At 35.8% G+C, this 72,089-nt stretch overlaps 3 protein-coding genes, 1 long non-coding RNA gene, 1 other non-coding gene and 1 pseudogene across 12 annotated transcripts; 2 read left to right on the forward strand and 4 right to left on the reverse strand.

Annotated features, from left to right (window-relative positions):
• The first annotated feature begins 4,256 nt into the window (after positions 1-4,256).
• Positions 4,257-5,221, forward strand: LOC112710951 (uncharacterized). Its single transcript, XR_003157112.2, has 3 exons — positions 4,257-4,331; positions 4,485-4,550; positions 4,634-5,221. It is a non-coding gene; the product is annotated as an uncharacterized lncRNA (long non-coding RNA).
• An 8,007-nt stretch (positions 5,222-13,228) lies between these two features.
• Positions 13,229-15,673, forward strand: LOC112710950 (probable rRNA-processing protein EBP2 homolog). Of its 2 annotated transcripts, none has more exons than XM_025763441.3 (2): positions 13,229-13,489; positions 14,496-15,673. In XM_025763441.3, exon 2 carries the CDS (start codon positions 14,501-14,503, stop codon positions 15,368-15,370), a length of 870 nt encoding a protein of 289 aa, XP_025619226.1. In that variant the 5' UTR covers positions 13,229-13,489; positions 14,496-14,500; the 3' UTR covers positions 15,371-15,673. The 2 variants fall into 2 exon arrangements, with proteins under 2 accessions (XP_025619226.1, XP_072059046.1); XM_072202945.1 differs by having other exon boundaries at positions 13,286-13,979; positions 14,027-15,673.
• Positions 15,674-17,138: 1,465 nt separating this feature from the next.
• On the reverse strand, positions 17,139-21,159 carry LOC112710948 (proteasome subunit beta type-4). The gene is made up of 6 exons (XM_025763439.3): positions 20,735-21,159; positions 20,503-20,579; positions 19,819-19,948; positions 19,386-19,545; positions 19,126-19,311; positions 17,139-17,505 (listed from the first exon to the last, which is right to left on the reverse strand). Exons 1-6 carry the CDS (start codon positions 20,776-20,778, stop codon positions 17,392-17,394), a joined length of 711 nt encoding a protein of 236 aa, XP_025619224.1. The 5' UTR covers positions 20,779-21,159; the 3' UTR covers positions 17,139-17,391.
• Positions 21,160-30,235: 9,076 nt separating this feature from the next.
• On the reverse strand, positions 30,236-39,530 carry LOC112710947 (cysteine synthase). Of its 7 annotated transcripts, none has more exons than XR_011865718.1 (12): positions 39,244-39,385; positions 38,897-38,954; positions 38,667-38,776; positions 38,499-38,556; positions 38,089-38,352; positions 37,873-38,010; positions 37,676-37,727; positions 36,949-37,580; positions 36,353-36,412; positions 36,173-36,253; positions 34,056-34,146; positions 30,236-31,603 (listed from the first exon to the last, which is right to left on the reverse strand). XR_011865718.1 is itself a non-coding variant. In XM_072202946.1 (12 exons), exons 2-11 carry the CDS (start codon positions 38,942-38,944, stop codon positions 34,057-34,059), a joined length of 981 nt encoding a protein of 326 aa, XP_072059047.1. In that variant the 5' UTR covers positions 38,945-38,954; positions 39,244-39,385; the 3' UTR covers positions 30,236-31,603; position 34,056. The 7 variants fall into 7 exon arrangements, 3 of the variants coding, with proteins under 3 accessions (XP_072059047.1, XP_029144917.1, XP_025619221.1); XM_072202946.1 differs by having other exon boundaries at positions 36,949-37,028; XR_011865717.1 differs by lacking the exon at positions 30,236-31,603 and adding an exon at positions 32,996-33,752.
• LOC112714059 (U1 spliceosomal RNA) lies at positions 36,530-36,679 on the reverse strand (annotated as a pseudogene).
• Positions 39,531-61,605: 22,075 nt separating the features above from the next.
• On the reverse strand, positions 61,606-61,713 carry LOC112714098 (small nucleolar RNA R71). Its single transcript, XR_003159054.1, has one exon. It is a non-coding gene; the product is annotated as a small nucleolar RNA R71 (small nucleolar RNA).
• Positions 61,714-72,089: the final 10,376 nt, after the last annotated feature.

Raw genomic sequence — 72,089 nt, forward strand, 5'->3', positions numbered from 1 at the left:
CGTAATTAAACCGTCGAACCGTCACCTGGCCAGATTTTTGGAATAAGGAAAAAGCGCAAAGTTCTGAAAACGGTTCGAACCGACTGGTCGAACCGATCAAATCGTGAACCGAGGGGAAAAGCGGTTCGGACCAAGATTCTGAAAACCCGTTCGAACCGATCGGTCGAACCGTGAACCGGTATAAAAAACGAATCGGTCATATAACGCGAAGGTGAGTAAGAGAGCCAGGTGAATTTTGTGAAGATGGAAGAGCGGACTTCTGAGGAGACTGGAAGCCTATAAATAATAGGAATGGTGAACTGGAACCTCCTTGGCATAAAAGCTGTGAAAGAATAGGCTCCTTGAGTCATGCTAATGTACCTTAGGCATCTCTAATTTATATGAACATTCACCTTCGAAGCTGAGAAGAGATTCAAAAACCGTTGTTGGACTGTCGAACCGGTCGGTCGAACCAAACTGGGACCCGACCGGTTTTCTAAAATTTGCTCAAAACGGGTGCCGTTGGTTAGAGGAACCCTAACCAGTAACCAAAACGCGCAGCACCTTCTTGGCCTCTCCTCTCTCACAGTCTCACTCAGCCACTCTCCTCCTTCCTCTCATCGAGCTCCTCCTCACTCCCTCACTTCCCTCTCTCTGGCCTCTGAACGAACACACTGAAGAACGCAGAGAAGACAGAAGAGAACTCGAACGCAGCTTGGAGGAAGCACCGAAGCAGCCATCTCTCGTCGCTGTTCCTCAACATCCAGCCACCGCCGCTGCTACAGCTTCGGCAAGACGTCGCCCTTGTTCGCCGCCGATCCACCTCCTTTTGGGCCAACTTCTGCGTCTGTTTTTTGGCCAACCCTTGTTCGAGCTGCGTAGCCCTCTGTTCAGTCCTCTACGCCGCGTGTTCGAGCCTCTGTTCAGCCTCTGTTCCGCGGCCTTTCAACCACTGTTCCGCCATTGTCTGCCTCCATTCAGCCATCTCCGTCGCGATTTAAAGCTTCTCCCTTTCCCTGTACTGTTTGAATTTCAGAACTGCTCCATCCTAAGGGTGATTTTTTTTCCTTCGTCTTGTTCTTTCTTGTATTAATTATTCAGTTATTGTTTTTTTATTGTTGTTTTCATGGTTAGTATGTTTTCTAGTTCTTATTTTGTTGTTAGTTTGCTGTAGTTTAAAATGTTAATTGTTCTTGTTATTTTGATTTTAAGTTCTAATTGATCTTATTAACTTACCGACTTACCTGGATACTTTGCTGTTAGAAGATATGTTTTAATTAATCTTGCTATTCTTTCTTGTATTAATTATTCAGTTCTTTCTTGTCCTCAAGGAGAGATGCAAAACATTACATTGGTATGTTCTACTTTTCTCTGAATTGCATAATGAACTATTGAAGTCTTCATTGGAATCTACAAAACTGAACTATCCATACCTATTGATTCATTTAGAGTTGAATACTTGGCAAGTAAAATTCAGTTGCTCTTGAATGTCTCATTGTAATAATTTCTTCATTCTTTCAGAATTTTGGAAGCAGATTCCTCCAAATGAGCCATATCTTGTTATTCTTGGTGATGTGAGGGACAAACTATACAATACACGCGAACGTGCTCGCCAGTTACTAGCCAATGGAACCTTTGACATCCCCGAAGAGACAACCTTCACAAATGTTAAGCAGGTATTGTCCTCAGAACAGCCCTATAAACTGCAATCACCTTATGGTTTGTAGTCACATACTGAGTTCCTTCTTAACAATGCCATGACTGGTGTGGAAACAGAGAAGGCTACTTTTGGTCTCTACACTCGGAAGGGCAAGTATGTAGAATGCTTGCTTTTTGTGAGCAAGAAATTGGATGTAGAGGGTGAAGTTACTGGAGTCTTCTGCTTCTTACAGACAGCTAGCCCTGAGCTTCAACAAGCATTGCATATTCAGCGTTTATCCGAACAAACTGCCTTGAAGAGACTCAAAGCTTTAACTTATATGAAAAGGTAAATTCGGAATCCTTTGTGTGGGATTGTGTTCTCTCGAAAATTGTTGGAGAATACTGAGTTGGGAATTGAGCAAAAACAACTTCTGCACACTGGCACTCAGTGGCTCAGTGCCAACGCTAGCTTAGCAAAATTCTCGATGACTCAGATCTTGACCGTATCATTGATGGGTATGATTTATGAATATGATTATGATGATGTTATTTATGACAATATTAAATTCCTTTCATTCTTGTACTCTGAACAGCTACTTGAATTTGGAAATGGTTGAATTCACTCTGCATCAACTTTTTGTTGCCTGCCTTAGTAAGGTCATGACAAAGAGCAAGGCAATGGGTATCCATATAATCAACGAAGTCACGGAGCATATCATGACAGAAACCTTATATGGTGATAGTCTTAGGCTGCAGCAAGTCTTGGCTGACTTCTTATTGATTTGCATCAATTTTACGCCAACCGGAGGTCAAGTTGTTGTTGCAGCCTTTTTAACAAAAGATCAATTAGGCAAATCAGTTCATTTGGCTAACTTGGAGATAAGGTAACTGTTCCATGCATACTATATATTCCTTTGTTGTACCTCAACTTTATGGGAACAAGAAACTTGTGACATTCCCACATGTGATCATCTAATTACTACTTAAGTGGTTCACTGATTGTTTTTGCTATCTTTGCAGCATAACACATGATGGTGTTGGTGTTCCGGAAACATTGCTGAACCAAATGTTCGGACGAGACGGCCAACCCTTGTTCTGCCCTTTTTGACCAACCCTTGTTCGAGCTGTTTAGCCCTCTGTTCAGTCCTCTACGCCGCGTGTTCGAGCCTCTGTTCAGCCTCTGTTCCGCGGCCTTTCAACCACCGTTCCGCCATTGTCCGCCTCCATTCAGCCATCTCCGTCGCGATTTAAAGCTCCTCACTTTCCCTCTACTGTTTGAATTTCAGAACTGCTCCATCCTAGGGTGATTTTTTTTCCTTCTTGTTCTTTCTTGTATTAATTATTCAGTAATTGTTTTTTTTATTGTTGTTTTCATGGTTAGTATGTTTTCTAGTTCTTATTTTGTTGTTAGTTTGCTGTAGTTTAAAATGTTAATTGTTCTTGTTATTTTGATTTTCAGTTTTAATTGATCTTATTAACTTGTTAATTTGAACAGAGACGGAACGATATCATATCCAAAAACGGACTTGCCGAGGGATATTTCTTTGCATTTTGATCATTCCCTCTTGATGTGGGAGTTCTAGTGCAAGTGGGGTTTTTCCTTTTTTCTGGGATTTTGGACTCAAGTACCAGTGTGAAATGGGACGGCAAATATGATCCAAAATTTTCAGGCAGCTGATGTATTCCTGCTAGCATTCTCTCTCATAAGCAGGGCTAGCTATGAAAATGTTGCCAAGAAAGTAAGATTGGTATATACTTATTATTATTATTATTTTTCTTTTTTCTCTCTACTCTGGACTAATTTTTTCTTTTCCTCCTTTTCCAGTGGATTCTTGAGTTGAGGCATTATGCTCCTGGTGTTCCAATTATTCTTGTTGGAACAAAACTTGGTTAGATTCTTGTTCGTTCTTTACCTTCTTGATGTTTGATGCCTTTGTTATCTACCTGATAACCTTCAGCATGATAGTAGTTCCGTGATCCTGTGAAGTTTCATCTTATTATCATACTAATTGCTGTCTTTTACTCATACTGTGTTTCTTTCATTATTAGAAAGTTGGGGAATAGATTCTGGATTCCAATGTCATTGCTGTTATTTTTTTCCCTTTGATTGCTTGTTATTCAGTAGTGGTTTAGAGAAGGAAGTTCATCCTCGAAGGTTACCTAATTCATGACTTTAATCAAGAATTGATTCAGATATACCAAACCATTTCATGGAATGCTTTCTTAATTTTTCCCTTTACCTCCTTGTTTAACTAAAAGGCTAATGTAATGATTGTTTTAAAAACTAAATGGCTGTTGATAAATCTTGAAAAAACCTTGATTTATGAAGAGTATTAGGAAGTTTAAAGTGACAGAAGATTGCTACTACCTAACATGAGTAATTTGCCATGGTGGAGCTGGTGTTTCCATAAGTTCTTTTCTTATTGACTCGTTAGAATTTCCATTTCTGATAGTCAATAACAAAAGTAGAATTTCTATTCTGAAAATTTTGTCTCTGGTCTCAATTTTTCATATAGTTTCTTTTGGAATTTGTCTTCTCTCATATATAGTGCTAACTTAATTATATGTATTTAATGCTTTCATTGTAAAGATGTCATTATTAACTTGCTTGGGCATTTCTTGACAACCAATATGCGACTTGTGTACATCTTCGGGATGAGAAGCAGTTTTTTCTAGATCATCCTGGTGCAACGCCTATCACCACAGTGCAGGTACTTCCTAGCTTTCATTGCTTCCATTACCAATATCCATTGCTATCGCTTTGTGTCTTATTTCATTGTCTTTTAGCCTTCAGTTGGTGTTCATAAGAGAGACCATCTGCTTACTTTATACATTAGTGATTTGATTTTCTCTCTTTGTTGAAGGGTGAGGAACTGAGAAAACTTATCGGTGCTCCAGTTTACATCGAATGTAGTTCAAAAACACAGCAGGTACATATATGTTCTCTGCATCTATAAAAGTTCCAAAGGTTAGATAATATCACCGCCCTAATGATATCTGCCTTTGAATACAGAATGTGAAGGCTGTTTTTGATGCGGCCATCAAAGTAGTTCTCCAGCCTCCAAAGCAGAAGAAAAAGAAGAGAAAGGGTCAAAAAACCTGTTCCATATTGTGATCTTCTCAGTTCTAAATTGGTAGTTGGCAGAGGATGACATGACTGTAGCCATTTCTTGGTAGTCTTTGCCATTCTATATCTTTGCGGCATAACACATGATGGTGTTGGTGTTCCGGAAACATTACTGAACCAAATGTTCGGACGAGAGGGACAAGAATCCGAGGAGGGTATTAGTCTGCTCATCAGCAGAAAGTTGCTGAAGCTGATGAATGGAGACGTGCGGTATCTAAGGGATGCTGGCAAATCATCTTTCATCTTAACAGTTGAACTGGCTGCTTCCCAGAAATTGATTGCTTAAAGTTATAGGAAAATAAATACTTTGAGTTTTTGTACATCATAGAGACTGACATAGATTAGTTGAGACAAATTTTGTACAGAAGGCTCTTTCTTTTCATTTTGAAGATTGTCCATTTTGGTCTCTTCCTTGTATCATTCCTTTGAAAGTGTAAAAATAGCACATGAATGAAAGAAAGTTATTGCATCTCATTTGTTGACTAATTTATTTTTTATTGGCTTTATTGAATCTGAATCATCTTTTATATCTTTATGCAGCAATTCAAAATTAAGTTCAACATTGTTTTGAAGAAATTCACTGAAGTTGATGATTCGTTTCATTTAAATTAGAATTTTGAATGGCGGTTGAAACTACAATTGTAACTCTGTTATGAACTCACAGTTTTCTTATATTAGAAGTGAAAAGAAGAGACATTCCATGTCATTATAAATAGTAACACAAGCTAGAGACATTCCATGATTGAGTGTCACGAACTTCAATTTTCACAGTGATTCTGGTTTTGCAGAGGGCTGTGTTATAGAACTACAAATTCATATCTTAACCTTTAACATCTCCATTTGCATTCATTTTTGAACACATAGACTGCTCATAATTTCAGAATGCAGGAAAAAAAAAAGGTGAAGGAAACATTTAATTATCCAAACTTGAATCCAATTTTGATTTGCTGCATAAATAAGAGATGATTCAGAAAATTTAAACATATCTTGAGTAAAATTGTAGTTGGCCTTGGATGAAAATAGAACTTAAATCAGTTAAATGTAAGACTGATCTTTGCTTTTTGAAAATGTTAAGGCATTGCTAAAACATCAATAAAGAAATAAGAGAACAGACATATATAAATAAATAAGCCATACATCCCATGTTAGAAATTTCTTTAGCTATAAAGGAGATGTTATCAGTTGAAATTTACCCTTTGTTAGTGTAAAATTGCATTGGCAGGTGGTGGAATCAGCTTCTTGTGTATCATTGGTGCCATGAATTAAAGTTTTCTATAATTCTATCCCTTTTTTCTATATTAAAATCTTATAATTTTTTAGACTTGAGAATTAGTGCAACCTATGAGAACAAATGAACAATGAAGTATGGTTTATCTTACACCAGGCAGAATTGTTACTACTAGATACTGCATATGGTTCCCTTTGAAGAGGTAAGACAAAATATTTAAAAAAGAAAAAAAAATGAAATACTAGAGTAGTTGAATTCTTTCTTTGTCATTAAACCAAAAAACAGAGGAAACACTTTGAACTTGTCATAGTAATGGTCATTCTTCTTTCATTTACTTTAAAAAATGTGTAATCTTTACAAGTAACCTATTGTACAAAATGTGTGTACTAATCTATGTCAGTCTCCTGCAGCATGCGATTCATCGTCAATTCAAGTGAGAGGTGATTTGTTGGAAGACATCTTCACTGCATGAAATTGTTAGACCTCCCATAGGATGATCATATCCAAACTCTTCCTCAGCTTGGCTCAACAAGTCTTGGATTGAAGGTTGGTTCAAGTATGAAACGGGGATCACAAACCTCTTCCTCCACCGCCACTCTCTTTTCTCTTCAAACTATTTCCCGGATTCCTTTCCTTGTATTTATCTTCCTCATCCTCATCAAACACAGCCTTCTTCAATGAATTATTAGAATCATTGACAATAGAGTAATTCACAGTAAAAACAGTAAGATTCACAGATTAATCAATAATTATTCAACCCATAACAAGTTCACAAATTAACTAACAACAATTATTCAATAATCGTTATAAAAAAAATTACCTAGAAGCTAGAAGCCCTAGAACAGAGCAGAGCAGATCCTGAGCAAGAGGGGGACAAGGGCACGACCGAAGGGATGACAGGTGGAACAGAGATAGTGCCGGCGACGATGGAACAGAGCTGCTCGACGGAAAAAGGAGGCAAGCCCGGAGACGATGGAACCGAACTACGCGACGGTGCTTTCAAAGCTGAAACAGTAGCTGCACGATGGTGGAACAGAGCTGCACGATAACGACGGTGGCTTCGAAGCTCGTTTCGGCGACGGCGGCGGGCGATGGACGGAGGTGAGCGAGTGAGATGGATAACGGAGAGAGGAAGGATGAGTTCAAGGGTGATGGGAGGGATAGGTTCGCGTTTAGCCGTTTGCGTGCGACGCAGAGACTGATGAGAGAGATCGAGGAGTACAGAGAGAGAGAGGATAGGAAGAGGAGAGAAGAAGATGAAGAAGACTGACATCTTCATAGACATGAATTAGAAGGTTTATGATGAAGAACAATTTTGATTTCTTGTTTTTTTAATATGTTTTTATTTTGTTATTTCAATTATTTGAAATTATAAAATTAGGACTAATTGAATTCTAAAATTTGATTAATTTAAAAGGATATTTTTATTTAATTAAATAAAAAAAGGATATTTAAGTCTTTTTATAAAATTAAATAAATAAATATTTTTTATTTTTATTTAATTAAAAGGGTGTTTTAGTAAAAGTGGTGATATACTATATATTTAAAAAAGAAAAATTAAATGCTGACGTGAAAAATAAATTCTACATGGCTTATTATTATTTGTCTATATCTTAAACGTATCGGTACGTATTAATTTATCATCGTACCGTAGCAATCACCATTTTAATTTATTGATTCGTAAACTATGTCGATTATATATATAATTAAAAATTATTTATCATAATTATTTATATTAAAATATATATTCATGCTTTTTAAATATAGGGGTAAGTATTGTTTTGGTCTCTATCGTTGAGGGTTATAATCGAAATCGTCTCTGATCTAATTTTTTATTTAAAATCGTCCTTAATGTTGCATTTTCAATTTAAAATCGTCCTTTCTAATAAATTTTTTTATAAATGACAAAGTTACCCTTTTCAGCTTTAGTGTTGCGCGCCAAACACTTGATGTCTTCAATTCAATGTAAACCCTCAACGTTAACCACAACATCAATCACAACGCTTCGTAAACCAAACCGATTGCAGCATGCCCTAATCCAGAATCGGAAAGGACGAAACCTAATGTTGGACTGAAGAGAGCAGGCGAGTTCGAGCAACTAGAAGGAAGGGGCGCGAACAGTCGGTCAGGAAGTACTCGCAGGATTTGTGTAGGCATGATTTTCCTCCTTCCTTTGACTATAGTAGCTCTCCTCGTAGTGGTTAGTTTCGGGTTAGAAGATTTAAGTTTTGGTAGTCTGTTGATGGTTGAAAAGAGACCATGTTTTGAGACTAAGGATTAGCATCACTGTGAAATAGGGAGGTCTGTGTGATTCGCCTTTTTTTTCTATTATTGCAATATGGTAATGTGATCTGATAGTAATTTACTCAGGGTGTTGGAGAGGAGAATGGGTTATTTTAAAGTGAAAGTCTACCATGAAGGATGGTTTACTTATCAGAATGGTCCATTATAGTATGTGGGAGGAGAAACAACAGCGATAGAAGATATTGATGGTGATTGGTGGTCTGTATTTGAAGCCTATGCAGAGCTAAAGCAGTTTGGTTACGTGGAGGAGAATATACCATCATTGTGATTCAAGGACCTGCACATGAAGACATAGAGGAAAATTTGAAATTGTTTAAAGGTGATGCGGATTCGATTGCTAAGTGTAAAATAGCAGAGTTGAGAGACTATGTAGAGTTGTATGTTGTCCACAAGGTTGAGGAGGAAGACGTGTTTCCTGTTGCTGGCTATATTGATGTTGGGGAAAAACACGAGACTGTTGACATAAGTAAGGGACAAGAGCTGGTTGTGTATAGTGGAGTAGAGGAGGAGCGAAACTAATCTGAACCAGGTGCTGCTGATTCTAGGGCAGAGCAGAAGAACAACGAAGTTAATCAAGAAGTTGAGTGTGGTAATTCTGGTGATAGTGACAATTTCAATTCAGAGTATAAACCATCTGGAGAAGAGGATGACAATGAAGATGATTTTCACTTTACCGACAGTGATGATGAGCTTGATCCTGATGTAAGTGGGTTTCAATATGTGAATGTCATGAATAAAAAAAGTAGGGCTGTGAAAAAGAAGGGTGTAGCAAATGAGAACTTTGAAAATGACGAGAGAGGAAACAGTGATGAGTTAGATTTGGACCACGAGGATGGGGCTGAGGGGTCCGATTCAGAGCATCAGGGAGTGAGGTATCCAGTTCACAAGGCACAAAAAGATATGAATCAATATAATTGGGAGTTGGCACAGTGTATCCATCTCAGAAGGAGTTCAAGGACACTGTGACTGCTTATGCTGTGCAAACCACAAGGGCAATCAGGTTTAGGAAGTGTGATCTGAAGAGGATTAGAGCTGTTTGTTCAGGAGATTGTCCTTTTTGGTTGTATGCTGCAAAAATTGGAGATGAGGATACTTGGCAGCTTCGCAGTATGAATTTGACTTACACATGTACACAAGCACACAGGGTTGGAGATTTTACACTCGAAATGGCTCGGCAAGGCATTTAAGAAGAAGGTTGGAGCAAATCCCAAGGTGAAGATAAGGGAGTTGGTTTCAAAGGCTCAAAAAAAGTGGAACTTGACTGTCACTAAGTCAATGGCAAGTAAAACCAATCAGATTGCACTGGATGAAATTCAGGGAACCTTCCGAGAGCAGTATAAGAGGATTTATGACTATGGACAGGAGCTCTTGAGGGCAAATCCAGGCTCCTCTATTCACCTACAAGTGCAAAGGTCCCCAGATTTTGATAATGAAGCACCAGCCTCATTCATGACCAATTACTGCATCTTCCAAAGGATCTACGTGTGCTTGGAAGCATGTAAGAAAGCTTCCAACATTGCAGGTCCTTCATTGGTCTAGATGGCTGCTTTTTGAAGACACCACAGGAGCTCACTGCAATTGGTTGGGATCTAAATAATGAAATGTTGTCCATTGTATATACGATTGTTGAGGCCGAGACCAAGGACTCGTGGACTTGGTTTTTAAATCATCTTGCATCTAATATTGGGTTTGAGAAGATGGGAAGATCCACCTTCATGTATGACCAACAGAAAGTAAGGATACTTTACTTCATTTACATTGTGAATTATTGCAACTCAAGTCTTCCTAACTATATACTCGTTCATTTCATGAGTGCAGGGTTTGTTGCCAGCATATGAGGATGTTATACTAGGAGTGGACAATCGATTCTGTGTAAGACACTTCTACAGCAACTTCAGAAAAATGTTTCTAGGGTTACACTTGAAGCAACTAATGTGAAAGTATGCTAATGTGACTCACTGGAAGGATTGGGAGAGATACATGACCGAACTTAAAGCTGTGAATCAGGAAGCTTTTAGGTACCTAAATGCTATCCCTCCTAGGTATTGGTCTAGATCTAGGTTCACCTTTAACTCTAAAGTAGATACACTGGTTAACAACATGTCTGAGAGCTTTAATCTGCCATAGTTGATGCAAGAGAGAAGCCTATAGTGACAATGTTAGAGGAGATCAGGGTTAAACTAATGATTAGGTGGGCAAAAAATAGGAAACTTGCGCAGAATTATTCAGGGACAATCTTACCTAGGATTAGAATCAGGTTGGAGAGGATGTCTAGATCAGCTGGGGAGTTGCGGCCATACTGGTCTGCAGCTCAGAAATATGAGGTTGTTAACGGATTAGACAAGTTTGTTGTTGACTTAGGAACTTATGAATGTTCTTGTAGAAGGTGGCAGATGAGTGGCATACTTTGTACCCATGCTATTAGTTGCATCAAATTTAAGGGGATTGACATGGAACTTTTTGTGGATGGTTGTTATAAGAAAGAAGCATACTTGAGGTGCCACGAGTCAGTCATACACCCGTTGAATAGACCATATTTTTGGGAGAGAACAACACATCTTGATGTTATGCCACCCCCTTATAGAAGGCCTAGTCACAAGCCAGTGAAAAAGAGGAGACCAGCACAGAGCAACCAGGCTCACTTGTCAAGGAAGGGAGGAAGAAAAGTGCTCTATATGTGGATCAGTTGGACACAACAAAAGCAGATACCTTAAACCTATTGAGAGTTTGGTATGATTTTTAATTTTTCTTCCTGCTAGGTATTGGTCTATCTTAAGCATAATATTGTTGTGGTAAATTGTAATTGTTTATGTGGCCCAGCATTCAAAGAAGGTTAGCAACAAAGGCAAACAGCAGAAGAGAAGCACTAAATCACAGCCTCCAGCTGCTAAGGGAGGAAGGAAGACTGCCTCTTCCCAACCCATTTCTAAACTAGCTGTCAAGAGGAAAGCTGCTTCAGCAACACAGCCATCATCTTCAGTCCAATCCAACAATACAGCACAGCCAAAAAGGCCTAGAGGCAGGCCCAAGAAAACCACTATGCCCAACTGTTCAACCCAACATGATCCACAGTCCAAGAAGCTTGCTAGCCCAACAAGTTCAGCACCTCCTTCATCCTCATCACAGCCAACCACCAGAACTCTACTTCCCTCATCTCAGCCAACCCTTACCACATCTTCAAGCCAACCTGTTGGCCACTTCTCTGCCAGGCTTTCTGGAGCACCTCACGTTTCTCCAAAGAAACTGAAGTTAATGGCAAAGTTGTCTCCAAGAAAATGGGGATTGCTTTAAGTATATTTATTTTTGTAATCTTTTGTTAACAACTAATAATCTTTTTAAAAAATCATAAAAAATATACTTAGAAAAAAACTTACCAAATTTTAAAAATAATAATATCTCATTTTTTTAATCATACTTGCAAAAAATTACATCAAAATTCAATCTCTAAAGCATTTTTTAAAAATATATATTTACTGTTGGACATTTTTGTCGCGTTTTTAAAGGGTTAACTACCAAACACGCCCCCAAATTATTCAAATGCTGACAAAAAGGCATCTGAATATTAATATCGATAAAAATGCATTTAAATAATTTAAAAACACAACAATAATACCCAACAGTAAATATATATTTTCAAAACATGTCTTAGAGATTGAATTTTGATGTGATTTATTACAAGCATAATTAAAAAAATGAGATATTATTATTTTTAAATTTTGGTAATTTTTTTCTAAGTATATATTGTTTATGATTTTTTAAAAGTATTATTAGTTACAAAAAAAATATATACTCCACGAAAAATTACCAAATTTTAAGGATAATAATATTTTATTTTTTTAATCATAATTGCAAAAAATTGTATCAAAAATCAATCTCTAATGTATTTTTTCAGAAATACATATTTAATGTTAGATAATCTTGTAAAAAAACTAATATTAAATATGTATTTCTCAAAAAATACATTAGAGATAAATTTTGATGTAATTTTTTACAAACATGATTAGAAAAATAAGATATTATTATTCTTAAAATTTGATAATTTTTTGTTAAGTATATATAGTTCTGTGATTTTTTAAAAGTATTATTGGTTGTTAACAAAAATAATTATAAAATATATATACCTGACGAAAAATCGTCAATTTTTATGTATAATAATATCTTATTTTTATAATCATATTTGCAAAAAATTATATCAAAATTCAATTTCTAAAATATTTTTTAAAAATATATATTTACTGTTCAGTATTATTACTGTGTTTTTAAATTATTTGATGGGCGTTTAAATAATTTAGGACATTTTGTGGTTAATCCTATTTTTAAATTATTTAAAGACATTTTTTATTTTTGTTGATAGTAAAATTTGAGTGTATTTTTATTGACGTTTAAATAATTTAGGGCATTTTTTGTAGTTAATCCCATTTTTAAATTATTTAAAGACATTTTTTATTTTTGTTGATAATAAAATTCGAGTGTATTTTTACAAGCGTTTGAATAATTTCAAAACGTTTTCGGTGATTAACCCATTTGATTATTATCGTTCATTGTTGCTGTTTTAATACTTGATTATTGGTATTTTAGCGTAAGTTTGATAGTTGATTGATGCTGTTTTAATATATGTATAATATTCAATTGTTATTTTTATCTAATTGTTTTAATGTAAATTTAATACTAATTGAAATTTTTTTATTAGGTATTTTTAAGATATTGATTATTGTTATGTATTTGTTATTAATTTAAATTTAATACTTATTAATTGAATATTTTATTATTTTTATATATGTAAAATCCATTTTATTGATTCATCTAATAATTTATGAATTGAATAAGTAAATCAATAAATTAATAAGCCAATGAGTAATACTTTAAATGACATAGTCTCTTTATACTCAATTAAAAAGTTGTGAGTTCGAATCTCCTATCTTAAATAAAAAAAAAAAAAGTGTTTGATCACCCATTCAGTTCGAACAACAATTATGTATGGAAGACTATCAAAAATTGTGATACTACAGCCGTCAGCCCGTCACAAGCCTTTTGTTTCCAAACCCTTTTCTTCCGTTCTCTTAAACCCTAAGCTCGAAACCTACTGCCTCCTCAAGCTTTCTGCTGCTGCTCATCTTCACCCTAAACCTTAATCCCTCCCCTCCTCCTCCTCCTCCTCTCTCTCTCTTTCTCTCTCTCTCTCCTTTCGCGGTTTGGAGTTCGCAGTTCAGGTAGATATATTATATATTTGTTCATTTGTTAATATTTGTTTATATATTGTTAATTGTTAATTAGGATTCTGAATATCTACTGTTGAGTTTAAAATTCATATTTGTTAGAACTTAGGAGGCTGCCAAATCTTTTTAATTTAAACTGAAATTGAAGGAGATGAAGCTGTGATTTGGTTTCTCCGGTTTTGTTTTTTCATTATGTAATTTTATTATTATTGTTATCAGGGTGGACCGATATTTGTAGCTTCTTTTGTGCCTTCGTGTTGCTCCGAGGTCGTTATGTTATTTAATGTACTGTTGGATACTCTGTTTTGGTGCCTCCTTACCCATAATGGGCAAAGTTTGAGCTTCTTATAATGTAAAAACCAATAAGGAAGAAAAATGTTATTGCTTGTCACTTGCACAATGCACTGAGTTTCTGATTTTACTTCCCATTTAGAACGAAGTTGTATTATGATTCGGTTTTTTATGTCCTTTTTGGTGACTTACAGTATCCCCATGAATGTGATTGTTGTTTTAAGGCAAAAGGGTATACAGTTTTTAGGTTCTATGTTCCAGTAATTTGAAAATTTCAAGTACTTTAGTTTATTTTTTTTGAAGCATAGTATTGTTTTGTTTCTTATTTTATGTTTTTGGTGATATGAAAAGAAGAGTAGTTTGAATTACCCTATGCCGCTCTGATATTGTATGTGTTATTATAGTTATAGTTGTCCTAAATCATTAATTTGTTAAGCAGAATATGTAGGATTCTTGTCCTCCGTGTTTCCCTAAGTTATGTCTGTTAGCATTTAACTGGTTTGCGTGGCATGTGTATCTCAAGTTATGTTCTGCTTTTGATGCAATACATGCTTCCCTCTTTCTGGGTGCTGGGTGTTTATACCTTGCACAGTCTCCTATTTTCAATGAAGTTCTGTTTAGCCAAAGTGCAAGAACGAAATTGATAGTTATAAATGCTAGACTGCAATATTTTGCTCTAAAATGAAGTTTTCCCCAATTTTTTCTATAGGTTGAATGAAGGAGCATTTGGTAAATGATGATACCACCATTGGTGGTGTAGCTGAAGATCTTAACGAGGAAATGTCTGCATCAGAATCAGAATCTGACGAAGATGTGAAATTAACTGAACCGTCGAAAACTGCAGTTTATAATAGAGATGCTCTGTTGGATAAACTTGGAGATATCAGTTGGCCAGAGAACGTGGGATGGATTCACACACTCTCCATTGATATTGATCAAGAGCAAGAAGTAGATGTCAATGATGACTTAACACGTGAGCTTGCATTTTACAACCAGGCATTTGAGGGAACAAAGCAGGCATATCAGAAACTCCAGTCAATGGGTCTCCCTTTTCTGAGGCCTCCAGATTATTACGCTGAAATGGTGAAGACTGATAACCACATGCAAAAGGTGAAAGGACGTGTACTGGCAGAGAAGCGGAAGATGGAAGAGGCCGAAGAGAGAAGAAAGGCTAGGGAGGCCAAGAGGTTGGCGAAAGAGATTCAAGCCCAGAAGATGAAAGAACGGGCCAAGCAGAAAAAGCAGGACATTGAATCTGTTAAGAAATGGAGGAAACAAAGGCAACAGAGTGGGTTTGCTGACAATAGCAATGATGCGGATTCGGGTTTTGACTTTGAGGATGGGAAGTCATTTGAGAGGTCAAAGGGCAAAAGGCCAGGAGTGTCTCCGGGTGATCGGTCAGGAGGGAAGGGGAAGCAAGCCTTTGGAAAAGGAAAGACACAAAAGAAAAGGGAATTTAGGAATTCCAAATTCGGTTTTGGAGGCAGGAAGGGAATGAAGAAGCAGAACACCGCTGACACGACTTATGATGTTAAGGGATTCAACAAGGGCGAAGGCAAAGGAAATAAGAAGAGAAAGAGGTAAAATACACCCGTTTCTTATATGCTTCTCGAGGGATGGATATTATGGTATGTGCCGATGGTGGTGGTTCCCCTGAAATTTTTATTTACTCTAGTTCTATTTTACTTGAACTCATTGTAACTTTCTTATCGGCAATTACAAATTCTTAAATATTTACTCCAGTTTTGGTGCTTGGTAGTTCAATGATCTATTACTATATGCTGTCCGTTGCATGGCATGTATTAATTGTAGCTCTTTTTTGACTTGAAGACAGTGTAACTTAGACGTATATTCGGAGTGATTTATTTACTGTTATTTTCTGGTTTAGTTGTTATATTTGTTTAGCTGGTTCAAATATATTTTGTTGTTTTTGCTCAAAGATCAAATATCTTTTTTATCTTTGACAGCATGCTTGAATTGTTTACAAACTCAACCACATATTGAGTAAAAGTTATAGGAGAAGTACTATTTATCAAATTCAACAGGATATGATAACATTTGATAGAGTTTGATATTTCATTGTATAAGATATTACATTATATACTTAGTTTCATTAAAATAGAGAGTTAACAATAAAATTGGTTTTTCAATTTTCATTTCAATAAATTGATCTATCAGTTTTTAAAATGGTTAGTTAGTCATTCAATTTTAAAATGTGAATTGAGCTAGTTCCTCCTCTGTGCCAGTTGCCAAGTTAACGATGTTAATGGATAACTGATGTAAAACATAATGTCAAATGCATCTTTAGTCATTGAAAATTTTCTGGCGAGCTCCTTGCAGCATTAGCAACAAGGATGGATAGGACAGTTGTCGGTTCTTTCTTGCACAATCTTCATTGTCATCTAAGGCTCTCTCAACGCTTGCACGATCTACATTGTAGGCCACTACTTTGCTCCCTCTTGTAATGCTAGCTTGGGTTTTATGTAAACAAACAACTCCATTAGTCCGAAGTCTAGCTTTTCACTCCACGATGGTATCTATCATCGTTTCGTTTCAAAATGTTTTCCTTCACTTTGTGTGAAGAGTAACTATTAATTATTGCCAAATCCAAGCAAGGTTCTTAGTTACTCACAAATTGTTGCTCGTCAACAGTCACCAACAACATTAGTGATTTCATCACGCAAAGGAAAGGACAAGAATTTGAAATGTCTTGTGTTGATTCTATCATAGAAGAGTGAAAAGCTAGACTTTAGCCTAACATGGTTGTTTCTAACTCGAAACTAACTAGCCACGGAAATGGATGTGGTCACCGCCAAATGCTAGAGGGAAATGACACGGGTATTTGTGTAAAAAATAAAATAATTTCTTTTTTCTTATTCGGTTTTTTAGTGTTTTTTTTTTTCGAAAATGAAAGATTGGGGATTTTGTAACATCTAAAATAGATAGCACTTTCAGTAACAGACAAGCGTGGCTCAAGAACCTATTACCAAAAAAAAGTGTGGTTCAATAACACGCTACCCCTCTATTCAGTATGTGTATAAAGACCATTTCGTAAAATTAAATCTCAAGATTAAAAGACGATTTCTGTAAGTGTATGTTTCCAAAGTATTTCATACAGTTTCTCATTTTTTAACATTCATAGAGTTTTCCATTTTTAAACATTCAAACACAATTTTATTTGGTTGTCCAACCAAGAAGCACACTTTGATCCACAAATCATTTTCTTTTTTTTTTCAAATTCTGTCCTAATTATTCCAACCAGATTGAAAGGAGATACTGTTGCCATTGAACTAGCAAGAACCAAAAACGGTAGGAGCTGAAAATATGCAGAAAGAAAATTGGTCCCCAGATCTTAAGATAATCCATGTTAATTCATTTCAAAGACATGCAATGGGCTGATACTATAACGAAAGAATTCCGATAACTGAGAAATTCTACTGTGAAATTGAGGTCAACTCAAACAACCATTTGAAACTAAAGCTAGCTATGAGCATATCAATTTTCAAAGGCTGATCCGTTTCTTATCCATTTTAACATAATGAAGAGATCTCCCAGGAAACCATTTCATGTCCAACTGATATAATTTGCTCATTTCACATTTCAAGCTACCATGAACCTTCAGCACCGACAGTTGGATTCTTGAAGGCAGAGAATTCCCAGCAAGTCTTCAATGAGAATGGTGAGAAGAGGGTAGCACCTTCTTCAGTAATTTTGGATATCTGCAAATTTGACATTACATATGTGATAAGTATCATCACACAATAAATAAACCTTTTGTAATTGAAAAAAGAATTTATATACAAAATAAATCCAAAAATCAATGAAAAAAAAAGTTATTCAGTTCAGATTAGGCATTGTAAGAACCACAGTTCACATCCCTGATGGAAAATCATCTAACATTCCTAACTTGGGAGTAAATAAAAATTTGTATATAGTAGTTTCTCTAATAAAGACTTGAAAACATAAAAATAAGAAGCACTCTGATGTAAAAGAAAATGAAATTTTCACATTTTGATCACAAACAAGTTGTTATATTCAACTTATTCAACTTTTAAACATTACGACTCAATGCTATGATAACTTATGAACAACAATATGTTAGGTGTCGTTCTCTTCCAGAAGATCAGGCAATTACCAAACAAAAAAAAAGGAAAAAAAAAAAAAACTTTTGATCCACTTACCTGGTTTCTTAATTGGGTAATGACTAATGAGCTAGTAAACCTATAATAACTCCTGACCAGTTAATTTAAAATCTTGATTTAGTTGCTCAAGATGAAGGAAACTCAAACACAACCCAATATTTTATATCAGATAGTCATTTTTCCTGTCACAATAAGGTTCCAAGTTAAACTTTCATTTCTTAGATTGTGAATCTCTGTATGCCAAGCTAATTTGAGCAGAGCGCACATAAATTATTTTATGCATGCAAAGAAACCTTGGTCATTACTCCTGATTTCCAAGTAAGTTCACATACTTATATTGTTACGTTAACATCTAGAAACCTACTAACTTCTTTGGGATGAGTGGAGATTAGACTACAAGTATCCAAACCTAGGAAGACAAGGTGCATGTAGAGATAAGAGGCCTAGAGATCATGGTTGTTATTGATAACAGCTTAAAGCTACTAACCAAACTTTCATAACAAGCACTAGACCAGAACCCTATACTTGTCAATAGATTAACCATGTGATCACAGTGCATACTTGTTTAGAGAGTGACTATCATGTGAAAGCTTTAAGTGATAAGAGCCATATAAATGGTTACATCTCAAACATGCTCCCTTACGCAACAGCCTCTTTTGGGCTTGAAATGTGATTATGCATAGGCTTTCTTATTTCTTCTTTGTAGTTTGTCTTTATGCTGAATTTCTTCATTTTGGATATAACAAGGATCAAACTCTAGACCTTTTGGTCATGGAGGCTCTAATACCATGTTTAGAGAGTGATTATCATGTGAAAGCTTAAAGTGATAGGAAGAGGCACATTAATAGTTATATCTCTAACATAACCGAAAAAGGGAATATGGATTATGAAATACTAGGCATAGTGAGCTGCAGAAAATGATCATTCCATTCCAAACACCTACTTTCAAATTCCACACATAACTCCCTATCTATATTATGATGCCTGCTTTACTATTCACAGAAAGAATCCATTCATAATCCAAAACAAATAGAATCGGGCACTGTATTAAAATGATGAATTTGAAATAGTGAAGGCAAAACCAATAGGAACGTATTCTAGGAAATGGGTGCAGCAGCACCTAGTCCTTGGTCGGGAAGATGTATGGCATATTTTCATAATTTTTTGCCAGAGGCAAGAAGAGGAAAAAGCACACACCTGAATCTTGTTGACAGCAGACCTATCACGATATAAGAGCACACGCATACACTTCTCCAATAGCTTGACTCCCTCTTCAAAGGTTAAATTTTCATGCCATTCATCACGTAGAATTGGCCTTGCAAGATGATTCCCAAGCCCTGTGGCTACATGATTGTCTTCAAAATTAATGCCAATCATGTTGACCTGGATAAGATTCACAAAAAGGAATAAGCATGCGGGTAACTCACAGTGATAAAAATAAAGATAAACCATCGTACCATGCCAAGGTACTTCTGCCCATTTTTCACACCACCCAGTACAAGTGCATTCCACAATGGGTTGAACTTGTTACGTCTATTATACATCACACGAGTTAAATAGTTATGCACTTCCTTAGGTCCCAGGGAGTTTCCGTCATCCCACATGTTGTCATAAAGGCTGCAGGGGTAAAAGGTCAAAATCAACTGTTACATGGGAAAATTAAAACATGTAACATAGAAAAGAGGAGAAAATGCAGATATACTCTTTAACTCGATGTTTGAAACATAATATAGAATATAAACACCATAAACATCAAAGAAAAGCATCTAAGATTATTTTACCTAAACAGATCCTTTTCTGCTTCATTTTCAAATAGCAAATGCACATTTATGCAACAAAATATGCGCTTATTTAAGTAATGATATAAATACATAAATACAAAGTGCTTACATAAGCTCATCAAGGTAGCGTAGAATCTCCTGAAAGTCACTTATTTCCCCACTAGCACCAAGAAGAGAATGTTTCCCAATAGGCTTCAAACGATCAATACTTTTGTACCGTAAGGTAGAGCCATATGAACCTATTAATGTACTGATAATTGAAATGAGATGCAGACTGAGGCCAATACTAACATAAAACAACACATTCGCAACAGAGAACAGATCACAACTGCCAAACCAGAACATGTAAAAAATATCATCACATTTCATTGTTCCAAGCAAAAAACCTTTTCAAAAGCACTGTGAATGCCCGTGGAAATCAGATTCAGATGCCACTGATACGGCATTCTTTGGGTGCTGGGTATAAAGATAAACAACATACATATAACCACAATATCTAAGAATAGGTAGCACCAAATAATCACCACTAAGTCACTAACTACCAGACAAAAGTTCAATAGCCAACAACAAAATGCACATCTTTATTTCAACAAGCACATTTTTTTATTTATTTATTTTTTTCTAGAGAAACGAAAAGAAGAAACTTTTACTTGACCATAATATTATCATAAAATTTTTCAGCTGAAAAACATATAATAGTTAACTGAAACCAAATTCAAATACACTCACCCCGATATCTAACGATAACCCCCTCCCACAAAAAAATCAATTTAAATATTTGACAGAATCTTACCTCCCATGTCAGCAGCCATAAGAATCCCATTTTTGTATTTGAGAGCAACCACAGAGGTTCCAGTTACATAGGGATACCTAACAAGTGAAATCAAAATTTCAGGGTCAACAATAATCCATCCATTTTGTACGCGAAAGCGAACGGGGACAGATACATTGAAACGAAAAATTGAATTGGTGCATTGAAATTTGAAGAAAAATGAATGAAGATTGATGGAATCGAGAGAACTTACAGAGATCGCTGTGTATCAGAGACTGAGTCCGAGTTAGAGGCCATCGTAGTGAGCAAGAAAACAATTGCAAGCAAGAGAGAAAGGTAAAGAGTAAAGCATGTAAAGGTCTTACGGAGGGGGAGCAAACAACGGCGTCGTTTATAGAGTTTATTTTTCGTTTCCTTTTGTTCACTAAACGGATTTTCGATTTGGCCGTTGCTACCGTGCTGAAGCCCTTATTTTTCAGCAGTTGATAAACTGCGCTGGCGGCATCATTTAGTGGACACGTATACGCACAGCCAAAAGCTGTTCCGCTGCAGTAGAGACTTGGAAGGACTTAGGAGGGAGAAGAAAAAAAATAACTAACATTGGGAGTAACCTAAGGGCTCATTTTTTTTATATTGAAAACCTGTGTGTGTTATGTTTCGTTATGGACACTAAGGTGCAATACAGGTATGTGGGACAGCTTTATTTCAATCTTAGAATAAATAAATTAGATTTTCTGATTTTTTTTATATGAATTTTTAGTGTTATAAATCGGTCTGATTTGTATGGAGGAAAAATTTCGAATTTTGGACATTAAAATCGGACCATTCAATTTCAGTGAATTTTAATTTTTTTTATCTTGCAAAATGCAAATTGGACCGTCCGAATTTAGTATAATATGAATATTTCAACGGTCCAAATACAAATCGGGGAGCACGATTCCTTTTGTTTATAAGTGTATATGTATATCTGTGTGCCATCCGAGTTTCCAAATCTCTTCTTTTCTTTTGAGTTGTTCTTCTTCTTCCTGGAGCTGTTCTAGTTCTTTCTTTAGTCTTTAGGTGTATTTCCATTGTTTCAGTTGAGTGTTAAAAATTTGAGAGTGAAAAATTTTTAGTAATGTGAGTGAGAAATATGGATGATAGAGTCCTCTTAAAAGTATATTATTTTGGTCAGATTTTGTTACAAACATCTGAAGGAGTGAAATTTTGTCTGTGAAAATCCATTAGATATTGTTATTCCGTTCATAATCTCATTCGAGGAACTAAAAGGTGTGATTTGTGAGAAGATAGATCATGCGGTAGCAAGAAAAATATCATGCATTTTATACAGGTATCCTATACCGGTATTTGGCAGATTAGTTCAATTTCAAACCAGATATATAACTGATGAAGCGAGCATGCAAGAGATGTTTTCAGTGTATATGGAAAGTCGCGCTCAGATGCCGTTCATTGAGTTGTATATTGAGTTTGAGCAATATGAGGCCAACCGAAATATCGAACGAGCATATTACAATAGTGATAGTGAAGAAGAGTTTGAAAGCAATTACGAAGTTGTTGGTTAAGAGGGAGATGAAGTTCAAGGTGACGACACTTGGGAGGCAAGTGTGACGGACGTGGCAAATGTGTTGGCGAACGACCATCCGTTTGAGGAACCATCTTTCATGCGAGCGTTGGATTTGGAAGCCATGCATGTTCTGGAGTTTCCTGAGTATATGAATGCAGGTACGTTATGTAAAATTGAGATAATTACTTGATGTAAAATTTATTTATGTTAGTATAACTGTAGTGAGTAACAATTCTTTATGTTAATATTAAACCATAGATTAACATGGTAGATATCGATTTAACATATGAAGATTTATTTATGATAGTATGAAATTTTTGGTATGATTGAGTTACAAGTTATATATAGATTTGACTTTTAATTTCAGTTATGAAATATTTGTTTATAAAAATTTTTAAGGTACGACTATTTTTGTGGCAGAAATTTTTATTGTCGCAGATGGTGAATTTCCTGTTGGAATGGAATTCAATTCCAGGGAAGCTGTTATTATGGCGTTGAAATATTATACTATTCGAAGAGGTGTAGACTATAGAGTGTATGAGTCGGAGCCGCTAACCTTTTACGCCAAGTGTACACAGTATGGATCAGGTTGTGATTGGCTTATCAGGGTTAGTATGATCAGCAAAAAGTACTGTTGGGTTATAAGGAGGTATAATGGTAGTCACACTTGTACTAGAGCAACCATATCACAGGATCATTCAAAGCTAGATTCGAACACTATTGCAGAAGCGATAAAGCCGTTGGTTGAGGCTGACCCCTCGATAAAGGTGAAATCAGTTATTGCGGAAGTGCAGTCAAAGTTCAATTACACCATCAGCTATCGGAAAGCATGGTTGGCTAAGCAAAAGGCAGTGGAAAAAATTTTTAGAGGTTAGGAAGCATCAAGCATCGTACGAAACTTTGCCCATATGGTTTGAGGCAATGTCATAAGGAGCCATCAGCATTCGTCTATTTTGAGACTATGCCTGCGTATCAAAGTGATGACTTGGTTATTGATATCCGGGTGTTGTCTTGAGTCTTTTGGAGTTACTATCCATCTATTAGAGCATTCAGACATTGTAAACCTGTTGTCCAGGTAGATGGGACCCACTTGTACGAAAAGTATAAGGGTTGTCTGTTGGTTGCAGTTTCACAGGATGGTAACAACAATATTGTCCCAATTGCATTTGCTATTGTGGAGGGAGAGACTTCTGATGCATGACACTTCTTTCTTAGTAACCTGCGACAACATGTGGTTACTCGAGATGGTGTGGGACTGATCTCTGACCGACATGAATCCATCAATGCAGCTGTGGCCCGCAGTAAGGGAGCTTGGTGGCCTCCTAGAGCCTTCCACATGTTTTACATCAGGCATATAAGAATTTCTCGATCACCTTCACTCCTACTAGAGTCTCCAGATACTACCCCTCCAGAAGTTACTGAGGGGGTGCGGCATGGAAACCTCGCATCCAAGGAATACCTACCCGCCATAATATCATGCTGATGGCTAGTATGTGACCGGCTAGAATCTGCAGCCATGAACCCAAGTAATTGGCTAAATGAAGCCCCCTCTCATGTGTCAAACTATGGAGAACCCCAGTACTGCTGATGTAAAGGCATAGACGGAGTAAACAATGCCTGAGGTACATATGGATTCGAGGACTGTGGTTGTTCTTCTGGAGGTTGAGGTTGGGGTGGTGGTGACTGTGGCTCATCATTCTCCTGCTCTTGGGTGTCATTCTCCTACTCTTGGGGGTTATCCTCTCTAACTGGATTACCCTCATCATTCTCTTGCACCACAAGATCCGACAAGTTCAGGTGGTTGCCATATTTTTTTATGGTACCAATGCATGTAAATCTCTAAAGGATGCTGTGGAGGCACTGGATTCTCAGTAAGAATGTGATTATACCTATTTGTCCACTGCATCACCCAAAATGAATGAGTTGGGGCTGTGGCCCAGTCAAGATTCTTAGGACTAGTAAAGACCTCCCGGTGTGCCGGATCCAAACTCCGTTCCTGATGAGGGACTACCTAAATGAAACTGAATTGTTGCATAATCTGATCGGTTGCATGCCACTCAATGCATTCAAATGATACTAATGGCACCGTAGCGCTCCACACAACTGAGTCCATGTAGATTTCTGGAGGAATTGTGTTTGGCTCAATGCGATCAACGGCATAGGCCTGCCACACAAACTGGGCACAACAAAAGAAACAAATAATTACTAAACATCCAACATTTACACTATAATTTCGTACATATACTCCTTTATTCAAAACAAACCTGGCCTTCCTGAAGATCATCAAATGCCTTCCTAAAGTGAGCAAGACTAAGATATCTATAGCGTCCACCTCCACGGTCCTAGTTACGCCACCTAATATAATTTATCTCATTAACACAATTCAATGCTAACTATGAATGTACGATGTAAGTCAATAATGTTACCTGTTTGCAAGTGAAAAACTGTGGGGCTCCTTAGGAACCGGTGCAAGATGTGATAGACGGAGCCAAGCCCAACCTAGCAACAGTGTTAGCGGATCATCAATTTCTTTGCAGTCAAAATGAGAAGCCCTGCATAACGACCTGTATAGGTGTGCTAGGCATGCCAAACCCCAACTATACTGTTCGATACTGCCAAAATCACGAAGTAAAGGCAGAAACTTCCAGTGCACACCTACCCCAGACTTGTCTCCAAACAATATCGTACCAAATAACAACATAATGTGGCACTTCACGTACCTCTGAATACTGTCTTCATCAATGCACTGAATACACTCCTTTAAATTCCGAAGCCATACCAACTTTATAAAGCTTCCTCTACAGTCTGACTTACTCGGCACAGCTCCAAAATGGTGCAAACACTCAGCTTCTAAGGCTTCATGGCTACTCAAAGTCACTCATGTCACTGGCATACCATTGGTCAGAAGACCGAGAATCAAAGCCACATCTTTTAGTGTCACAGCACACTCACCAACTAGAAGGTGAAAGGTGTGTGTGTCCGGATGTCACCTCTCAACAAGAGCATTTATTAGGCCTTTCTGACATTGAACTATTTCAATTTGAAAAACATAATAAAAACCAGTAAACAGTAAATGCTCCTCCACAGCATGATTGTATCTATCCGAAAACAACAAATAATTACATGTCAAATTTCGTGAACTCTACAAAAACATAACAAATTATTAGTAAGTTAATATTAAACCTAATTCAATATAAAAGGCCCTAATTCTCTAATAATAGTAACTAATTTACTATACTAACACTAATTTAGTAACTAACATGCATGCGCATATATAGAAACAACTAACTTAGTAATTATTTAACTATCATTGTTAAAAACATTTCAATCGAACTAATTCCCTAATAGTAGTAGCTAATTAAATTTTTATAATAATGCTAATTCAACACTTTACATCAAAATTATTAATAATTTTAACTTTTTAATCTAACTCCAACATACTGTGACGTAAATATTTGACTAAATTTCTTGTTACATAATTATTTATTTATATATTCATAGTTGAACGAATAATAATAATTCTTAGATCACCAACATTTATAATTACTAACTAACTATTAATAACAACTAATAATTAAATAAATCTAATTCTTATTCAATTAATAATATTTCACCTATTATTGAACCCTCAACTACAACAATATATTTACATTATATCAATTTAAATATCCAACAGTAAATAATAATATGAAATTACCGTAACAAAATATATCAATAACATATATCATATATTATACAAAATCTAATTCTTAACCATAATTCTCAAAATTATTAGAAGAAATAATTAGACTAGTCGTAAACACATAATCTATAAAATTATTACACCAAGATAAAAAATTTGTCCTAATAAAAATGAAAAAGCAGAGAAGAAATGGTAAAATTTGAGATGCAGGAAGGGAAAATGACTTCTGAAGGAGAGTGGGGCTTCAAGGGAGAGATAGTCACGCATGGAGGGGGCACCGCTGCTGGAAAGACTGCATGCTCGACACCTGGCCTGCAACCAACAAATCAAACGGTCCGATTTACTCCCCTCTAATTGGACCATCCGATTACTCACCCTAAATCCGAACCGTCCGATTTTAGTTACGCTGACACCACACTCCAGTATTGCACCCATGTACCCCATAACGAGGTCTCACACCATTCCTAGCTCCATAACAAAAATAAAAAACATAACCGCGGCTCCTAAGCATTGACATGAGTACTATTCAAAGTATATTGATAATATTAAAACTTTTACTAATGTTATATTAAATAAAAAAATTATTTGGTGAGAGTGATTATAATCAAATACTCGAGTCACTGTATGGTTAAAAAAAATATTGCAAGTGACAAGTTGTGATCATAGATGAGGTCGAACATTATTGTTGGGGATAAGTATTGTTTTGATCCCTAACGTTGAGTGTCAGAATTGAAATTGTTCCTATCGTAATTTTTTACTTAAAATCATCTTTAACGTTTTTTCGTATTAAAATCGTCCTTTTAATTTTATCTGGACAAAAATATCCTCCACAACTACCGCACCTTTATCAGCACCAGCATCAGCACCACCAAGAATAACAACATCAAGCACAAAGCAAAAATAGATGCAGAAGCAGAAATTCAACAAATTAAGGAATAAAAAATTTAACAAATTAACACAAATTCAACAAATTCAATAACTAAATCAACACAAGTAGAAATAGAAACAGATGCAGAAGCTCAAGCACAAAGCCAAATCAACTCAAGCAAAAACACAAATTCAACAAGAAGCAAAAGCAGAAAAAGAAGAAGCAGATGTAGAAGCTAAAGCGACGGCGGAGCGACGGCAGCTGGGCAGATCGGTGGTGGCTGGAGCATGCACGAACGACGGCGACGCACTCCACGGCTGGGTAGATCGACAGCTTGGGCTCCCCTTCCCGATGACGCACTCCACGGTGGCGGCAGAAGCATGCATGAACGGCGGCGACGTCTTTCTCTGTTCGCAGTTCTGGCGGCGGCTTGTAGACAGACCGACGACGATGCAGGTGTTGGATGGTGGCGGCAGCTATGGTAGCGGCCTCCTCCCCTCCACCGGTGCTCCCTCTCTCTTTCTCAGATATCCTCTCTCGCTGCTCGTGCTCGGTAGCGAAGAACCCAAAAGTGGCGATGATGGCAAGAAGCGACGGTGGAGACGTGCGGTAAAGGCGGAGACCCGCGGTGAAGGCGATGGCCTCCTCCCTTCCCTCCTTCGCGTTTGCTTTCCCCCCACCCTAACAAAAACGCGTTTCCTTCCCTCTCCCTCCCCCAAAGCACGTTCTACTGTTTTTTATTTTTTTTAAATTCTTATATTTTTTAAAATAAGGGTAGTTTAGGAATAAAATTAAAAATTTTATTAAAAATGACGATTTTAATACGAAAAAAATGTTAAGGATGATTTTAAGTCAAAAATTACGATGGGGACGGTTTCGATTCTGAGCATCAACGTTAGGGACCAAAATAATACTTATTCCTTATTGTTGCAATGTAAGATCATTTTAGAATTTCAGCCAGTGATGGATCCAAAAAATTTTAAGAGTGGGGGCAAAAATATATCTTAAAATAAATTTCGTTGGACATTGTTAATTATATTAAAAATATAATAAAAAATATAAAATTTAAAAAGAGTTAATGAACACTTTCATTCTTAAATACTATTTATTATATATAATTTATATAAAAATATATTTTTATTTCTAAAATTTAAACTTAAAATATTTAATTAAATTATAAATAATTTATCATCATAACTAATTTTATTTTTATGTATTTTATATACATTTAATAATAAAATACTGAATCAATTGGCACAATAGCGCCTATTATTTTTTTTATACACTAGCATTTGAAACTATAATTATATATAAATAGCATAAAAAAATAAAAGTATATATGAAAAATATGTTTATATCAAATAATAAAAACTTATTTACAATTATTTTTCTCTCTTTCTTTTTGAAATAATTAATTTTTATATATTTTTTAATTTAATTTTAATATACTATTAGATAAAAAAAATTTATACATCTATTTAATTATATATTATAATTTAAAAATATCTTTTATATTTATCACGTAAATAATTATCTAAAAGAATAACTATAATCAAATAACTATGTAAAAAAAGATATATATTTTAAAATATCAAAATTAACTTTCACGCTTTTAAACAATTGTTCTACTACTCATTATAATTTTCAAATATTAATTATTTCATATTGAATTAGAAAGTTTATTTTTTATAATATTTATGACATAATATACTTTTTAATCTAAAATAGTTATTACAAACAAGATTATTTAAAAGATAAAATTAAAAAATATTATATCATTTTAAAATAAAAAGATATTAATTAATAGATAAATACTATTTTTTTATCTCAACTAATTTTTTAAGACAAAAAAAATACTGATAATTTTATTTATATTTAAAAAACAGGTTTAATTTAGTAATTAACCAGTTGATTAGATTTAAAAATTCAGGTAGGATAATTGATAAATCGATAATGTATGGAGACATAAACCTTAGGTACACATGTATGTTTCGTAATTTATACGGAAATGTGTTAAATAGATGTTGATTGAGTGGGATTTGAATTATCTAAATTTTGAAATTTATTTTAGAGAGTAAAATGTGATCTTTTATCATTTATTTTAAAAATAAGATCAAAAATAAATATAAAAAAAATTATTTAATAATAGAAAATTATACTTTATCATTTAAAATAAAAATAAAAAATTTAGAGGATTTAAATTCGATCGAGTGAAAGTGCATGTGATTAGTAGTTGCTGGATATTTAAAGTTCTGAGGGTTAAGGCGTTAACAAAAGCTGGTAATGATTAAGGTTGTAATCGGTGTATGAGGTTCGGGAGTTGATCATGGTTAAATGTTAAAATAAATCCACCGGTCTAAGTACAATACCATGTGTTATTCCAATTTTCACCATGCATTCAAAACATCTATCTATTATTTATCTATAATCTATTATATTTATTATATCTTATTAATTTTAATGTCAAAATATGTCACATGTCATTTTTTTATTATAATTGAAATTAAATATTTTTTATTAAAATTAAAAAACTCTTCCTTCTTTATTTCTTCACTCATTCTATCTCTCTTATATATCATTATCAATAACTAATTATAAATTTTACAATCAAAATATATAACATAATATTCTCTAATTATATTTAAATTAAATTAAATTAAAATTAAAATACTAAAATTGAAATATAGCTATATTATATATTATATTTATATATTACTATCTAATTTAATAAGTAAAATGTGTCACATGACATTCTTATTAAAATTTAGAGAAAATATTTTTTCTCTAAAATTAGTAAACATCCTTCTTATATTTTCTTATTTACCTCTTTTTTTTTTCTATTTCCTTCTATCCTTCTCACTATATATATAATTTATAATTCTTATTTTATATTAGTAATTTGACAAATCAAAATATGTTATAAGATATTTTTATTATAATTAAAATAAAAAATTTTCTTAGCTCCCAAAATTAACAAACTCCCTCTCTCATTCTTCTTCTTTATCTTTCTCTCTCTTTTCTCTCATTCTCTATTTTCTCTACCTTTATATTCTATAAAAAATAAAATTAACAACATAATAGAATTTAAATAAAAATATTATTATATACATATTTTTTATTTAATTTTTAAATTTTTACTATTTATCTTTTTAATATATATTTTTACTTCTTTTCTTTTAAATATTTATTACATATAATTTAAGAAAATACCAATGTTGTGATTAGAAGTCAGAATCAAGATTCAATTATTTTAAAAAAATGAGTTAATTTTATAATTATCAATATAATTTTTTTATGTTAATATCTAATTATATTTTTATATATCTAGAAAAAAATATTATTTTTAAATAGCAAGAATAAAAATTAATTATCCCTATTTGTGCAAAAAAATTAATACCTAATTAAATATAAAAATATACACGTTAAATTCTTTGAAATTTTTTATAACGAATGTTAAAATAAAGTAAAAAAATTAAACTCTTTCATTTGAAAATAATAACTAAAAAAATTATTATTTAATTTTGTTTAAAACTCCGGTTTTCTTAGCCGACGAGAACTTTTGTGCGGAATTTCATTGATTTGGATAGGAGGTCAATTGGGAAAGGAGGCGATGGTAAAGCGGTGATGGACTACTTCAAACTGATGAAGGAGTGAGACAATCGTTTTTATTATGAAGTTGATTACAATGAGAAGGTTGAATTATTCGAATATTTTTTGCTAATCCTCACAGCATTGCTGTGTACGAGTGCTTCGAGGATATTGTTAGCTTTGATACGACATAACTAACAAACAAGTACGACATGCCATTTGCTGTCTTTGTCAGAGTTAACCATCATAGGTAATCTGTACTTCTTGGATGTGCCTTACTTAACTCCGAAGATGAGGCTTTCTTTGTGTGGTTGTTTAATTCTTGGGTGAACTGTATGTCCGGATGGCCACCACCAGCAATTGTAACTAACCAATATTCCTCTATGAAAGCTGCTATTAGGAAGGCCCTGCCACATACTAGGCATAGATGGTGCTTGTGGCACATAATGAAGAAGGTTCGTGAAAAGTTCAAAGGATACGGTTGCTACGAACATAATCAGGTTACAATGAGTGAAGTCGTTCACCAAAGTTTGACTATAGAGAATTTTGAAAACAATTGGAATGGTTTTGTGAACACTTACTGTCTCGAGGACAACGAATGGTTGCAAGGGATGTGGAATAATTGCAGATATTGGGTTCCAGTGTATCTGAAGGGTGACTTTGGGGCTAGAATATCATCCACTCAAAGAAGCGAAAGCGTCCATTTTTTTTTCGACAAGTATCTAAACCCGCAGACAACCTTGGGAGGCCGCAAGAATTTTGACTCTATGAACAAAGTTGTGCCATGTTGCTCCTTTAACAGCGAGATTAAAGTGCAGTTTCAGTTCGAATACATGAATGACATCTTTTAGAAGGTGCAGCGTGAATTTCGAGAGAAGATGAACTGCGCTGTATCGTTGACGTAGGATGAAGACGATAACCAAGTCTAGAGGTGGTCCATGATGTTAAGATAGCAGGCCGATGACAAGAAGTGAGGCACCGAGTCAAGTTCAAGAGGGACGGGGGTCTATATAGTGTGATTGCCTGCTATGTGAGTTTAAGGACTTTATGTGCTATCATTTACTGGTTGTGCTTTAACAGGAGAGAGTTTCGACTATCCTTAATTGGTATTTACTTCCGAGGTGGAGCAAGTGGATTTTCAAAAGGCATTCAACCATCAACAATTGTTACATGGTAGACCATAGACTATTGCACGTGAAGCATTATGACCGCCTTCAAAACTATTTCATAAAGGTTGTAGAAGCAGTTGTATGCTCTAAGCAGTATAGTAACCTCCTAGACAACTTGCTTAAGGAGTTCCATGCCCGTCTTCCCCAAAACATTTCTTGCAGTGACTGCGGTGCATCCGCTAATCATGGTTGAAAAGGAGTAAGCGAGTGTGGTAGAGTTGAAACAGACACCAATCTCAACATCTGTAGTCCTGTGAAGGTTAAATGGAAGGAAACATAGGCATAAAGACAAACACATAAACTTTGCATCGTAGAGATACATAAACAAAGCATCAGGTACATGTACACTATTGCGTCACACATACACAAACTAAGCATTAGAGGCACATAAACAAAGCATCATGGAGTATCACATATAGATAATTTAAGCATCAGAAAAAAACTAGCATAAACTAAGCATCAATAGTAAAACCAAGGATAGTATTCATGGTTGGAAGATAGTAGAATGTGGTGCAGAGTCATAGCTAGTGGAGGTAGATTTGTTTGGATCACGGTCATACACATTCTACTCGTCCTCAGGGTTTGAAAGGTAGTCTTCATTACCAATGAAGTTGTCTTCAACATTTTCTGTTACTTCTACTTATTTTGCCTTCGCCCACTTCATGCAAGCTTTCCTTATGGCTAATCTACCTATATAATAGCTATTATTTTGTTCTCCTTACGGATTCTTAGGAGGGAGATTTCATAATAATCGTCATTAGAACCTTTAAGTTTGGCGTAGCCCCACCGAGCCTTTCTAGGTCTTTTTTGAAATCATCTTGCTCTTTCACACGGAACTCATTTTCTCGCCTTATAGCCTCCTTCTCAAGCTCCTCAGGCACGATGGTCTCATACTGCTAGTACACCCGGTCCAACATGTTGATATAGCCGTCCTGGAAGAATTCTCAATCATGGTAAGGCTTAGGGATACATGGGATACTACTTATTGTATCGCCATGAAAGTGATTCAGTTGTTTGAGTTGAAATCCACTTCGATAATGAGGCATGTTTATATTAGCCGATATAGATCTATTTTGCTTCCTCTGTTCTTTTTCACCATTATTTCTTTGTTTTCCCGTAACATGTCTAGCTGGACTATTTCTTGTAATTCCCAAGATGAGTAAAATCATGGTGGGAGAATAAAATCTCGAACATGTGCGAAAATAAGCTCCGGAATTTTCTCAGGATTGACTAGTAGAGTTGCATCAGAAAACCCTATGTGAGCTATTGTCTTGTCATTGGAAGGAAACACTTAAAACTTCATTGGAAGTTGCACCTCCGTCAAATCGGGTGTCAAACATTGGTTAAAATATTCATCAAGATTGACCTCGGAGATACCTCTACACATAAGTAGATGTTCCTTCGCATAAGGCAGGGGCATGTGAAGGTGAAGATCGGGCATGTGAAGGTGAAGATCTTCATGATATCTTCCTTCTTACTTTTGGAACATGTGCCCACTTGTTACGACATGTTCCATCCATCTATAGCAAGTTCTTTGCTGTAGGATTCTTTGCAGTGAGCTGTGTAGATTTTCACTATATTTTGGTCAGAAACCAACAATTTAGAATCTCTTTTCATTGGTCATCACGTGTTGAAATAGTGTGTTTTCTTTAGCAATTATAGTCTGAAATTTTATTCCCTCAACAGTTGCATTTCCTTTCGCTGTACGTGTAGCTCTAATAAGATCAATGTTACATTATGACCGAATTCTTATAATATTTTAAAATTTCATATACCTATCCTATTGTGTACGGTCGAAATCACGGACCGTGGGTTGCGAGAAATTTCTTATTGTATCCCTTTCCTAAATATCACCCCTTGCTTCCCTTACCCGTCTTAACTAGGTTGAAGGGTGTACCATGTGGTCGAATCCAGACTAAATCTTTCTATCACATTTTCAGCAGCATCTGATGAGTGACAACTCGACAAGTTTGACTGCTGAATGTGGAACTCACGGACCGCAAGTAAAGCCCTCTGGTGATCCTTGTGAGCCTGTTAGGCCAATATTTGAAGGAAGGTCTCTCTATCAAAGAAGTCTCTTTCACCTATTCCTATAAATACCATCAGTTCTAAATACAAAAGTCTTCATAAGTAAGAAGGATGAGTATTCCCTGGCCTGATAGGTTTTATGATCCAGTGCTTCCTCTTGAGATCAACTACACACCTAAAATAAAGTATGACTTGATGGAGAGGTATTAGGCATTAGAAAGGTCTAGCATATTTGCTTACAACATGCATCCCAGTGCTAGGTTTTCCATAAGAAATTTGAGGACCTTGAGGAAGGAATAGGCGTATAGGGAGAAAGGAAGGACTGGATGCCTACTCGTGTAGGAGGCCGGTTAGGCATTCTCTTGGACAGGCCTGGAGAAGGCAGTGAATGTCATAAAGCACGAGAATGATCAGATGATACCTCAATGTAAAATAACTTAGTCATGTAACATCACCATTTTTTTATAATTTTAAGCTAGGCTTGTCAGAATTTTATTTTATGTTTTTAAAATTATAGGTTTATTTAATTTAATAAAAATTCCCATTATTTCGTAGACAGCTCCCGAAGTATCATCGGTCTGCAAATCATCTAACTTACTATATAGTATATAGATTGCACTATGGATTATAACAATGGAGCTAAGAAATTTATGCAAACTATTATCGAATTGGGACCTTAGTCAAATGTCAATTTTTCAGCTTCGTGCCTGATGGATTCAAACAATGGTGAAGACAAATAACGCTCTCCAAAACTGGGGAATATCACCTGCAAAACAATGGTAATAAAATTTCTGAGCAATGACATTAAAGGAGTTATAACCACTTCTGCTCCAAGATCATAACTTAAAAAAGTTTTAAAAATACTTCTAATATTTAATTTAATTTAATGTTGTCCCTAATATTTAAATTTGGTTCTAATTTTCATACATGATTGTCCCTCCATCAGTGGTTGTGAGGTTGAGGTTAGGGTGGTGGAGGTGGCTGTTGGGTGGAGTGGGGTTGTGGTACTGAGGTTGAGGGTGGTGGTGGCAATAACAGTGACTGGATGGGATGGGTTGTTGATGGATCAGATGTGGTGTGTTGATGATGATGGAGGGACAAGAATGTGATGAGTGGTAATATGAACAGAGGGACAAAATTGAAAAAAGAATTTGGCAATTTGTTGATTGTTAAAAAAGCAATATAATAAGAATAGAATTGGAATTTATAAGAGAGAAAATCGAATCAAATTAATCATTATTGATATTTTTAAAACTTTTGACCAAAAAAAAAAAATTAACCTAAGAATAAAGTCAATAAACAACCTCTTACTGTGAGTTTAGCTGATGTCTTTGCCTATTAGACATGAATATGATGGCACATGATCACGGTATGTTTAGAAAAACATGCTGACACACAAAACACATGTATCTAGTATTTTCATCACCTTTATCACCAACAACTTTTTTTTTTCTTTTTACCAAAGATAGGGAGACTCGAACCCGCGACCTCTTAGTTGAATATGGGAATATTATGCCATTTGAACTATAACTCATTGACACTAACAACTTTTTCTTTATTAAGGATAAAATTAGTTTTTCATTATCTATAACAATATCTATAACAATATATAATGATAATATCAGAAGTTTTGATGTCCAAATTTAAGTTCTAATATTACCTTTAATAAAAAAAATTATTATTGAAAAATTTTTTCCTGTACAACCATTAATTATTTTAAATAAAAAAATTTCCACCCACTTTAAACAAAAATTTTATTAAAAGTTTTCTATTGAATATAAATCATTGTTGCGGATTTTTAAAGAATAAAAGTATAATAGTTTAAACAGAGCAATTGTTTTTTTAAATAAATGTACAAAGAATAATTTTTCTCTTTAAATTATTATTATCATATTATTTTAATACTTTTGGTACCTACACAATGTATTACCGCAAAGTATCATTTTTGTTCCTAATGTTTGGAGTAAGTCTTATTTGTGTCTCTAATGTTTAAATATTCCTATTCGTATCCCTAACATTTGTAAAAGTGATTCAATATTATCCTGCCGTCAATTACACATTATGAGCTTTAGTTTGAGTTTTGAAAATCTCTTCTTAAAGCTAGAATACAAATGTTTGGAATAGAACTAATGATCCACTCCAAAAAAATAGTTCATCAAAAGTTAACTAATTCTTGCAACATTTATATAATTCACTTTTTTAGGGACATAATTGAACCTAAACACAAATAGTGGGTACAATATTAAAATCGAATACATCCAAGTGAGACCTAATTGAGAATGAATACATCCAAGTGAGAATAATTGAAAAATACAATCTGATTTATTATTTTAATTGACGGCAGGATAACATTAAATCACTTTTATTTCCGTCTAGCATGAACTCCTTGTTTATTATCTGGTACGCTGCCTCCTTGGATTATTTTAGTAGGTATGTGGATGATTATTTTAATTCTTAGTCGGATAGTCATTTTTAGTAGGTACTTAGATAGTTATTTTAATTCTTATGTGGATGGTTATTTGATTGGAACGAGTTTAGTTAGATACAATTAAAATATGTTGGATATTCAATTTACTAGGTATCACAATGATTAAGTTTTTGAATTACCAAATAGAGTTTTTTGGTTGGGTAATTAGGGTAGAGTAATTTTTTTTTAACTTTTTTGAGCTAAATTTCCATCCCGTTGTTCACTTGTCTACCTAGCGAAGCGGTTACCACATATATTTTTGTGTTTTGAGACCCTAAAACAAACACAGGCTAGAGTCTTAGACAAACTGAGGATCATAACTTACAACAATGAGCTTTCCGGCATTCTCTGGTTTCTTCGCCAATTTTATTGCAGCTGCTGCTGCGGCTCCTGATGAAATTCCCATCTGCAGAAGTATCCACACACAGCCAGTATGTAAAGTTGAAACAGTTATTATTGATTGAATAGGATATAAACAGCCAACAACAATAACTTCATTTCATACCAGCAAACCTTCTTTCAAGGCGAGCAACTTAGCTGTTTCAATAGCTTCTTGACTTGTAACCTGCAGCTCATAAAACCTTGTTTGGTCAAAACAGAAACCAAAAACTTATTACATACCATGTTTCAAGAATTATATACTATATAAACCATGCAACGAAAATATTTAAACTTATATTTGAACAGGGCAGCGCGAACATAGGCCCCCACTAAGACAAATTATGACGCCACATGGGTAGACCTTAGGCTCGCTCGCACCCTAAGTGCAATGGAAGTCACCAACCTAGGCCATGGACCTTATTGATCGCCCATTGACCTGTCAATTATATAAAAGTTTGATTTTGCAATCTTCTGAATTCGTTTTGATACCTAGATATTGTACTATTGTACCATCCAATGCTAAGTGAGAAAGATCTCTGCACATAATCTAATTAAATTATTTTTAGTAAATTCACTGAAAAATACAAATAATGACAGTATTATCCCAAACAGAACGAGTGAGATTGCTATAAAGCACAAAATCTCATCATTCCAAAGAAAGGGAATGGTCAAGTTTTAAATCAAAATAGAAAAACAATCTCCAAATGTATTAGTAGTTACCTGAATAACTTCATCTAGGAGATTAACATCAAGCACATGGGGAATGATACCAGCACCAATCCCTTGGATAAGATGCTTACCTTTGACATTTGCACAAATAGAGAGAACAATTAGTAAACAGCTTCATGTCCTAATAATAAATATAAAAATAGAGTAAACCCCTGATGCCTGACAAAACACATGAAGGACAAAGTCATTGCTTAGGATTTGACAATGACATTCCTCTCAGCTCTTGCACCATTCGTAAAGGGGCTACAGCTTAGTTCTTCCATACGAAATAAATGCATAGGAGGACTAATTTGTCTATCTTTGTTTTTCAATGTCGAGAGACTAGTAAATTAAACAATGTGACTTCCATGCTTGAGACTTCACATTGGTTTTCATGGCAACCACCTACTATTAATCCAGTCACACTCTCAGGTCTGAAGACAATGAAATTGACCTGCATAAATTAATCTGAATCAGTTAGACCAGATATCTGATTTGTTGACAGTCTTCCTGTTCCTGCAGCAGGGCTTCATTATCTTCTATTGCTCCGATTCTCTTCTTCGGTAGATAAACAAATGTACTTTGATATATAGTAATTGATACATTGATGAAAGTAAAGCATTGTATTCCTTGACTTCTAAATCCTTCATGAACATCATCATAGAGCCATGAAGTTACTCAATGAAGGAGCAATAGATTACTAAAAAGAAATACGCAGAAAGGTAAAGTAAAAAATCACCTGGGGTTCCTCCATTTAGAACTGCACTTTCAGCTGGTTCAACACCATACACCTATTTGAAAACAAAAGCGAAAACAAAAAAAAACAGCAAAAATAATAGAGTTAGCTCAATCAAAGTATCAAACAGTAGAAAACTTGTTCAAACATTCGATCAATCAGTCAGTGCAGAAAGCATTCGTGGCAAATAAGAAGCCCACCTTGATATCTGGGTTTTTCTCCTTGAGGAATTTTCCAGCGCCTTGAATTGTACCCCCAGTTCCGATCCCTGCAACCAAAGCATCAACTTTGCCTCCCGAGTCTCGCCAAATCTCTGGGCCAGTGGTGTCGTAATGAATCTACAAGGTTGAAAAATTAATATGCTGCGAAATTCCCAACCTAGAAACCAAATTAGGCAAAATGAATGGAGAGAATACCTTTGGATTTGCAGGATTCTCAAATTGATGGAGCATATGGCTATTAGGATTCTTGGCTACTAGCTCTTCTGCCTTCTGGAAAACCCCAGCGACTCCTTTAGCAGGATCTGTCAGATACACCTCAGCTCCAAAGGCTAACAATACAATTTTTCTCTCAAGACTCACATAAGATGGCATAGTCACTTGGAGCTTGTAACCCTTCAATGCTGCTATCGACGCGAGTCCTATACCGGTATTGCCACTAGTCGCCTCCACAAGAACGGTCTTTACAGCCATCATTCAACCAGATTAAACTTTCTTAGGTTATACACCAAACAATATCAATATGTAGTACAATACATTTAATTTAACTCCTGAGAGGAACATGAACACTGAAGAATCTCTGCATATGTATGAAAGAAATTACTAACTTTTCCGGGTGTAATGAGGCCTTTTGCCTCAGCATCTTCAATCATGCTCAACGCTATCCTGAAGGAGTAAAAGAGAATATCATCATTGCAAGTCCTCAAATATCCTTAAACCCTATACTAAACAGCTTTGCCTTTAATTATTGAAATTGAGAGATTTCATTTTCATGCCTATCTTTGACACTAGAACAGGGTTGCATTGACTCTAGCTTAGCAACAATTCGCGCTGTGCAACCGTCCACAATGTGGTTCAGGTACACCATTGGGGTTGCCCCGATTAACTGTAGATAGAAGAAAAGGAGAAAAATTTTAATAATTCTCTTGAACATAAAGATCAAAATTCTGCAAGCTTGGCAAATATAAAAAGTGCAGAAGTTATAGTTGTTATGGCAAACCATTACTTCAGTAAAATCCTTCTTAATTGCAAGCTTTGGCTCCATGTCTTCCATTAAAAAAAACCTACAAGCAGATCAAGTGAAAATGATAAGAAGAAAAGAATGTTGGCCAAGAGTATGAACAACTCAGTCAAGATTTTTCACACACACACACCCCCACACCCAGAAAGGTAAATAAATAAATAAAATAAAAATAAAGAAAACTGACGGTTGACTCCTCCCACTTGGACTAAAAAACGGGAAGCAAGCTAAGTATTGCAGCAACCATGAAGCACCATCAGAGGAAATTACAGTTATTGCAAAAGTGTAAAGGTGTAAAACATGGTGATTGCAAAGGTGTAATTGGTGATTACCTAGTTGAACTTCGGTTGCTATGTCTTCAGTGAGTACAGGTAAGCGAACCTGTTAAGCCAGGAGAAAGACTCCGAATCAGAAGAGACACAAAACAAAAGCATAAATGCATAACCATGTCAACAATTTAACTTCAGAAGATTACATGTTTTAAGATATTTTTTGTTTTATGGATTTGTCTGCACGTTATCGTTCAAAGTCTGAGTCACCCATTAATGTTATCCAATAATTAATGAATTATATTTTCGGCGTTTTTCATATAAAATAATAACAAAAAAGTTCTACATCCGTAAATAATTCATCCAAGTAATTTGTCTCTCAGCCTCCCCCACTTCCTAACTCGTTTGTCATACACGCGCTACATATAACCTAAACCTTTTTTTAAACCTTTTTTTCCGTTGCACGTTTTTGTTCTTTTTCTTTTTCTTCTTCTCTTCTCTTCTTTTTCTTTTTCTTCTTCTTCTTCTTCTTCTTCTTCAACGTAATAAACTTCGTCGTTCTCCTCTGTTTGCGTTTTCTTAATCGTTCTTCTTTTTTTTCTTTGTTTGAGTTCTTCTTTATTGATTTGCATTGTCTTCAATGTAATAAGTTTTGTCGTTCTTCCTCTTCGTTTTCTTCTTCGATCTTCACTTCTAAATCAAAACAATGAAAGATTCGAGTTCAAATAAGTTGAATGAGAACGATTTAGATTATTGTTCTGAAACGAATCATGCTGAGGAGGTTTGGATTATTCAATTTTGAATTGAATTGAATTGAATGCAATTGTTAATCTTATTTGAATTGAATTCAATGGACATAGGTGTTTTTGAATCTAAATCTGAATTGAATTGAATTTATGGACGAAGGTATTTTTGTATTCAAATTTGATTTTATATAATGGATTATGTTTTGTTCACTCAGTACTATAAAGTTGTTTCACTATGAGTACGTATTTCGGTTCGTTATGCAGAAAGGAGTTTGAATTTGAATATATAGAATGGATTATGTTTTGTTCACTGAGTAATATATAATTGTTTCACCGTATTGATAGTTTCGGTTCACTATGTAGACGAGCTGAATGTAATTGTTAATTTTATTTGAATTGAATTCAATGGACATAGGTGTTTTTGAATCTGAATTGAATTGAATTGAATACAACGGACGAAGGTGTTTGTGTTTTTGTATTCAAATTTGATTTTGTATAATGGATTATGTTTCGTTCACTCAGTACTATAAAGTTGTTTCACTATGAGTATGTGTTTTGGTTCGTTATGCAGAAAGGAGTTTGAATTTGAATATATATATATATATATATATATATATATATATATATATATATATATATATATATATATATATATATATAATGGATTATGTTTTATTCACTGAGTAATATAAAATTGTTTCACCGCATTGACATTTTCGGTTCACTATGCAGACCAGCTGTGTTGTGGATGAAAAATTTGTCCCAAAGGTGGGGATGATTTTCAAGACACTAGAAGAAGCTGGAAAGTTCTACAAACATTATTTCAAACTTGCCGGCTTTTCTACCAAAATAAGGAACATGACTCGGGATGGAGACAAGATTAAGAATCAGCTAATCGTATGCAGCAGAGAAGGGAGGTGAAAATTCAAGATATCTCCAACTCTGAAGATAAACCCCTCAGCTGGGTTAAACTGTCCAGCCAGGATTTACATACACATAATGAAAGACGTCGGTCTTTGGACAATTTCCAAAGTCATTCTGAATCACTCACATCATTGCTGTCCAGACCAGGCAGGTGCTCAAACAACACAGGGAGCTTAGCATGTTCGTGCATTGCACAATTGAAACCAATGAGGAAGCCAGAATCAGACCGAGCAAAACTTACCAATCATTTCTGGCAACAGCCAGCAGCCACCGTGAACTAAGTTTTATAGAAAAAGACGTGAGGAATTACATCACAAGGGAAATACGAAATATTTCCAAACAAGAAGATGCCAAAGAATTTGGGAAGTACCTACTAAGAATGAAAGAGAAGAACCGGGATTTCTTCTTTGAGCTCAACCTCGAAGGCGATCATTGTATTAAACATGCATTCTGGGCTGACACAAGAAGCAGGGCCGCATGTGAGTATTTCAGAGTCGTGGTTTAATTCAACACCACCTGCAACACAAACAGGTATTCTGTTCAGTCACAAATAGTTTTATGTTCAGTGAATGAACAAATTTTAGTTCACCACTGTTTGGGTTCGTCTATTTATGCAGGTACAATCTGGTTTTAGGTTCTTTTGTTGGCATGAATCACCACGATCAGTCGACACTTCTCGGATGCGCGCTGATGAAAAATGAGGACATCCAATCATTCAAATGGCTATTCAACTGTTGGCTCCATTGCATGGGAGGGACGACACCAAAAGGCATGCTTATCGACCAATGCGCATTGATTCAAAGGGCAATTGAGCTATGCATGCCAACAACAATTCACCGATGGTGCATTTGGCACATCATGAAGAAGATCCCACACAAATTAAACGGGTACAAGTGACACAACAAAATTGAACAAGAGATGAGCTATGTTGTTTGGAACTCGTACACAAAAGACGCATTTGACAGAAACTGGAATGATTTCCTCACAAAGTACAGCCTCAGAGGCAACAAGTGGCTCTCAGGTAACCGAGGTTTCAATTCGAATTATTTTCATACCCATACCTATTTTTTTTCAAAAGATGAACTGGTTTCAGTTCACCATATCGTATTGGTTCGATTTATTCTGCGGAGCTGTACGAGGATCAGCATATATGGATTCCAGTTTACCTGGATCACCACTTCTGGGTTGGGATGAGAAGCACACAAAGGAGCGAGAGCAGGCATGTATTTTTTAACAAGTTCATCACACGCAACAGCTCCCTGAGACAATTCGTGAAGCAATACGACAATTGCGTAGCAAGCATGGAGCAAAGAAAGAGAGAATTCGATGCTGTGGATTTTCACACTGTGATACCGTGCGCAATAAAATCAGCAATAGAGGCCCAATTTTAGCATGTGTATACCAACGAGAAGTTCAGGGAAGTTCAAGCACAATTCAGAGGTAAAGTGAACTGCATCACAAGATCAATGCATTCCACCCTAGGTTTCACAACATACGAAGTCGTAGAACAGGTTTCCAACTCCACATTCAACAAGTTTTTCGTCACCTACGACGTAGTATCATGAAAGGTAAAGTGCTAGTGCTTGCTGTTCGAGTCAAGGGGCATATTGTGTCGCCATTGCCTGAGTGTTCTAAGCTGAGCGAGTTGATAACATGGCACCGAAATACATACTAGAATGCTGGAGCAAGAACATAAAGAAGAGTATCCAAGATGAGCCTCTATTGCATCCAAGAAGTAAGAGATTCGATGAATTGGTGTTTCATTTGCACAATATATGTGAATTTGCATCCGAGTCCGAGGAGCTGACCGGAATTTTGCACCGGGTGTTTGACATGGTTATGGCTGAGATGCAAGAATATCAAATGAGAAGCAAAGAAAAAGGTTCGTTATCCCACGAAGAAGCGACGTTTAGCGACGTGAACGACTTTTAAAGCCTGCCACGCGTCAAAACAAGAGGTCGGCCCAAGAACAAACTTGGATTAAACTTGGAAAAAATTATCTCAAATGCCATGAAGAAAAAGAAAAAGACAGCTCCAAGCGAGGTAAAATTGACTTGCTTTCGATTAGGGAAAAATTCATTTGTGCATTTTGCTAATATACAATTAATTATGTCTTTTGTAGTTGAACCTTTTAGATGGCAGATAAACGATTTAGTCAAGCTCCAGTATTTACAATGCACCAGATATGAATTATCCCAGAGAGGATTATACAAGTTTTAGTTCTTATTAATATAAATTTCTTTTCACCCATGAGCAAATTTCGGTTGACTAAGGTTTTAGGAGGGTTAATTTCTAAATGTTGTTAGTCTTTAATGAATAGTAAGTTTTTTGTGAAATTCTTTGTTTAAAAGTCAATTTTTTCTTTATTGAATAGTCAACTTATTGTGCTATGTGAGAGAGTTCACGTGTTTCTGAAATCAAATACTGATAGAAACATTTTTTTATAATTAGCTCTCTGAATTTCTATACTGTGTGTTTGTAACTTTCGATTCATCCAGTGTATTAATTTCAGTTCACTGTGTTTTTTGGGGGGTTCTTAATGTCTTTGTAAATACATTGATTCTAATCACTGTGAACTTGGAACAAAATAACAGCCAGACAGTTCCAAGAGATATATAAATGAACATCTCTGACAGATAGGACAAGGAGTAATCCATCTTGAATCAGATATAAATATTAACATTAGATATACATTGATATTAAGAATAGATATATACATTAACATTTACATTAATATTGACATATATACATTGAAAGAAGCATTGTTTGCTTTTTTAATTAAGTTAGACAAAATATTGTTAATTACAACCAGTCAATCATAGTATATCCTATTTGCTATCTAAATCCCCATATGAGAATTTACAATAAGGGCTGGAGAAGGCAGCAGATGACTTTGGGAGTCTTATTGTTTCAGATGCCCGAATCACTTGGTCTCTAATTTTGTTCATTTCGTGCAACAGAATATTCGGATCATATTCATGCTTAAAGCCATCAATCTCTTCCTACATTTCAATTGAAAGGAATTAGTTACATAAGAAATGAACGCCAATGAAATGATAAATGTCCCAGCCCACTGAACCGAACCCCCTTGATGCACTGAATAAAATATGATAAATAATGAAATAGCTAGAAAAGCATTGCTGCATGCAATTAGAATAACCCTACACCCGGAACACACTAAATATCAAGTGAGTGAAAATCCCCGAGCTCACCAAACCGAACAACATTCATTTGGTGAATAAATCATTATAAATTTTCAATCATCAAGAATAGAATTTCTTCACGCAAAAGAAGCCAACTTAACAGAGTAATAACCAAGTTCAAATTTACATACACTATTAATTTAGAAAGTACTTACTTGTGTCCAAGCTTTATATTGATATCTCTTCCCACTTTTGATCTTTCTTGAATTAATTGATCAAGCCATTTTATGACGTATATGCCGCAATCATAGCTAAGCAAGAGTTGAGTGTAGTACGATTAATAGTATACAAAATAAAATACATTAAAAATAGCATTATAGAAGAGAAAGATTTTTACGGTGTATGTTGACCATTCAGCGCGATATACTCAGCTTCTTCTCCTTCTTCGTCCTCCATTAAGGGTTCCGCCCAGCGTAAACCCTCATCTGGAAAATTATTAATCCCTGAAGGGACACAAAAAGTGAATGAAGAGAAGCAAAACCACTGAACCAAACTCCTTTCATGTACTGAATAATTTGAATAATTTACAACAAGATAACATTCAACAAAATAACTTACAACAAATTTGTTCTGTTTCACTCTCGATTTAGGTATATCCTTTTTCTTCTTATTGACAGGGTCAAGGACATAGAATTTCTTTTTTCCGACATCGACAATTCACAACCACCAATGTCCTTCGTTGCAAATTAGCACAAACAGCTGAAGTTTGAGAAAAATGATACAATATTTCAATTGAAACAATAGCAAACGAGAAAATTATTGAAGAATTTCTAAAAATGACAACGTACAAATGGATGCGATGCCAGTTTTCTTTTGTCAAGGAAATGACGGTGGTGGGCATACTGATCAATATCAAACCGATAGGCCTTCTTTGTCCTTGAATCAGTGTAGTCCATGCCATGGTTTTCCAACATAAACATCTGTAAAATGAACATCAGCTAAATCACAAACGACCAGACTAGTGAATCAGTATGAACATCTCCACCGAACCGAACAGAATTCATATGCAGAATAAAACATGAAAAACATTCAATTATCAAGAGAAAACATTTCTTGATGCGAAAGAAATCAACAGAATATATAAAAATCAGGTGAATTAATATGAACATTTCCATTGAACCGAACAGTAATAATGTGATTAATCAACTCCACTGAACATACTCCATTCATGTTTTGAATAAGATGCGATAAACATGAATAAGCAGGAAATAAGAAATTTAGCTTGCCACAATATCCTGTGGCACAGTGTATATTTGTTCCTGAAACCGGCGACATTCTATTTGGTTAAGAATTATGCTATGTATAGTCACCACCTACATGAAAAAAAATTTATGAGATATAATGTATAAGAGTCTTTAGAAAAATTATTAACATTAACACAATTTGCAAAGAATTTACCGTGTTTTCCACTTGTTCTTTCGGCATTAAAGACATGAAATGTTGTCTAACCCCCTCGTAAAGTGCCTCATGCTTCAAGACGAATATGGCGTCATATTTGTTGCTACTATTTTTGGTCTGTTTGACATGTGTCATCCAATGATAACACTTTTTGATCAACTCCTCTGTGATTTCCTTCTTTTTCTCTAGAGTTTTGTAAACTTCAGCAGCTGTCAAGGTTGGCTCTGCAGTTGTTGCTTCAGCAAACTTCAATGTTGCCGTCGCCCCAGCATCTACCACCGCCTCTTCTAGGATTTCAAGCTGTGAAACATTCGGCTAAGAGGGCTGAGTTGGTTGAGAGGGGGAGTTTGTTGAGATGCTGGGGATCTTATCCCAAGGCTAAAGGAAGGCATATCATCTTCCCATTGCCTAGCATGAGCAACACTGCAAGACGATAGACATATTAAACAATGATACTAAACAAAAATGATATGAAACAACCTAGTGAACCGAAATGATAAAATGTGGTGAACAATGATAAAACTTACAATTCAGGCTATGCTTCTTCTTCTAATTGCCATGCCATCAGAGCTTCTTGTTGATGACAAGTCATCATATACCCATTTCTCAAGCTAATTTCACTTGTTTCACTAGTTTTTATGCACTTTCTTGCACCATAAGTAAGCAATTTAGAGTGGAATTGCATGTTTTATTTGAATCAATCAACCACCCTTTAATTGATGCTAAATCATAAGATTCAAGCTAAATTTAATTGATTTTTGAATGATTTATAAACCTTGTGAATTTAGTGATACTTTGATTGGTTGTTTTGATTATTTGTAGGTGAAGAAAATAAGAAAAGAAGGAAGCGTGGCTTAAGAAGTGTGGCGCAACAATGAAAGAAGGAAGCCACACTGCTCTCCACAAGAGCACACTGCCCTCCAAGGGAGCACAACAATGAACCAAGCATTCAAGGCTTCACTGTCCTGCCCTCCTTGAGGGCGGAGCACAATTCTAGGCCAAGAAATAAGGGAAGGAAAAACTCTACCCTGCCCTCCTCAAGAGCAATTTCGGGCTCCTCATGGAAAAATTCAAGGAAATTGTTCTCCAAGTGCCATCCATGGGTTTCGAACCAAGCTCAAGAGGGAAGGAAGTAGCGTTCAGATGGAAGGAAAACAAGCCAAAATTAGCTTGTTTCAACCTCCAAGGATCGAACACAAGACCTTGAGGAAGCAAGAAACTAGGCGCTACTTTGGCGCCAAGAAAACTAAGAAAAAAGGGGCAACAAAAGCCATCCAGCAAGTTTCAAACTTGGGACCTCACCCAAGAACAAGAAAAGCTTGCGCTGCCCTGCCTCGTGGAGGGCAGAGCAACATTCCTTGGTGCATGGCGCACAATTTGGCACGGCCAGCACGCACACATTGACGCGCAACAAGGGAGCTTGGGCGCGCAGCTTGGACGCACCATGACAACACTGCCCTGCTCTCCACAAGGGCAGGGCAGCATCCTGATGCCCCTCCCAAATTTGGCACGCTAGTTGGATCCACATGCCAGGCTTCCCTGCTCTGCCCTCCACAAGAGCAGAGCAACCTCCTGGGAGCAACATGGGCTGAATTTCACTCAAAAATTCAACTTAATTCACTTCTTCACCAAATCAAAAAGCCCACCCAAAATTTTGAAATCCAAAATAGAAAGTGTATAAATAGGTGTTAGTTAGGATTAGAAAAGGAGAGCTTACTTTCATTTTAATTTTCATCCTTAGTCAACTTGAGAGCTCACTTCCCATTTTTCTTTTTTCTGCAAAATTGGCTTGAGAATTGGAGGAGAGAATTCACTTCTTCCTCCTCTGATCGTTTTGTTTTCTTTACTGGGTTTTGTTTGAGTCTTGAGTATGAAGAATTGAGAAACTTCTGTCTCAATCTCCATTTAAGATCTCTCTGATTTTCCTACTGCATAATTGAGTTAAATTCCATTTCCTTTGCTGCTGCAATCTTCAATTTCTTTTTAATTGCTTTGTGAACTTGGATCTAGGAGGGCAATTGAGATCTAGACTCTCCTATCTAGTCTCTGGAATCCTGAGATCTGATTTTCTTTTTGGTTCTTCTGCTGAACCACTGCTGCAATCACATTTTCACTTTCTGTTTGAATTCTAGTTACTTTCAATTCATCTCTTGCTTTGTTAATTGCTGCAATTTAATTTTCCTTACTTAAATTCTGAATTCCCAGTCCTCAAATCCCTTTTCCATTCAAGCAATTTATATTTCTTGCACTTTAAGTTACCGCAATTTACATTTCTTGCACTTTAAGTTTCAGTCATTTAATTTCTTGCTCTTTAAGATTCAGCACCTTTACTTTCAGTTCTCTTTAATTTCTGCAATTTATCCCTCTCCCTTTACATTTTCTGCTATTTACTTACTGTTGGATACAAAATCACTCAACCAATACTTGATTCGCTTGACTAAATCAACCACCAAACTAAAATTGCTCAATCCTTCAATCCCTGTGGGATCGACCTCACTCCCGTGAGTTTTATTACTTGATGCGACCCGGTACACTTGCCGGTGAGTTTTGTGTTGGATCGTTTTCCATACATCTCTTGTGGCTGTTGTTGTTTGGGAGGACTGCTGCATTAAATAGAAAAGATTTCAGTAATGAGGCAGATTTGTTATCCTGTACCATTAAAACTAATAAAAAGAATTCTAATTAACAGCTAGACCAGAAGATTATAAAAAATGATATTAATTAAAACTTACACATTCATTGGAAGTTCTGGCTCCGTATTCCTTGGTGATAATTCCTCAGTAGCCTGCTTTTGTTGTTCTGATTGTTGTGCTGGTGCTTCTTCGTAAGGCTGCTATTGCAGTTCCAGAGGGATGTTGCATTAAACAGAAAATAGTTCAATAAAGATCCTAAACTATTATCATATTTCATTAAAATTAATAAAAGGAATTTTATGAGACCACCGAACCGAACTTCCTTGATGCACTGAATAAAACATTATAAATAATGAAAAAGCTAGAAAAGCATTACTACATGCAATCAGAATATTCTAAACCTTGAACACACTAACTATCAAGTGGAAATGCAATCAGAATAACCCTAAACCTTGGATACACTAGATATGAAGTGATTTAAATTTACCAATCCCACTAAACTGAACAAGATCATGTGGTGAATAAATATTTATAAACTTACTTATTATCAGAAGTTTGTTGTGTTTGACTTTCTGGAGGTACATAGATAAAGTCATCTTTGACCAACTCTTCCTCAAGAAAACATGGAAGGGACAACGCAAGAGGAGGTCTAAGAAATGTAAACAATGAAGAAGTTAATGTTGAATAATTAAAATTTGTTCTGATATGAAACAAAAATGATATGAAACAACCCAGTGAATCGAAATGATACATTATGGTGAACAATGATAAAACTTACAATTCAGGCTGTGATTCTTCTTTTAATTGTCGTGCCACCAAAGCTTCTTGTTCCTATTGTTGTTTGGGAGGGCTGCTACATTAAACAAAAATGATTTTAGTAATGAGACAGATTTGTTATCCTGTATCATTATAACTAACAAAAAGAATTCTAATTAACAACTAGACCAGAAGATTATAAAAAATGATATTAATTAAAACTTACACATTCATTGGAAGTTCTGGCTCCGTATTCCTTGGTGAGGATTCCTTAGCAGCCTGCTTTTGTTGTTCTGATTGTTGTGCCGGTGCTTCTTCGCATGGCTGCTGTTGCGGTTCCAAAGGGTTATTGCATTAAACAGAAAATAGTTCAATAAAGATCCCAAACTATTATCATATTTCATTAAAATTAATAAAAAGAATTTTATGAGACCACCGAACCGAACCCCCTTGATGCATTGAATAAAACATGATAAATAATGAAACAGCTAGAAAAGCTTTGCTGCATGTAATCAGAATATCCCTAAACCCTGAACACACTAACTATCAAGTGAAAATGTAATTAGAATAACCTTAAACCCTGGATACACTAGCTATCAAGTGATTTAAAATTACAAAGTCCACTAAATTGAACAAGATTCACGTGGTGAATAAATATTTATAAACTTACTGATTATCAGAAGTTTGTTGTGTTTGACTTTCTGGAGGGATATAAATAAAGTCATCTTTGATCAACTCTTCCTGAACATAACTTGGAAGAGACAATGCAAGAGGAGATCTAAGGAATGTAAATAATGAAGAAGTTAATGTTGAATAATTAGAATTTTTTCTTAGAAACAGGAATCTGCATATTGAAAAACTCACATTTCCAAAGGTTCAGAACGAGTTTTTTGTCGATCCTCAATTATTTGTAGCTTAGAATCAAGTGTAGCGCTATTGATATTTAAACACGTTTTCCATGTGATTAATTAAACAAAAATTACTACATACATCTAAAAGAGTAACATAAATATTTTTAACTTACACTTGTGGAGTTTTAAAATTCTTTCTTGGATGGATTTTCTTTTTTCTAAAATATTTTACCGGGCTCTTTGGGAGATTTTTCCTAAATAAAAGATAACAAATTAAAGTTAAAACTATATTAAAATTAGAAACCTAGATTAGGGTTTAGGGTTTAGGATTTTAGGGTTTAGGGGTTAGGGTTTAGGGTTTTAGGAGTTTAGGATTTATTGGTTCAGGGTTTAGGGTTCAGGGTTTAGGGTTTAGGGTTTAGGATTTAGCATTTAGGGTTCTTGGTTTAGGATTTAGGGTTTAGGGTTTAGAGTTTACGGTTTAGGATAGAAAGACATGAAATTCATTTTAGCAAACCACTGAACCAAAAGTAAAGCATATAATGAACCAATTTACCTGGTATTGTTTGGGGCATTTACGGACGGTGTGGAGCTTTCCTGAGTCTGTAAGAGAGGTTCGCTATCCAGATTTACAGTCGGTAGTCTAAGCAAGATAAATAAATATTAGTAATTGAATCTAGAGTAATTAGAAAAGGATCTAGCAAAAGTTAGCAAAGAGAGAAAAATAACTTGGTATAAGAAACCGAATCTTACGTCTCAGAAAAATCATTTTGTGCATCCGTCGAGTCAAACTGATCCAGAGCAACGTTGGCTGTCTGAGCTCCATCATTTCTTTTCTTTTATCTCTTTTCTCTTATCATCTCCAATGCTTGTCTTCTTCTTTTCGCAGCGCTGTCTTTTACTTGTTCAGTTATGAAAGTTCATAAAATAAGTATCAAGGAACCTAAAACAAAAGCATCAATAAAAGAAAATATGATTCAAGAAACTTACTCCTTGTAAGATTTGGTTTGTTTTGTTGCCACCCTCTGTGGTTGTTTTCTTTTTACTATGGGTGTTTTTTCGATCTCTTTTTCTCTGCAAGACCGAGAAACACATCGAATTTAGAGAGACTACTAAATCGAAAGCAATTCATATGCTGAACAAAATATGATACTCATTCAATTATCAAGAAAAATATTTCTGGATTAAAAAGATCTCAACTTGAGCAACTCCACTGAACAATATCACATTTGTAATTTACTTAACAAGCATACATAAACAATTTTCAGCAAGGAAATGCAAAACTAAACCAAATGAATATCATACAATCATATTTACTGGCATTCAGATTTGCTTGTGCCTCCTGAATCTGTCGGCACAGGCTTCCTTTTTTTACTTTGTTTTTCTTTTTTTCTTTTATTTCTTCTTCTCTGCAATACATAAGAACAAGCGCATAAGAACAACTTACTGGTTAAATACAAGTGAAATGAAATCAATATGAAGATCAAACTTACTGGTTTTCGGATTCAGTTTTGCTTTCTGAATCCGTTGGACTGCTTTCAGTTTCTCTTGTTTTTTCTGAATCTGTCTCAACAAGCTTTTGTTTTTTAACCACCCTCTTTTGTCTTGTTCTCTTTGCTATGGTGTTTTGTCAGATTCGGATTCAGATTCAGATTCGGAAAATCTTTCTTCTTCCGAAGAAGAATCCAGATTAACAATTTTCTTTTTTTATTTCTTTCCTTTTTCTTTCTTATCTAACTTCTTTGTTTTTGTTTTTTCCTTCTTTATTTTCTTCCTGTACAGAAGTCCCTAAAACAGAAATTTATTTAATGAGAAATACAGTAACAATCAGCTGAATCAACATGAGCAACCCACTGAATCGAATGATAGTAATTATTTAATGATCAAAAAAATATTTTTGCATGTACAAGGACTCAATTGAGCACACTAACAATCAGGTGAACCAAAGGGAGAAAACCCACTGAACCGAACAAGATTCATATGGTGAGTAAAACGTGAAAAATATTTAATCATCAAGAAAAATATTTCTGAATGGAAAGGATTCAAATGAAGACACTAACAATCAGGTGAACAAAAGGGAGCAAGCCAACCAAACCGAACAAGATTCATATGGTGAATAAAATGTGACAAACATTTAAACATCAAGAAAAATGTTTCTGAATGCACAAAGATTCAAATGAACACACTAACAATTGTAAATAGGAGAAATAAATTAATTATAACCTAAAACACAAGTTTATTTAACTAGCATAGTATTTTAGAAGCATTTGAAACAAAATTTTAGGGGAAATTTTTTGTTTAATTTATGAATGGGTCTGTTGCTTCCTTCGAAATCCAGTCGAGCATCATTTGCTTTGTCCAATGGGCCATCTATGGTGCTGGGGGAGCATCAGGTCCGAACGGGCGAGGGAACTTGGTTTCATGGAAGTATATCAGCATCAAAACAAAAACACAGCCATCAACGGACTGTTTCGTTCCCTTTATCTTGTTTTCAATTCCTTTCATCAAGAAGTTGAGCACATGTTTTGCCGATTCTCGTCCCCTTCAACACTCATATCCTGAACGGACCTTGTCAAAGTCGCCAACGTAATATTTTTGACACTGTCAAATATCGCCTTATCTTCTGGATTCAGTTTAGTGTAATCAACCTTTTCATCAAAACATTTTCCTATAATATTTTAATAACAAAAAATCAGACAAAAAGGCTTAGTTTAATTTTCTGTACACCAATGAACTGAAAGTAACAGGAAGTGGAAAGTGTATTACCGCCGTTATTTATGCCTAGTGTAGCTGCTACCTTCCGAGGAATTATGTATATTTTTTCCTGGAGAGTTTTCAAGCATCCCTTATAGTCATCAAAGCAATCAATCAATTCTCTCAAGAGGGCGTGAGAGACATTCATTTTCGGGACATGTGCCAAGGCACCAAATTATGACTATATTCCTTTGTTCAACTATATCTTTCTTTTCTTAACTTATATTCCTAAACACTGTTGCTATTGCCTTTGTTTGGCATCTGCAATCATGATTTTTCTACAAGTTTTGAAACAGAATGTGAGGATATATTTATAATATAAAATAGATATTATTTGAATGAAAACAGATAAATATATTTAATGTGCTTACGTTATAGTGTGGCTTCTCCATTTTTGTCACCATTGTCTTGTTGTGTTTTGCTGTAATGAAAAAATTTGGTCAATACTTCACTCAATATATTGACAAGCACAAGCATGCATATCTTAATCAAATCAATTAAAATGTCCCAGCTCACCGAACCAAACCTGCTTCAAGCACTGAATAAAACGTGATAAATAATGAATCAGCTAGACTAATTACACTATCCACTATCTACTCACATACATTATCCACTGAACTGAATAAAAATAAGAACAAATTTCATTCAAAGCCCTAGTTACACTGTAAAAATATAATCAGAATAACCCTAAACCCTAAACACACTAAATATCAAGTGAATGAGAATCACCAAGCCCACCAAACCGAACACAATCCATGTGGTGAATAAATTGTTATAAGCTTTCAATTATTATGAATAGTATTTCTTCATGCAATAGAAGTTAACTGAATAGAGTAACAATCAATTTCAAAGACCTAGTTACACTATCCACTGAACTGAATGAAAATAAGAACAAATTTCATTCAAAATCCTAGTTACACTGTAAAAATGTAATCAGAATAACCCTAAACACACTAAATATCAAGTAAATAAAAACCAACAAGGCCACCAAACCGAGTAGAATTCATGTGGTGAATAAATCGTAATAAGCTTTCTATCTTGAAGAATAGTATTTCATAAATTTCAATCATCAAGAATAGTATTTCTCCATGCAAAAGAAGAATTGAACAGAATAACAATCAAGTTCAAAGCCCTAGTTACACTATCCATTGAACTGAATGAAAATAAGACAAAATTTTATTCAAAGCCCTAGTTATACTGTAAAAATACAATTAGAATATGTCGATCTACTGAACGAAGGAAATCAATCCAGTAAAGGTAAAATACAACTAGGAAAAATGCTACATTGCAAGATTTCAAATGAATAATAATTTTCTCACACCTTTGTTAGTCTCTATTGCTGTTTTCATTCATTTTTGCTTGTTTGTGGCGAAATCTTGTCGTGATTCTTCTCCAGTAGTGGTTTCCGCAGAGAACGTGACTGAAGTTTGAGTGATTTTGAGAGAAATTCGAAGAGAAGGAGCGATTTCATGTTGAGGAAGAAGTAATATTTTTTCATAATGTGCGTGAAGTAATGAAAGGTTTTCGGGCACATGTTTTCACTTGTCATTAATACGCGTGACTCTATTTGGGCTTGGGCTAACTTGAATACATGGATACACAGATTTGTAGCATGACTGAAATAATAAATATATATACGTCTGCCCTTTGATGTGAGTGAAACTATGGCTCTTTTTCTTGAGACGAAGATTGTACGTGTGTTACGGTAGTGTTATGCATGATTGTCAGGATTCAATTGGTGATTGAACATGTTCGTTTTTGGTTTATTAACTCAATTAATAAATTATTAGTTAAATCAATTGATTTAGTGTTATCTAAATAAAAAATGTAAAATAATAAAAATTTAAAATTTAAAATATACATCTTCGTTAATATTTAAAAATAATCAAATTTCAAATTTTAAAAATAACTAATACAAAAATAAATATGAATTTATATTAAATTTATCAATATTATTACAATAGTATTTTAATTTAACAGAATAAGAATAATAATCACATTAGTACATCACCTAATTAATTCACAAGATCTATCATTTAACCATAATTTCAATAGATTTTAACACTAATATCAAAATAGATAACATTAATTACAACACTAGCATTAAAATAGATATAGGAAATCAATAAGTTTTTAGTAAAGTTTATATTTTTATTAATAATAGTACATAATTAAAAATATAACTAATTCGAAAAAATAGAGCATATAAAATTAAAATTAAATTAGATATCTATAAAATTATTTAATTCAAGATTTATTGTATAATTAGTTTTTGTCATGCATAATATTAGAAAGCATGATGGTAGAGTGGCAATTGGGAGGCAAGTAGTGCTATAGAGCACCATAGGGCGTGCACATAGTGTTACCAAAACGGTTCAGTTGGATCAGATTTTGTCAGTTCTAATCGAATTTGACTGATTTTTATTGGTTTTCATCCCTAAACGGTCCAAGAAATGGATTAAAACGGTTTAAACTTTGGTTCATTAATTTTTCAGAAAAATTGGTTGGTCAAGTTCAATTTTTACAATTATGGTGTTATTGTAAGACCCAGAAAAATGACAAGAAAAATCACAAACGAGACTATATTGGGTCCAAGTCCAAGGCTTATAAGCCATTCAAACTTAACAATTCAACAACTCATCTCCCTATTTTGAAGAGAGAGCCACAAAGAGATTGAGAGAGGGGAAGAACCAAGCCCTAGCTACTATTCGCTCCTAACTTCAATTTCACTTTTCTCTCAATCCGGAGCTTTGATTGATGACCCATTTGTGGTTACTCATTCGTCTCAACTTCCTCTTAGATTTTATCTTAAGATTGTGGTAAGAAACTTTGAAATTCTTGCCCTATTTTTCATTTCTCCTCTTAATTCACGTTTTGGTTTTGTGGTGTTAAAATTTTTATGATTTTGATGTTTAGGAGAAGCTTAACCTTGAGTTCTACCGGGGTTTTAACCCAAGAGTATGTGATACAAGGTAAGAAAACTCAATGTATCTATTATCTCCAATTTTGAGTGCAAACACTAGTGTAATTGTTGAATGATTGATGTAACTAGATAAGAGGGAATAGCTTGGGTGCTTGGTTGATCTTGGTGTGAATTTTGGCGCTTGAGTTTTTTGCAGAGCACTTGGTGAAAGCTTAGTTTATTGGTTAAAGCTTAAGTCCATTCGAAGAGAAAATCAAAGAGTTGAAAAATAGTAAGGTGATGAGCAGATAATTTATACGCTTTTTGGCATTGTTGTTAGGTAGTTTTTAGTAGGATCTAGCTACTTTTAGGGATGTTTTTATTAGTTTTTATGCAAAATTCACATTTCAACGCTAGAACAGAGCATGAAGCTAGCGTTGAATGCCAGAAACAAGCGGTAGTCTGGCGTTCAAACGCCAGGATTGCACCCTGAGGAAAGCTGGCATTAAATGCCAGAAACAAGCACCAAGTTGGCGTTTAACGCCAGAAACAAGCATAGAGCTGGCATTTAACGCCAGAAACAAGCATCAATCTAGCGTTAAACGCCAGGATTGCATATAGAGGGCATTTTACACGCCTAATTGGTGCAGGGATGATAAATCCTTAACACCTCAGAATCTGTGGACCTCACAGGATCACCTCAGGATCTGTGGACCCCACAGGATCCCCACTTACCTCAACTCACATTCTCTCTTCTTCACACAATCTAAATCCACTCTTCCCCATAAACCCTACCTACCTTCAAATTCAAAATTTCTTTCCCACCCAAACCCACCCTAAATGACCGAACCCCATTCCGTCTCCCTCCACTATATAAACCCCTCCATCATTCTTCATTTTCACACAACACAACCCTCTCTTATCCCCCTTGGCCGAAACCCACACATTCTCTCCCTTTCCTCCATATCTTCTTCATCTTCTTCTATTCTTTCTTCTCTTGCTCGAGGACAAGCAACATTCTAAGTTTGGTGTGGTAAAAGCATAGCTTTTTTGTTTTTCCATAACTATTTATGGCACCTAAGGCCGGAGAAAACTCTAGAAAGAGGAAAGGAAAGACAAATGCTTCCACCTCTGAGTCATGGGAGATGGAGAGATTCATCTCAAGGGTCCACAGCTCAGTAGTAGAGCATTTGACTGCACATCAAGAGAGCCCACTCATTGACCTTAACAAGAGCATGAGCAATTCCCTCATCAAGAAATCCCTGAGATACCTCAGGGGATACATTTTCCTCCACACAATTATTGGGAGCAACTAAGGATAAAAGTACCAAAATCACTAGGGATCAAGCAACAAAGGCAAGGAAGATACATAGAGGAGCTCAAAGACACCATTGGTCCTTCAAGAAGAAGGCACCACCATCACTAAGGTGGACTCATTCCTTAACTTCCTTGTTCTTATATCTCTGTTTTTCGGTTTTTGAGCTTCATGTTTGTCTATGTTTGTGTCTTTATTACATGATCATTAGTGTTTAGTGTCTATGTCTTAAGGCTATAAATAATTCCATGAATCCTTCACCTTTCTTAAATGAAAAATGTTTCTAATACAAAAGAACAAGAAGTACATGAGTTTCGAATTCATCCTTGAAATTAGTTTAATTATATTGATGTGGTGACAATACTTTTTATTTTCTGAATGAATGCTTGAACAGTGCATATTTTTGAACTTGTTGTTTATGAATGTTAAAATTGTTGGCTCTTGAAAGAATGATGAAAAAGAGACATGTTATTGATAATCTGAAAAATCATGAAATTGATTCTTGAAGCAAGAAGAAGCAGTTAAAAAGAAGAAGCTTGCAAAAAAATGGCAAAAAAAAAGTTTAAAGAAAGAAAAAGAAAAAGCATGCAGAAAAAGCCAATAGCCCTTAAAACCAAAAGACAAGATAAAAAGGATCCAAGGCTTTGAGCATCAATGGATAGGAGGGCCTAAGGAAATAAAATCTAGGCCTAAGCGGCTAAATCAAGCTGTCCCTAACCATGTGCTTGTGGCATGCAGGTCCAAGTGAAAAGTTTGGGACTGAGTGGTTAAAGTAATGATCCAAAGCAAAAAGAGTGTGCTCAAGAGCTCTGGACACCTCTAACTGGGGACTTTAGCAAAGCTGAGTCACAATCTGAAAAGGTTCACCTAGTCATGTGTCCGTGGCATTTATGTATCCGGTGGTAATATTGGAAAACAAAGTGCTTAGGGCCACGGCCAAGACTCATAAAAGTACCTGTGTTCAAGAATCAATATACTTAACTGGGAGAATCAATAACACAATCTGAACTCTGAGTTGCTATAGATTCCAATCATTCTAAACTTCAAAGGATAAAGTGCGATGCCAAAACTGTTCAGAAGCAAAAAGCAACTTGTCCCCCTCATATAATTAGAACTAATATTCATTGATATTTTGATATTTATAGTATATTCTCTTCTTTTCATCCTATTTGATTTTCATTTGCTTGGGGACAAGCAACAATTTAAGTTTGGTGTTGTGATGAGCAGATAATTTATACGCTTTTTGGCATTGTTTTTAGGTAGTTTTTAGTAGGATCTAGCTACTTTTAGGGATGTTTTTATTAGTTTTTATGAAAAATTCACATTTCTAGACTTCACTATGAGTTTGTGTGTTTTTCAGTGATTTCAGGTACTTTTTGGCTGAAATTGAGGGATCTGAACAAAAATCTGATTCAGGCTGTAAAAAGGACTGCTGATGCTGTTGGATTCTGACCTCCCTGCACTCTAGATAGATTTTCTGGAGCTATAGAACTCCAAATGGCACGTTCACAACGATGTTGAAAAGTAGACATCTAGGGCTTTCCAGAAATATATAATAGTCTATACTTTGTTCGAGATTAGATGACGTAAACTGGCATTCAATGCCAGTTCCATGCTGCATTTTGGAGTAAAACGCCAGAAATATGTCACAAACCATAGTTAAACGCCAAAAACACGTTACAACTTGGCGTTTAACCCTAAGAGAAGCCTCTACACGTGTAAAGCTCAAGCTCAGCCCAAGCACACACCAAAGTGGGCACCGGAAGTGGATTTCTGCACTCAGACTTATTTTTGTAAACCCTAGTAGCTAGTTTAGTATAAATAGAACTTTTTACTATTGTACTAGGTGTCTTTTGACCACGTTTTATCTTTGGTCTCTTTTTTAATCGATTGTTCATCTTAGGAGACTATTGATCACACTTTGGGGGCTGGCCTTTTAGCCATGCCTGGACCATCACTTATGTATTTTCAACGGTGGAGTTTCTACACACCATAGATTAAGGTGTGGAGCTCTACTGTACCTCAAGAATTAATGCAATTACTATTATTCTTCTATTCAATTCGAGCTTATTATTATTATAAGATATCATTCGTGCTTCAACCTGATGGATGTGATGATCCGTGACACTCATCATCATCCATCCTTATGAACGTGTGCCTGACAACCACCTCCGTTTTACCTTCGATTGAATGAATATCTCTCGGATTCCTTAATCAGAATCTTCGTGGTATAAGCTAGAATTATTGGCGGCCATTCTTGAGAATCCAGAAAGTCTAAACCTTGTATGTGGTATTTCGAGTAGGATTCAGGGATTGAATGACTGTGACGAGCTTCAAACTCATGATTGTTGGGCGTAGTGACAGACGCAAAAGAATAAATGGATTCTATTCCGACATGATCGAGAACCGACAGATGATTAGCCGTGCTGTGACAGAGCATTTGGACCATTTTCACTGAGAGGATGGGAAGTAGCCATTGACAACGGTGATGCCCTACATACAGCTTGCCATGGAAAGGAGTGAGAATAATTGAAGGAAGGTAGTAGGAAAGCAGAGATTCAGAAGGGACAAAAGCCTCTCCATGCACTTATCTGAAACTCCCACCAATGATATACATAAGTATCTCTATCTTTATTTTATGTTTTATTTATCCTTATTTTCGAAAACCATTATTACCATTTAAATCCGCCTGACTGAGATTTACAAGATGACCATAGCTTGCTTCATACCAACAATCTCCATGGGATCGACCCTTACTCACGTAAGGTATTACTTGGACGACCCAGTGCACTTGCTGGTTAGTTGTGCGAAGTTGTGACAAAGTGTGATTCACGTTTGAGAGATCCAAGTCTTTGGCGCCATTGTTGATGATCACAATTTACGCGCACCAAGTTTTTGGCGCCGTTGCCGGGGATTGTTCACGTTTGGACAACTGACGGTTCATCTTGTTGCTCAGATTAGGTAATTTTCTTTTCAAAAAGTCTTCAAAAATCTTTTAAAATTTTTTCTTTGTTTTCGTTTTTCCAAAAATTAATTTTCGAAAAAAAAAAATTTTATAAAAAAATTTATAAAATCATAAAATCAAAAATAATTTGTGTTTCTTGCTTGAGTCTAGTGTCAATTTTTAAGTTTCGTGTCAATTGCATGTTTTAAAAGCTTTTGCATTTTTCGAAAATTTATGCATGTGTTCTTCATGATCTTCAAGTTGTTCTTGATAAGTCTTCTTGTTTGATCTTCATATTTTCTTGTTTTGTGTCTTTTGTTGCTTTTCATATGCATTTTTTCATTCATAGTGTCTAAACATGAAAAATTTCTAAGTTTGGTGTCTTGAATATTTTTCTTTTCTTGAAAAATTTTCAAAAAAATAAGTCTTGATGTTCATCTTGACATTCATAGTGTTCTTGCATGCATTAATTATTTTGATCCAAAATTTTTATGTTTTGGGTCATATTTGTGTTTTTCTCTCTCCTCATTAAAAATTCAAAAATAAAATATCTTTTCCTTATTTTGCTTATAATTTTCGAAAATTTGAGTTGACTTAGTAAAAAATTTTTAAAACTTAGCTATTTCTTATAAGTCAAGTCAAATTTTCAATTTTAAAAATCCTATCTTTTCAAAATCTTTTTCAAAAATCAAATCTTTTTCATTTTTTTATTATTTTTGAAAATTTTTAAATTTTATTTTCAAAACCTTTTTCTTATCTTTATTTCAAAAATTCGAAAACTTTACTAACAATTAATGTGATTGATTCAAAAATTTGAAGTTTGTTACTTTCTTGTTAAGAAAGGTTCAATCTTTAAATTCTAGAGTCATATCTTTTAGTTTCTTGTTAGTCAAGTAATCAGTTTTAATTTTAAAAATCAAATCTTTTTAGTTTTCTTCTCAAATCTTTTCAAAATATATTTTTCAAATCATGTCTTTTTCAAAATTGATTTCAAAAATCTTTTCTAACTTCTTATCTTTTCAAAATTGATTTTCAAATCTTTTTCAACTAACTAATTGACTTTTTGTTTGTTTCTTATCTTTTTCAAAACCACCTAACTACATTCCTCTCTCTAATTTTTGAAAATTACCTCCCTCTTTTTCAAAATTCTTTTTTTAACTAATTGTTTCAAATTTTAATTTTTATTTCATTACTTTTCTTAATTTTCGAATTTTAACTTTAATATTTTTCTTTTATTTTAGTTAATTTTTGAAAATTCTCTCTCTTATCTCTTTCTATTTATTTATTCATTTACTAACACTTCTCTTCATCTTAAAATTCGAACCCCCTCTTCCTCTTTGAGTTCAAATTTTCCTCTTTTCCTTCTTCTATTTTTTTCTTCTTCTACTAACATAAAAGAATCTCTCTACTGTGGTAAAGAGAATCCCTATTATTATTTTCTGTTCCCTTCTTTTTCATATGAGCAGGAGCAAGGACAAGGACATTCTTGTTGAAGCAGATCCTGAACCTGAAAGGACCCTTTAGGAAGCTAAGGGAAGCTAAAGCACAACCCTCTGGAGTGGACTTGACAAAAATTTTCGAAAAAGAAGAGGAGATGGCAGTCGAAAATAATAACAACAACAATAACGCAAGGAGGATGCTTGGTGACTATACTACACCTACTTCCAAATTTGATGGAAGAAGCATCTCAATCCCTGCTGTTGGAGCAAACAATTTTGAGCTGAAGCCTCAACTAGTTGCTCTAATACAACAGAACTGCAAGTTTCATGGACTTTCATCAGAAGATCCCTACCAGTTTTTAACTGAGTTCTTGCAGATCTGTGAGACTGTTAAGACTAATGGAGTAGATTCTGAAGTCTACAGACTCATGCTTTTCCCTTTTGCTGTAAGAGACAAAGCTAGAACATGGTTGGACTCACAACCTAAAGATAGCATGGACTCTTGGGATAAGCTGGTCACGGCCTTCTTGGCCAAGTTCTTTCCTCCTCAAAAGCTGAGCAAGCTTAGAGTGGATGTTCAGACCTTCAAGCAAAAAGATGGTGAATCCCTCTATGAAGCTTGGGAAAGATACAAGCAGATGACCAAAAAGTGTCCTTCTAACATGCTTTCAAAGTGGACCATTCTGGATATATTCTATTATGGTCTATCTGAGTTCTCTAAGATGTAACTAGACCATTCTGTAGATGGATCCATTCACCTAAAGAAAACGCTTACAGAAGCTCGAGAACTTATTAAAATGGTTGTAAATAACCAATTTATGTACACTTCTGAGAGGAATCCTGTGAGTAATGGGACGCCTCAGAGGAAGGGAGTTCTTGAAATTGATGCTATGAATGCCATATTGGCTCAGAACAAAATGTTGACTCAGCAAGTCAACATGATTTCTCAAAGTCTGAATGGATGGCAAGATGCATCCAACAGTACTAAAGAGGCATCTTTTGAAGAAGAAGCTTATGATCCTGAGAACCCTGCAATTTCAGAGGTAAATTACATGGGTGAACCTTATGGAAACACCTATAATTTCTCATGGAGAAATCATCCAAATTTCTCATGGAAGGATCAACAAAAGCCTCAACAAGGCTTTAATAATGGTGGAAGAAATAAGCTTAGCAACAACAAGCCTTTTCCATCATCTTCTCAGCAACAGACAGAGAATTCTGAGCAGAGCCCCTCTAGCTTAGCAAACATAGTCTCTGATTAGAAATTTGGAGGCACAAGTGGGCCAGCTGAGTAAGAAAATCACTGAAACTCCTCCTAGTACTCTCCCAAGCAATACAGAAGAGAATCCAAAAAGAGAGTGCAATGCCATTGATATAATCAATATGGCCGAATGCACAAAGGAGGAGAAAGACGTGAATCCCAGTGAGGAAGGCCTCCTGGGACGTCCTCTGAATAAAAAGGAGTTCCAAATTGAGGAACCTAAGGAATTTGAGGCTCATCTGGAGACCATAGAGATTCCATTGAATCTCCTTTTGCCATTCATGAGCTCTGAGAACTATTCTTCCTCTGAAGAGGATGAAGATATAACTGAAGAGCAAGTTGCTCAATATCTAGGAGCCATCATGAAGCTGAATGCCAAGTTGTTTGGTAATGAGACTTGGAAAGGTGAACCTCCCTTGCTTATTAGTGAACTAAATACATGGCTTCAGCAAACTCTACCTCAAAAGAAACAAGATCCTGGTAAATTCTTAATACCCTGTACCATAGGCACCATGACCTTTGAGAAGGCTCTGTGTGACCTGGGGTCAGGTATAAATCTTATGCCACTCTCTGTAATAGAGAAGCTGGGGATCTTTGAGGTACAAGCTGCAAGAATTTTATTAGAGATGGCAGACAAGTCAATAAAACAAGCTTATGGATTGGTAGAAGATGTGTTAGTGAAGGTTAAAGGCTTTTACATCCCTGCTGATTTCATAATCTTAGACACTAGGAAGGATGAGGATGAATGCATCATCCTTGGAAGACCCTTCCTAGCCACAGCAGGAGCTGTGATTGATGTTGACAGAGGTGAACTAGTCCTTCAATTGAATGGGGACTACCTTATGTTTAAAGCTCAAGGTTATCCTTCTGTAAACATGGAGAGGAAGCATGAAAAGCTTCTCTCAATACAGAGTCAAACAAAGCTCCCACAATCAAACTCTAAGTTTGGTGTAGGGAGGCCACAACCAAACTCTAAGTTTAGTGTTGAGCCCCCACATTCAAAGTCTAAGTTTGGTGTTGGGAGGTCCCAACAATACTCTGAACATCTGTGAAGCTTCAAGAGAGCTCACTGTCAAGCTATTGACATTAAAGAAGCACTTATTGGGAGGCAACCCAATTTTTATTTATCTATATATTTCTATTGTTCTTTTGTGTTTTATTAGGTTTATGATCATGTGGAGTCACAAAACAATTGCAAAAATTAAAAAACAGAATAAAAAATAGCAGAAGAAAAAGCACACCCTGGAGGAAGAGCTTACTGGTGTTTGAATGCCAGTAAGGAGCATCTGTCTGGCGTTCAACGCCAGAGCAGAGCATGAAGCTGGCATTGAATGCCAGAAACAAGCAGCAGTCTGGCGTTCAAATGCCAGGATTGCACCTTGAGGAAAGCTGGCGTTAAACGCCAGAAACAAGCACCAAGCTGGCGTTTAACGCCAGAAACAAGCATAGAGCTGGCGTTTAACGCCAGAAACAAGCATCAATCTGGCAGGATTGCATATAGAGGGCATTTTACACGCCTAATTGGTGCAGGGATGATAAATCCTTGACACCTCAGGATCTGTGGACCCACAGGATCACCTCAGGATCTGTGGACCCCACAGGATCCCCACCTACCTCAACTCACCTTCTCTCTTCTTCACACAATCCAATTTCACTCTTCCCCATAAACCCCACCTACCTTCAAATTCAAAATCTCTTTCCTACCCAAACCCACCTTAAATGACCGAACCCCATTCCCTCTCCCTCCACTATATAAACCCCTCCATCATTATTCATTTTCACACAACACAACCCTCTCTTCTCCCCCTTGGCTGAAACCCACACATCTCTCCCTTTCCTCCATATCTTCTTTATCTTCTTTTATTCTTTCTTCTCTTGCTCGAGGACGAGCAACATTCTAAGTTTGGTGTGGTAAAATCATAGCTTTTTTGTTTTTCTATAACCATTTATGGCACCTAAGGCTGGAGAAACCTCTAGAAAGAGGAAAGAGAAGACAAATGCTTCCACCTCCGAGTCATGGGAGATGGAGAAATTCATCTCAAGGGTCCATAACTCAGTAGTAGAGCATTTGACTGCACATCAAGAGAGCCCCCTCATGGACCTCAACAAGAGCATGAGGAATTCCCTCATCAAGAAATCCCTGAGATACCTCAGGGGGATGCATTTTCCTCCACACAATTATTGGGAGCAACTAAGGATAGGAGCACCAAAATCACTAGGGATCAAGCAACAAAGGCAAGGAAGATACATAGAGGAGCTCAAAGACACCATTGGTCCTTCAAGAAGAAGTCGCCACCATCAGTAAGGTAGACTCATTCCTTAACTTCCTCGTTCTTATATCTCTGTTTTTCGGTCTTGAGCTTCATATTTGTCTATGTTTGTGTCTTTATTACATGATCATTAGTGTTTAGTGTCTATGTCTTAAGGCTATAAATAATTCCATGAATCCTTCACCTTTATTAAATGAAAAATGTTTCTAATACAAAAGAACAAGAAGTACATGAGTTTCAAATTCATCCTTGAAATTAGTTTAATTATATTGATGTGGTGACAATACTTTTTGTTTTCTGAATGAATGCTTGAACAGTGCATATTTTTGAACTTGTTGTTTATGAATGTTAAAATTGTTGGCTCTTGAAAGAATGATGAAAAAGAGACATGTTATTGATAATCTGAAAAATCATGAAATTGATTCTTGAAGCAAGAAAAAGCAGTTAAAAAGAAGAAGCTTGCAAAAAAAAATGGCAAAAAAAAAGTTTAAAGAAAGAAAAAGAAAAAGCATGCAGAAAAAGCCAATAGCCCTTAAAACCAAAAGACAAGATAAAAAGGATCCAAGGCTTTGAGCATCAATGGATAGGAGGGCCTAAGGAAATAAAATCTAGGCCTAAGCGGCTAAATCAAGCTGTCCCTAACCATGTGCTTGTGGCATGCAGGTCCAAGTGAAAAGCTTGGGACTGAGTGGTTAAAGTAATGATCCAAAGCAAAAAGAGTGTGCTTAAGAGCTCTGGACACCTCTAACTGGGGACTTTAGCAAAACTGAGTCACAATCTGAAAAGGTTCACCTAGTCATGTGTCCGTGGCATTTATGTATCCGGTGGTAATACTGGAAAACAAAGTGCTTAGGGCCACGGCCAAGACTCATAAAAGTACCTGTGTTCAAGAATCAACATACTTAACTGGGAGAATCAATAACACAATCTGAACTCTGAGTTCCTATAGATTCCAATCATTCTAAACTTCAAAGGATAAAGTGGAATGCCAAAACTGTTCAGAAGCAAAAAGCTACTTGTCCCTCTCATATAATTAGAACTAATATTCATTGATATTTTGATAATTTATATGCTTTTTGGCATTGTTTTTAGTATGTTTTTAGTATGTTTTAGTTAGTTTTTAGTATATTTTTATTAGTTTTTAGTTAAAATTCACTTTTCTGGACCTTACTATGAGTTTGTGTGTTTTTCTGTGATTTCAGGTATTTTCTGGCTGAAATTGAGGGACTTGAGCAAAAATCTGATTCAGAGACTAAAAAGGACTGTAGATGCTGTTGGATTCTGACCTCCTTGCACTCGAAGTGGATTTGCTGGAGCTACAAAAGCCCAATTGGCGCGCTCTCAAGAAAAAGTGAGATGCCAAAACTGTTCAGAAGTAATAAGCTACAAGTCCCGCTCATCTAATTAGAACTAATATTCATTGATATTTTGAGATTTATAATATATTCTCTTCTTTTTATCCTATTTGATTTTCAGTTGCTAGGGGACAAGCAACAATTTAAGTTTGGTGTTGTGATGAACGGATAATTTATACGCTTTTTTGGCATTATTTTCCTTCAATCTACTTTTAGGGATGTTTTTATTAGTTTTTATGCAAAATTCACATTTCTAGACTTTACTATGAGTTTGTGTGTTTTTCTGTGATTTTAGGTATTTTTTGGCTGAAATTGAGGGATCCGAGCAAAAATCTGATTCAGGTTAAAAAAGGACTGCTGATGCTGTTGGATTCTGACCTCCCTGCACTCGAAATGGATTTTCTGGAGCTACAGAACCCCAAATGGCGCGCTCTAAACGGCATTGGAAAGTAGACATATAGGGCTTTCCAGAAATATATAATAGTCTATACTTTGTTCGAGTTTAGATGATGCAAACTGGCGTTCAACGCCAGTTCCATGCTGCATTCTGTAGTAAAACGCCAAAAATACGTCACAAACCAGAGTTAAACGCCAAAAACATGTTACAACTTGGCGTTTAACCCCAAGAGAAGCCTCTGCATGTGTAAAGCTCAAGCTCAGCCCAAGCACACACCAAAGTGGGCCACGGAAGCGGATTTCTGCACTCAGACTTATTTCTGTAAACCCTAGTAGCTAGTTTAGTATCAATAGAACTTTTTACTATTGTACTATCTTTGGTCTTAGTTTTAATCGATTGTTCATCTTAAGAGACTGTTGATCATGCTTTGGGGGCTGGCCTCTCGGCCATGCCTGGACCATCACTTATGTATTTTCAACAGTGGAGTTTTTACACACCATAGATTAAGGTGTGGAGCTCTGCTGTACCTCGAGAATTAATGCAATTACTATTATTCTTCTATTTAATTCAAGCTTATTCTTATTCTAAGATATCATTCGTACTTCAACCTGATGGATGTGATGATCTGTGACACTCATCATCATCCGTCCTTATGAATGTGTGCCTGACAACCACCTCCATTTTACCTTCGATTGAAGGAATATCTCTTGGATTCCTTGATCAGAATCTTCGTGGTATAGGCTAGAATTATTGGCGGCCATTCTTGAGAATCCAGAAAGTCTAAATCTTGTCTGTGGTATTCGGAGTAGGATTCAGGGATTGAATGACTGTGATGAGCTTCAAACTCGTAATTGTTGGGCGTAGTGACAGACGCAAAAGAATCAATGGATTCTATTCCGACATGATCGAGAACTGACAGATGATTAGCCGTGCTGTGACAGAGCATTTGGACCATTTTCACTGAGAGGATGGGAAGTAGCCATTGACAACGGTGATGCCCTACATACAGCTTGCTATCGAAAGGAGTGAGAATGATTGAAGGAAGGTAGTAGGAAAACAGAGATTCAGAAGGGACAAAAGCCTCTCCATACACTTATCTGAAACTCCCACCAATGATTTACATAAGTATCTCTGTCTTTTTTTTATGTTTTATTTATCCTTATTTTCGAAAACCAATATTACCATTTGAATCTGCCTGACTGAGATTTACAAGATGACCATAGCTTGCTTCATACCAACAATCTCCGTGGGATCGACCCTTACTCACGTAAGGTATTACTTGGATGACCTAGTGCACTTGTTGGTTAGTTGTGCGAAGTTGTGACAAAGTGTGATTCACGTTTGAGAGCCCCAAGTCTTTGGCGCCATTGTTGATGATCACAATTTACGCACACCATAAGGCTCAAAAAAATTATAAAAGGATTAATTAGATAATTAATCATTAAATTAAAATAGTTAAAAAATGCTCCTGAACGGGGTCGAAAATTAAAATTTAGAAATTTAAAAATTTAACAATAATAATTAGATTCGGAGAATTTTTTCGAGTGGGAACATTTAATGTATTTCGGAAAAATGCGTAAAAATGCATATTCGTAATTTAACTGGTAGTACTGGCTTAAGTCTGTCTGGCACTGCAAACGAGACAATTAATTATGAGTAAAGAAGGTTAAGAAACTAAAATTTATAATTTGGAAAGTAGAAACAACTGGAATACGAATTAAAGCGCTAATCTTAAAGGTTTTGGCCCAAAATTGAGCCAATGAGCTAAAACAAATGAACCGGGTCTAAGTTAGGCCCAAATTGGACCTAAGGCCCACAACCCAATCCTTATAACCCTCACCCAAAGAGCCATTTAGCTCATTTCAACAAGGAAAGAGAGAGAGCATGAGTTAGTGAGAAGAGGGTGAGACGGAGAAGAAGTAATTTTTACTATTCATCTTCTCCTTCTTTCGCCCTTAATTTTTTCTCCGGATCTCCAATTGATGAGCCGTTTGTGGTCATGTATTTATCTCGAAATTCTCTTTGATTCTATCTGAATAAAATGGTAAAAAACTTTAAATTATTTGCCCAGTTTTCTGTTCTTTCTAATTCACATTTTTGGGGTTAAATATTGAAGGTTTTTTTGGCATTTAGGAGAGGTCCAACTTTAAGTGCTCTTGAGGTTTTAGCCCAAGGTAAGATGAGGCTTCAGGCCAAGGTAAGGCGAAGCAAGGTAAGATATCTCAATTTTTTCAATTTTCTCCATTTAATAAAAAAATCCTAGGTTGAAACTATGTGAAATTATGTAATTAGATGGATTAGAGCTTGTTGGATTGATTTTGGGCGTAAGGCGAAGCTTGCCCTGTGTGATATTGGTGCAAGAGTGATTACAAAGCTCCGAGAGTTTGAAAATCACTGACATTAAGGTATGGTTTAAGTTTCATTTAAATACTATATAATATGATATGAAGTCCTAGGCTAGGTTCCCTTAGAAATAAGCTTAAATTGTGTAATTGGATGGAATTGATATGTTGTAATTGATGCATTGTTGAAATTGATTTTGGAAGGTGTTTATGTGTTTATAATTTATGAGTTGAATTGATGAATGTTGGGTTGGAGGCTGTGAATTTTGGGCCTGACCTGTGACCGGGTAAGTCCGGATAAGTGTGATGGATTAGAATGTGTGATTTATTGGATTGGTAATTATTGAAATTGGTATTGACTATGTAAAAAGTTGTTGGATTTTTGAATTGTTGATTGAAATAGTTAGGAAGAAATGATTAGGCTTAGAATCGGATGAAATGATTTTGATATAATTTGAGAACGATGATAGGTCATTAATGAGGTTTAAAATGTGGTTTGAATTGGTTTTTAAAATGAATAAGTTGATGAAATGCTTTGAATTCTAAAGCATGAAATTGAGGTGTGAAAATGATGATTTATAGTTATAGTGTGTAAATTAAGTAGGCTTAAATTTAGTTGAGAGTAAAGGAGTGAATGGGATAGTTAAGAGGTATTATATTAATAAAGAAATGGATATGGCTTGCGAACCCCTTGGAAATTGATCAATTCTATTTTTGGTTAAAAACTGATTTTTGGCCAACTTTAGTTGGCCGTAACCCGGCCCTCGGAGATAGAAATTCAATGAAATTAGTTTTTATAAGAATTTATTTAATGATCTTTCCAATGATTCAAGAATGGTGAAAAAATGAGTTTTGTATAAAAAGTTATGAAAGTTCAAAGTTCGGGTTGAAAACTAAATTTTTGCACCATAGCAACTTTTCTGAAAATCTGTATTCGTGTGTACGCGGTAGTCATGCGTATGTGAGCAATAGGTTCTGCCAAGTGCAATCGTGTATGCAAACGTCGTTCGCGTATGCGACAATTCCATTTTGAAACTCATGCATATGCGGAAGTGTCATGCGTATGCGAGCAACCGCTTCTATTCAATGTTCTCGGGTACGCGGAAGGCACATATACGCATGACCACCTTGTTTTGCCGAAAATAAATTTTTAAGTTCTCAAACATTCTTCTAGCCTTCTAAACCTCTATAAACCTTGTTATGAGTCTAGAACTGGTGTAATAAAGGGTAGAGGAGTTAAGAATGAGATGCGAGATAATGAATTGGAGAAAGATAGATTAAATGTAATGAGAGATATGATGAGGATGATTATGATAATGCTAAATGATGATGATTGATTTTGATTGAGGATGATGACAATGATTAAGATAATGAGAGATAACGATGACTGAGTTTGAGTTTGATTTTGAATGAAGTGAAATGAGATTTAGGGTGAATTTGATAAAAAAAATTGACTATGATTGAGATATACCTGCTTGGATAGATGCATTGCCATTGTTCCACTTGCTCGATATTAGGGTTTGAGCTCCCGAGATAGATGCAATGGTATGGTTGGCGCCACTTGCTCCTGGTTGAGGATGATAGCTCTCGGGATAGATGCAAGGGTGTGGTTTACCCCACATACTTTTGGTTGAGAATGATACCTCTAAGGTAGACTGATGACTTGCATCATTTACCCTTTTTTCTTATCTAAAAAGGACCATAAAAGAGCATAATCTCATTTGATCATTGCAATTTATGAACTAATTGATGAATATTATGGTACATTGCTTTGAAGTGGGTTTGTGCTAAATTTTAGGTGAAAAGAGCAACAAAAAGGGAAGAAAACAACAAAATAAAGTTGGGCATGTGAAACTGGCGTGCCACTTTGAACAAACGCCATGAAAGTATGTGGGCGTGGCACGCCAGTAATGATTTCCAGAAAGGATCCTCAAAGTTTTTACATGGGCGTGGCACGCCAGTATCATTTTCCAAAGAGCAATGTTGAAGGCCAAAAAAGGGGCGTGGCAAGCCAAGCTGGGCATGGCATGCCAAGTCCATCACACACTATGGGCATGCCACTTGAACCATTGGGCGTGGCACGCCAGTTCATCAATCCAGAAGGGACAACCACTTGGGTGTGCCACTTGGTATAGAAGGCGTGGCACGCCAGCTCTAACCCATCACTTGGGCGTGCCACTTGAAGACCCAGGCGTGGCACGCCAAGCTAAAGGAGCCACTTTTAGGTGGGCGTGCCACTTGAGCATCAGGGTGTGGCACACCAGTTCAAGTTTGCAGAAGAGAGATTGAACGCCTAAACACTTGGGCGTGCCACTTGATGTCGAAGACGTGGCACGCCAACTCTGATCCAACACTTGGGCGTGCCACTTGAACACCAGGGCGTGGCACGCCAGTACAACTTTCCAGAGAAGGAGGTTGAGGGCCAAACATATGGGCATGCCACTTGGTGTCGAAGACGTGGCATGCCAGCTACCATTTCCCAGTTGGGCGTGCCACTTGAGCCTCAGGCGTGGCACGCCAGCATCATCAATTAACAAGAAGAAGACTTGGGCTTGAGCTTCAAGTAGTGGCACGCCAAGACTAGGAGGCAATGGGCGTGCGACTTGAGTTTTGGGTGTGGCACGCAGCACACATAACGGCCATGGCACACCAGACCTTGGGCGTGCCATGCTAGTTCAACTTTCCAGAGAGGAGAAGAAGAAGGAAAAGGCCTGGGCGTGTGACTTGGGCTCGAAGGCGTGGCATGCCAGGCTAACCAAGGCTTAAAAAGACCCTGGGCGTGCCACTTGGGCTTGAAGGCGTGGCATGCCAGGTTAACCAAGGCTTAAAAGGACCCTGGGCATGCCACTTGGGCTCGAAGGCGTAGCACGCCAGGCTAACCAAGGTTTAAAAAGGCCCTGGGTATGCCACTTAGGATCGAAGGTGTGGCATGCCAGGGAGTTTAGTATGTGGAGCATGCCACTTGGGGAGCTGGGCATGGCACACCAAGCCAAAACCAGTGGCTAAGCGTGGCACGCCACTCAAGCGCTAGTCACACGCCAAGCCTGGAGAGTCACGTTTTTGGAGTTTCTCTTTCCCTCCAGTTATAATTTTCTTTTCTCTTTTGTATTTTCTTAATTCTAGTGCTAGGAGTAGTATAAATAACCCCTAAAAGTACCGAGAAGAGGTTGTTGAGTAGTAGTTTTGTTGAAGTATAGTTGGATTTACTTTTCACATCATCTGTTCCATCTCTTATACTTTTCTTTTAAGCTATGAGTAGCTAAATTCTCTCTCATTTAGAGAGGGAGCTCTGTTGTACTTGATGGACTAATGATAGTGAATTTCTTCTTCTCTTCATCTTCTCTTTGATTTTCTAGAAGGAATTTCATTTTAATGTTAATGTTCAATCATCTTGGGAAAGAGGTTGAATGCAAAATGGG

This window comes from Arachis hypogaea, chromosome 9 (genome assembly GCF_003086295.3).
Source record: "Arachis hypogaea cultivar Tifrunner chromosome 9, arahy.Tifrunner.gnm2.J5K5, whole genome shotgun sequence".
Lineage (NCBI taxonomy): Eukaryota > Viridiplantae > Streptophyta > Magnoliopsida > Fabales > Fabaceae > Arachis > Arachis hypogaea.

Bases quoted from the DNA above. Each gene is read 5' to 3' on its own strand.
- LOC112710950 (XM_025763441.3), top strand. From the start codon at position 14,501: ATGAAGGAGCATTTGGTAAATGATGATACCACCATTGGTGGTGTAGCT.
- LOC112710948 (XM_025763439.3), bottom strand. From the start codon at position 20,778: ATGGCCTCTAACTCGGACTCAGTCTCTGATACACAGCGATCTCT. The intron at 19,546-19,818 runs GTAAGCACTTTG...TTACCCCTGCAG, and splicing joins CGCTACCTTGATGAGCTTAT to CCTTTATGACAACATGTGGG. The intron at 17,506-19,125 runs GTGTGTGCTTTT...TCAAATTTGCAG, and splicing joins CTGCTGTCAACAAGATTCAG to ATATCCAAAATTACTGAAGA.
- LOC112710947 (XM_072202946.1), bottom strand. From the start codon at position 38,944: ATGGAAGACATGGAGCCAAAGCTTGCAATTAAGAAGGATTTTACTGAA. The intron at 38,777-38,896 runs GTAATGGTTTGC...TTCTATCTACAG, and splicing joins TTAAGAAGGATTTTACTGAA to TTAATCGGGGCAACCCCAAT. The intron at 37,029-37,675 runs GTGATTTTTTAC...CAAATGTCAAAG, and splicing joins TCTAAATGGAGGAACCCCAG to GTAAGCATCTTATCCAAGGG.